Here is a 55,000-nt window from a genome sequence, read left to right as displayed (position 1 = left end):
GAATACATGGAGTGTCTTTTAACAACAAACAGTCTCTCCGTTGACATCACCGCTGCCTCGCTGACTCGGATTTCATACACAGGGATTTTTCGATCTAATACTTGCTCATGGAAATACCTTTGTCACTGCCGTAATATCTGTACTTCACATTTTAGAATTACTGTTTATAACAGCAATAAATATAAACGTAATGATGTACATATATGTGTAGATAATTCCCAAGATTTCTTCAACACATTACTACTTGTGCAGGAGCTATGGGGATTTTCATAAGCAAGAACAATTTTTCAATGAGAAATCCCTAATCATAAATCAAAATTAATTGTGCCATGCTCATGGAAATACTGAAAGACTGTTTGTTGCAATAAATTTTATATTGTCTAACATCAACTTTACTGATCACCTCAATAACAATCTGACCTCTTTTCCCTCAAGCTAACATCCCTACACTCTTGACGCTCCTCTCTTGAAATCAGTCTTTCCTCACAACCACTGCCTTCCATCCCTCCCTGCTTATCTCCTTCTAATCTGCCTTTGTCGCTTTTCTGCTAAACTACTGACACGTTCTTACTCGGCCTGTCAAACTTCGCTTGCCACTAACCCCTATCCCACGTATGTTTGTCATTACTTTAACCTGCATGTGTTAGCAGTCTCTGTCAAGCCGCCGCTACACTGCTTCCCGGAGATGCAGTCAGAATATTTTTGTAATGTAAGCCTGTACATTGCTTATAAATGGTCGGACGTTTATATAAAAGAGTAAAAAATATGCATATGAATTATCTATCATTTAATCCTTCTTTTCTTCACCGTGCTGGTGTTTACGTTCTGATCATAATTTTTAACATGTCTGGCTATAGATCTGTTACTAATGTCTACACCTGTGGGGCTGTTTGCAACGCGCACGCCCCTCCTCCTCCCTGACACGGAAAGCAATAATTATCCTATGGAAAGTCAGAATAATACCTACTCGTGTTCCCCCCGTTAGTGAAAGCAAAACACTTCAGGACCTACACTTTAGAGCAGTGGCTCTCAACTGTGCGCCGCGGCGCAGAAGTGCGCCGCGACTGTCCCCCAAGTGCGCCGGGTAATTTTTATGGATAGATACACACTACCCTGACTGTGGAGTTGGTGCGCCGTCATAGTCCAAGATGTATATATCACTGGTGCGCCACTAAGCAGTAAAGTTTGAGAACCTCTGTTTTAGAGGATCCTAAGGAGGAATTGGATAGGGCAAGATACAGATACGAGATTATGTCCAGAGGAGCCCACCGGAGAGGACAGAGTGGCAGAATAAGCAGAAGGACTATGTCAGGAAAATGTCAAGGATATTAGGATGATAGGTGTGTCCCCAAGACACACCTATCATCCTCATGGATATGGAGAGAGTGCTGTACCAATTGCTCTAGTTCATAAAAGACTGCACAGTTAAAGGCTAATTTACCAGACTGATCAATGAATGGCGATGAAAGCCAAAGCTGGTGGTGAACATTGAAGTCTCCAGGAACTGAGATCTTCACGAAAGGGACGAAGGTCAGGATATGCTCTTCATTGGAAGTGAAATAGTCAGAGAATCTTTTATAGTTGTAGGAGTTCGGTGAAACATACACAGCACAGATAAATTTAATATGAGACTGAAGTCTATGCCAGATAGAATATTCAAGAAGAGTCAAGAGTGTGGTTACGAGAGGAAATTAGGTCATTGCACACATAGACATAACATCAAGTTTTAGATTTAAAGTGATGGCAGAGAAAGTAGGAGGGAACAAATAAGGGGTTGCTGTCAGTAGCCTCTGACACGTTTTCAGTGAGAAAAAACGAATAGTAGTTTGGTGGAAGAAGAATGATATTCCACTGATTGAAAAATTAGATGTAATACCGCTAATATTGCAGAACTTAAGCCGAGGGAAGCATCAAGACACTTTGGGTCACTACCAGAAGAGCAGTCCAACCTGGTAGCATTTCTAGGATCCCTTCTCGAGATAGGGATTCTGTGCCTCATAATTCTGAAGCCATTTTTATTTTATCTATTTATTTAATTAATCAAATTTAATTTCTTTATTTATCTATCATTTATTTTATTCTATTTTATTTATTTATTTTATTGACCGAAAAGTGTAGGTGTGTTAGATGCATGCAGTGTGATGCGTGTGATCTTTATGGGACAGACTGTAATTGTCTTTTTGTTGTGAGACACAAAGGGAGACATTCTGGGGGATCACAGCTGGGTCTCAGATAAGTTCACAGCACCCACCTTTGCCACTGTTATATAACTTCCCTGGGAGTAATTACCATCTCTCTCTCTCTCTCTCTCTCTCTCTCTCTCTCTCTCTCTCTCTCTCTCTCTCTCTCTCTCTCTCTCTCTCTCTCTCTCTCTCTATATATATATATATATATATATATATATATATATATATATATATATATATATATATATATATATATATATATATATATATATATATATATATATATATCGTCAGTGTGTGCGAGAAAAGATAGTGTAGTGTTTAAAATGGTTCTCCATTCTCTGTTTATGCACAATAATTGGGTATTGTACTTTGAGTTGGTTTCATTATTCTGTAAGTCTTGCGAAAGGTAAAATCTTGTATAATGCGTTGTTTGAACACGATTATTACTACATTAAATCATGAGAGGAACCCCGATATGAGCTGTTCTCTTCCGAGAGGCATGATCCTTAAAAAAAAAAAAAAGGCTGTGCAAGAACGTAACATAACACTCAGAGATTGTTCTGTTAGTGGCTTTTCATTTACATCCCCAATCTTGTCTCAGGGTTAATGATAATCTTCATGGTGATAATGTTAAACCATGAGCATATAAAGGATTCTGCCGTCTTTACCACGCCTAAGTCAGCTTCTACCAAAGCAGCAACGGCGGTAGCACCCGTGTGTGTGTGTGTGTGTGTGTAGTGTATGGACAAAATGGACAGTAGGAAAAGGGATGCTAGCCCCCATCAGGTAAGAGGCGATTGAGACGTTACTTCGCCTCAGGGCATAAACCTCTCGCTAGCCGATAACTGCCCAGTCGCTATTTTTACTCTCGCTTTCTGAACGATCACTTTTATGCAACACACTCCCAGAGCATATCTTACAGACTTTCTTAATAATGTTACGTAATCTCTTCTCTGTTCTGTCTGAATAACATCGTTGGATAACAGGTTTAAAAATACAATCTGATTTGTCGATGGGAAAACAATGGCAGCGGAGGGCGGCATGACAAGGGGGAGATAGCCGACAGGTTCACCTGGGCCACAGGCAGCGTCCACCTGCCACCTGTTCCTCTCAGTGCGGCAAGTGCATTTTCTCATGGATCAAGGTAAGATTGTAAGAAAGCATTGATCGAAACTTCTTGTTGAAGAAGAATCTTAACACTGTAAAAAAAAAAAAAAAAAAAAAAGGACGGCTGAGAAAGGGAGGATAGTGTGTGTGTGTGTGTGTGTGTGTGTGTGTGCAGGAAGACAGGTTCACTTCTTCCTCGTCTAGTTGCCGGTTTTAAGTATTTTTAAATTACTAGTGTTGTATATTTAAAAAAGGGACATTTGCACTATCCCATTTGTAGTTCTTACAACTAAGAATTACTTCGTGCTTTATCATTTGTAGTTCCTCTTGCATGCCAATTTATCTTTATTTTCAGTACACAACATGAACATAATTTGAAATTCGGACAGGTACGCCGGTCACCTGAGGCAATCCCGCGCCGAAGGTCCCAAAGCAGCAGACAACCCACACCCCTCACATCGCCTCCGCCAACCACCACCCTCACCTTCCATCCTCTCTCGACTCCCAGGATTCCCGCGGCAGCAGGAGGCGACAGGTGTAGAGGTCGCCTTGATGCTGCACACCTGGATCTACAAATGAATCTCAAAGGTTTATGTGACCGCTAAGTTTAACTTGATGACGTGAAGTACAAATATTGCACTGACTTTTAAATGAAATCTTAGAAAAAAAGAAAAGGCAATTAGACCTTGTCTTTATACGTAAATCACGTCCCTTTAAAAGAGAGGATTTAAACGAAATTATGTAAAAGTGATGAAATTTTCATGTGATCTGAGTGGTTCGACATACATATTTTAATGGGTACTTGTACCTTATGGGCGAGTGATTCCGACACTGAGAGTAATGGGACTACGGGAGTGATGAAGGTCTATACAGAGGTGGAGGTGACAGGGAGGTAAGGCAGGTGTGGCAGGACTGCGCCGAGATCATATTCTTCAGTAGACATCTTCAGCGTAGTGTCTATATGAAGAAAACCTTAATGCACTCCCATGATATACTAAAGAAAAACTGGAAAATATAATATCTGGACATAGATAATAATTGTGCAAACAATGGCAAAAGGCAACCTGAAAGAAAAGTATTTCTTGAAAGTAAAAGTCATCGTAGAAACGCTGTAATGGAACCATTTTCTAGTGAACACCGAGATGTAAACAATCCTCACAGTAAGTAAATTTCTGCTTTTTGATAAAAATGTAAACATTTTCTAATCATCATTGGCCTCCAGGAAAGTAGTATTCGTTCATGTAACATAACCGTTGAATCTAGGAGGTAGCACAGGGCGCTATGATGGTGTTTTTTTTGTTTGGCCACCTCCCAGGACAGGCTTGAAGGGGCTGTGGGCGGCGTCAGCTGATTGCAGGGACTCGTCAGCGGCAATGTCTGTGTTGTCAGTGGCCTGCACAGCATTGTCAGTAAAGGCGAAATCAATAATAGCGAATTTAGTGGTTTGTCACCCTACATAATGTAGAAAGCTGTAAGCTAAACTGAACAGTAGGGTTGGGAAAATTTAATAATAATAATTTATATATTTTGTAATCATGTTGGGTAGTTGAGAAAATCTGTGAGTAATAGGTAAATCTGCAATTTTGTACAACACTTTGATTTATCTTTATCCCTTTTCCAATGCACACCAAACTTGGAGACTAGTGGGCATGCAAGAATGTAGTGAGCTTCAGGCATTTCTGAACTAAATCTAACCAGACTTCATAATCATTTTGCTGGGGCATCCTCCTTAAAATTGTGCCGATTTGGCACAAAAACCATGTCCTCCCTTGGTTGTTATTGCAGAGAGTCTGACAAAAATGGTGTCAGAAACACAGCTTTAAATTCAAACTTAAACACAGACTGCTGAATAGATGGTTTCTTAGCCTATGAGACTTGGTTTATCATACGTAGGTCAGTGGTTATTAAAGGGGGCACACACTGCTAATGGGGCATCAAAAAAGTTTCTAAACGGTGTGGTTTTTAGTGGTCAGAGATATGTTAAGGAGGAACTGCAGGTGTCTGATATGCAGTTGTTAAGCACACTAGTATAGTCATAGGTTAATACTGGGATATATGAAGTTCATGTGCAGATGTAGCCTTTTCTGCCTGCCCATTATCATCATAAAAGATAAAACATGATTTCATACATTTTTCCCTTTGTGTTCTATGAAAATTGGTTCAGCCACAATTAAGTATTGTATTATGCATAAAAATAGCCAAAAGAATCTGTGTAACTCATCCATGACTGAGTGCATTGGTGACATGCCATCATGAGTTTTGTTCACTGGTTACAATTTCAAAATGTTTATATTTCAGAGAAGGAGGTTATTGTTAAGATCAATCACTACATCTGCATTCAATTTACTTTATTAAATAAAGATTTATCAATTGTATATACCAATAGCAAATTTGTTAAAAGTCAGTTCCAAGTTCTTTGCACTGCTCCTATAAGTTTGAATAGCCATTATATTAATTTCTAGAAGATCTAGACTCTAGAGTAAACAAATTAAAAAAGAATTTTTTTTTTTTTTTATGTAGGAAGGACACTGGTCAAGGGCAACAAAAATCCAGTAAGAAAAAAAAAAGCCCACTGAAATGCCAGTTCCATAAAAGGGTCCAAAGCGGTAGTAAAAAATTTAAGTTTTTTTTTTTTTTATGTAGGAAGGACACTGGCCAAGGGCAACAAAAATCTAATAAAAAAAATGCCCACTGAAATGCCAGTCCCATAAAAGGGTCAAAGCAGTGGTCAAAAATTGATGGATAAGTGTCTTGAAACCTCCCTCTTGAAGGAATTCAAGTCATAGGAAGGTGGAAATACAGAAGCAGGCAGGGAGTTCCAGAGTTTACCAGAGAAAGGGATGAATGATTGAGAATACTGGTTAACTCTTGCATTAGAGAGGTGGACAGAATAGGGGTGAGAGAAAGAAGAAAGTCTTGTGCAGCGAGGCCGCGGAAGGAGGGGAGGCATGCAGTTAGCAAGATCAGAAGAGCAGTTAGCATGAAAATAGCGGTAGAAGACAGCTAGATATGCAACATTGCGGCGGTGAGAGAGAGGCTGAAGACAGTCAGTTAGAGGAGAGGAGTTGATGAGACGAAAAGCTTTTGATTCCACCCTGTCTAGAAGAGCAGTATGAGTGGAACCCCCCTAGACATGTGAAGCATACTCCATACATGGACGGATAAGGCCCTTGAACAGAGTTAGCAGCTGGGGGGGTGAGAAAAACTGGCGGAGATGTCTCAGAACACCTAACTTCATAGAAGCTGTTTTAGCTAGAGATGAGATGTGAAGTATCCAGTTCAGATTATAAGTAAAGGACAGACCGAGGATGTTCAGTGTAGAAGAGGGGGACAGTTGAGTGTCATTGAAGAAGAGAGGATAGTTGTCTGGAAGGTTGTGTCGAGTTGATAGATGGAGGAATTGAGTTTTTGAGGCATTGGACAATATCAAGTTTGCTCTGCCCCAATCAGAAATTTTAGAAAGATCAGAAGTCAGGCGTTCTGTGGCTTCCCTGCGTGATATGTTTACCTCCTGAAGGGTTGGACGTCTATGAAAAGACGTGGAAAAGTGCAGGGTGGTATCATCAGTGTAGGAGTGGATAAGACAAGAAGTTTGGTTTAGAAGATCATTAATGAATAATAAGAAGAGAGTGGGTGACAGGACAGAACCCTTAGGAACACCACTGTTAATGGATTTAGGAGAAGAACAGTGACCGTCTACCACAGCAGCAATAGAACAGTCAGAAAGGAAACTTGAGATGAAGTTACAGAGAGAAGGATATAAACCGTAGGAGGGTAGTTTGGAAATCAAAGCTTTGTGCCAGACTCTATCAAAAGCTTTTGATATGTCCAAGGCAACAGCAAAAGTTTCACCAAAATCTCTAAAAGAGGATGACCAAGACTCAGTAAGGAAAGCCAGAAGATCACCAGTAGAGCGGCCTTGACAGAACCCATACTGGCGATCAGATAGAAGGTTGTGAAGTGATAGATGTTTAAGAATCTTCCTGTTGAGGATAGATTCAAAAACTTCAGATAGGCAGGAAATTAAAGCAATAGGACGGTAGTTTGAGGGATTAGAACGGTCACCCTTTTTAGGAACAGGTTGAATGTAGGCAAACTTCCAGCAAGAAGGAAAGGTAGATGTTGACAGACAGAGCTGAAAGAGTTTGACTAGGCAAGGTGCAAGCACGGAGGCACAGTTTCGGAGAACAATAGGAGGGACCCCATCAGGTCCATAAGCCTTCCGAGGGTTTAGGCCAGCGAGGGCATGGAAGACATCATTGCGAAGAATTTTAATAGGTGGCATGAAGTAGTCAGAGGTTGGAGGAGAGGGAGGAACAAGCCTAGAATCGTCCAAGGTAGAATTTTTAGCAAAGGTTTGAGCAAAGAGTTCAGCTTTAGAAATAGATGTGATAGCAGTGGTGCCATCTGGTTGAAATAGAGGAGGGAAAGAAGAAGCAAAGTTATTGGAGATATTTTTGGCTAGATGCCAGAAATCATGAGGGGAGTTAGATCTTGAAAGGTTTTGACATTTTCTGTTAATGAAGGAGTTTTTGGCTAGTTGGAGAACAGACTTGGCATGGTTCCGGGCAGAAATATAAAGTGCATGAGATTCTGGTGATGGAAGGCTTAAGTACTGTTTGTGGGCCACCTCTCTATCATGTATAGCATGAGAACAAGCTGTGTTAAACCAAGGTTTAGAAGGTTTAGGACGAGAAAAAGAGTGAGGAATGTATGCTTCCATGCCAGACACTATCACCTCTGTTATGCGCTCAGCACACAAAGACGGGTCTCTGACACGGAAGCAGTAGTCATTCCAAGGAAAATCAGCAAAATACCTCCTCGGGTCCCCCCAACTAGCAGAGGCAAAACGCCAGAGGCACCTTCGCTTAGGGGGATCCTGAGGAGGGATTGGAGTGATAGGACACCTTTCAAAAATTTAGTGAGAAGACTGGCTCTGCATTCCTTCTGCTAACTTGTATATCTCATTGGTGTAATTTATAACTACCATTCTCATGCAGTCATTTAGGTGACTCAGATGTGACCCATAGCTGGACCTGTACTATTTACTGGGGGTGAGATACTCCATATCACTGGTGACTAACTCAGTATGTAGTAATCCAATCTTGGCTAGCAGGACTGTAGGAGAGTTAGATTTCCTTATAGCTGCTTATGCCCCTAAGTCAATAAATAGATATTATTATGGTTCTTTCTATTACTTAATATGAGATTCAGTGGAAACCTTTACTTAATCTACAACAGGTATTTTGTTTGAAACTATTATCATGACTGCATATGCAATTTAAGTAGTAAGATGTTTATTTGCTGTTTTTGTTCATTTTCTTCAATTTTCAGAATCAAGTAAGATGGAGGTGTGAGGAACTACACAGAACATCAAAGTAAGGCTGTGTTTGTGTGTTTCAATAGAACTGCTTTGTTTGAAAAGTTTGCCTTTTGCTTTGCATGATTTATCAGTTTCTGCTCTTTTTCTGTTTGTAGTTGATTTAGTTAAATTCAGTCTCTCCAAATGAAGACTTCAATCATGGATAAAATAAGAATTTTGAGGTCAAGTCGCAGGAAAATAGACCCAAAAAAAGGCAGAACCTCAGGTGGTGCTCCAGTAGTGGTCCCTGCTCATCCCTCACAGCCAGCACCTGCAGAGGCAACACAGCAGTGGGTGCCTGTCCTGGTGCTGAATATTTCCAAGCCCAACACTCCCCCTGCTACCACTACCATTCCTGTGACCTACAGTAATAATAACACTCAAAATGTAGCTGTAAAGAGCAGCATTTTGGTTGAGAAGAATGTCCCTGTAACTACTTGTCCCTCTTCAGAGGATGTCCCAGTTACTAATAGTAATGTTATTATTCAGTGCAATAATTCAGATTCTAAACAATGTGTAATCAATCCAGCTGAACCAACTTCTGGTGTTGTCCAAACTGCAAGCACTGATACCTCAGAGGAACTTGAGAGGACAGACCAGGATGCCTCTGACAACCATGTCAAGTGTGTGCTGTGTGACAAAAGCTTTCCTTCCCTTAAAGATATGCAGACTCACTACCTTAGCACTCATAAATCCCGCCGTGGGAAGGACAGCCGTAAAACCAAAATCAACAGTGACAGTTTTGCAACACAAATAAATGTTGATGGTGAGCAGTGTGGCCTAGATCAGAAGAGTGAACTATCTCTACCAATGAGTGAGAAAGGGGAGATAGATCCTAAGTGCCCTGTTTGTTCCATTGACTTCTCAACTGCAGATGAGGTGAAGAAACACATGAAGGAAGTTCACTCTTACGTATGTTCTGAGTGCAGTAGCACTTTCTATAGTCTTTTCCAATTTACTAACCACAAGTGCACAAAAGTTGTAAAGAAAGTGAGACGTACTAGAAAAAAAGTAACTGCTAGTTTGGCTACAAAATTACCTTTGAACCCTGAGGCAGCTAAGATTATGAACAGTTTTGTGCAGATTCAACCCAAGACCAAGAACAGTAATAAATCATCCTCCAGAAAATCCCAGAGGAGCCCCACACCCCCATCACAGGAAAAGGTCCAGCAGCCAGTCTCTATGATTACTTTAGCAGGTGAGGCTAAGCAGATCCAAACATTAGAAACTCCAACCAATAAAAACATGTCTGTTTGTGGTGTGACAATGTCCACTGCTTCAGAAATTGCTGAGGAAACCTCTCTTTCAGAACCAGTCATAGTTTCAAAGCAAGATAACCTTGAAGAAGAGGAATCCACTTTCCTTCCTTCCATTGAAACAACATATTCATTAAAAAGTCCTTATGATTACAGAAATGAGGAGCAGAGTTACTCTTCTAAAATCCCAGTTATAGAAACAAGGAACATAGAGCAAGCTAAGCAATACATACAGAAGACAGAGTTTTCTGAGCACAAGATTCCCCAGAGTGAACTAATCATGGAAAAAATTGCACAGTTAAAAAGAAATCCCCATGTCAGCCTTTCTTGGCATCCCACTCTGCAGGCAAGAGGCTGTATGGAAGAAGATGGGGAATATGTGTGTGGACGGTGTAATGTATTGTGTGATGATATGGAAGACTACATGGACCACCTGCAGGACTGTCTCACCATGACCAGTGTGACGCTAGAGCCAGCTCCAACTCCACCACGCAGGCTTCTTAAACTTCCCTGTCAAACAATTGCATTTGGTTCTCGTGAGAGTGGCCACAGTAGGTACCTGATAAATCAGAATCTCATAGCTAAGCTGCAAGCATACCTCCCAAACTCCTTAGTTAAGACCTCTCAACCACTTCCACATCAATTCAAACCACCCACTGCTGCCCCACCAGGTTCCACTGGACAGACTTTCAGGGACCTTCTAGATGATGACTTTGGTTATGAGTCCCATGAGTCAGTTGACATTCAAACAGCTGGTTCAGCATCACCTGTCAGTCCAGCCACATGGCACAGTGAGGCACCCCACTCCTCCAGAGAACTATCTGCTCTCCAAGGAAAAGTATCTGTAAGTAATACCACCAAGGGGACTACTCAGCCCATGGTGATAATTCCCATGGACTCCAAGATCAACCTGAGTGTGGCACCAGACCACCAGCTACTCAAGAAATTGTCAGATCATTCCCAGTGTGGGGAGGAGGCAACAAAGACCAACAGCAGCCCAGCCTTGGCTGCTTCTCCCTTGGGCCTGCTGCTGGACCAGGATGACATCAAGATGGAGGTGGAGGAGGAGGTAGTGGAAGACCACTTTGAGGTAAGGTAATAGTAGGCAAAATTTTGTGTTTAATAGAAGATAGGGAGCATCAATAACATCAATAGAGCTAGAAAGTATAAATAACCTGTGATTGAAGTCTGTTGTCTCTGAAAACAGGTATAGATAACTGTCAGATATATTTTTTGGATAGCAAATATCAGGAAAAATGCAGGTAATGGAAGGATTTTATTTTAAAGTCAGACATTACTGCTTTGCAGAAAATTTTTCTCTTGTAATCTGATGTGATGACAAATAGTCTTGTTTGATCTTTAAGCAGTTAGCTATGGCAGGATTTTCTTATTAGAGATGTAATAACATACACAAGATGATTTGCATACCTATCCATTTAGAGTATTAAATTATTCAGATATATATGCATTTTGATCCTTAATTCAGCTTATGCAAGTAAGTTCTTACATGAAAATTGATATACTATTCACAATTCATTTTTAGCATGCTCACTTTGTGTGTGTGTGTGTGTGTGTGTGTGTGTGTGTGTGTGTGTGTGTGTGTGTGTTTACCTAGTTGTGGTTTATGGGAAGGGAGTAATCTCATAGTATCCCATCTCCATATCTATCCAGTTTGGTCCTAAAAACATGGACAGTTACAACATTGACAATGTTTTCACTGAGTTAATTCCATTTGTTTACACTTCTGTGAGGAAAACTATACTTCTTGATGTCCGTTCTACAGTGAACTTTCTTCAACTTCTTAGTGTCCCCTTGTACTCTGTGTCTAAATTTATAAAACATTCTTTGTCCACATTTTCCATACCATTTAGCATTCTATAGATGTTTATTAAATCTCCTCTCTCTCTCTCTCTCCTATTTTCAAGGGTAGGAATTTCCAACATTTTTAATCTCTTCATAAGTCAACTTACTCAACTCCAGAACCATCTTAATGACTGCTCTTTGTACTCTTTCCAATTTTATAATATTCCTCTTTGTATGAGGAGACCACACCACAGCTGCATATTCCAGTCTTGGTCTTATTGTGGAAATAAACAACTTCTTTATCATTCCTTCATCCAAGTATGAGAATGCCATTCTTACTCTTTTTAACAAATTCATTGTTTCCAGTAATTTTATCAATGTGTCTGTCCAGAGTCAAATTTTCAGTAAATGCTACTCCCAAATCCACTTCCTCTTTTGACTTCTTTAACTTCACACCTACCATCTCATAATGATATTGTATTCTTTTCTTATTCTTACCAAACTCCATTATTTTACATTTACTTAAATTGAATTCCATTTGCCAAGATTTGCTCCATCTATATATCTTATTTAAATCATCTTGCAGTACCATATAGTTGTTTACATTTTCTACCCTTCTCATCAGCTTAGCATCATCTGCAAATAAGTTTATATAACTATCTATTTCTTCATTTATGTCATTCACATATATCACAAACATTATCGGTCCCAACACTGACACCTGTGGGACACCACTAGTTACTTTCAGCCAAGATGAATTTTGGTCTTGTATTACAGTTCTCATCTCTCTGTCATCCAGATAATCCTCCATCCACTCCAGCAATCTTCCTCCAATTTTTCCATAATTTTTTATCTTCCATTGCAATCTTCGGTGTGGTACTTTGCCAAACGCTTTCTTCAAGTCTAAGTAGACACCAACCACCTATCCGTCTCTCTCTGCACAATATTGACTATCCTTGAATAAGAGGACAATAAGTTTATGGAGCATGATCTTCCCCTCCAAAATCCAAATTGACAATTTACTAAAACTTTACCTCTTTCCAAGTGTTCCATCCATCTTTCCTTTATTGTTATTTCACATAGTTTTCCTACAACACTAGTTAAGGACACTGGTCTATAATTTAGTGGGTTTTCCTTATTTACTCCTTATTTGTTCTCTTCCAATCTTTTGGTACTCTTCCCTGTGATAGTGATGTCACCACTTGACTGAATTTTATCTGCCAGTTGTTCTCTACATTCCTTCAATATCCAGTTTGATACTCCATCTGGACCAGTTGCTTTATTTACATCAAGTTCTTCTATAATCTTAAGTATTTCCTCTTAACTGACTGGGACTGTACTTTGTATATTCCTCACCAACTTATTCCTTCCAGCATCAAACTCCCCTTCCATAGTAAATACCAATCTGAAACTATTGTTCATAACCTCCACCATGTCCTGTGCATCCTCATAGATTTTTCCTTCAACTTTCAATCTTGATACACCCTACTTCTTCTTCATCTTCCCATTAATATGTTTATAGAATAGTTTAGGTTCATTTATACACTTATCTATTATATCTCTTTCATAGTTTCTTCTCTCCATTCTTATTATCAAAATGTACTTGTTTCCAGCATCAGTATATTCCTCCCATCTGCTCTTAGTTTTCCTTTTCTTCCATCTATTCCAAGCATTTGACTTACAATTTCTAGCCTCTTTGCATTTTGTATTGAACTATTCTTTACCCTTTCTACATCTTGCTCCTCCTCTAGGTACAAATTTCTCCACAGCAGAATTATATATCCTTATAAATGCATCCTATTTTTTTCCAAACATCTGCATCTTCATTCTTTCCATTCCTCAGCAATAAAGTACTTTTTTAATTTTTCAAAGCTTTACTATATTTAAATCTTTTTACCTTATAATTTTCATCAGTGATTACATTTTCATTTTTCAAATTAAATTCCATCAACACATGATCACTTTTACCTAGAGGGCTATCATAGTGTATAGTTTCAATAATTTCCATGCACTTGGTAAACAATAAATGAAGTCTTGATGGTTTATCTCTTCCACTAAATCTGGTATCACAATCAACTCACTGAGTCATCAAGTTTTCCATTGCCCAGTTTAATAGTCTATTACTCCATGAGTTCTTACTTCCACTAGTTGTTAATGTTTCCCAATTTATCTCCTTACAGTTAAGATCACCAACAGTAACTTTATCACTACTTTCCATCACTATCTTTTCAAGACCTTTTAACACATATACCAACATCTCTTCATGCTCTTCTTTTCACCAAGCATTGGTCATAGGTGGCACATACACTCCAATATAATTCATTATCCTCCCATTTCCACTTCTAATCATCACTTGTAGAATTTCAGACTTGTCTTCACTTTTCATTACCTTCTCCACTTTAACACATTTTTTAGTCAGAATGATCACTCCACCTCCTCCCTTGTCACTTCTGTTTTTCATCCATAAATCATATTTATCATCACCAGTGTCAGGAGTTCCCCATTCATTTTTCCATTTTGTGTCACATAGTACAACAACATCTGGTGCAGTTTTGCTTAACAACTCATTTAATTCCATTTTAGTTGACATTAATCCATTTAGTATAACATAATTTACATACTGTTTGATGTACCATTTCTTTATTCTCATATCTCTTACTCCAGAAAACTTCTCTTCTGTTCATTTTTTTTTTTGTTGTGTGTGTGTGTGTGTGTGTGTGTGTGTGTGTGTGTGTGTGTGTGTGTGTGTGTGTGTGTGTGTGTGTGTGTGTGTGTGTGTGTGTGTGTGTGTGTGTGTGTGTGTGTGTGTGTGTCTTTGTTTACCTAATTGTAATTTACAGGGCCTAAGCTATGCTCGTGTGGTCCCATCTTTATATCTACACTTGTCCAGTTTTTCCTTAGAGTTGTGCACATTCATTGTCAATACTACATCCTCACTTAGCTTGTTCCAAACTTCCATATTTCTCTGTGAGAAACTATATTTTTTTATGTTATTCAAGAATCTTCCTTTTCTTAGTTTTTTGCTGTGGCCTCATCTGTATCTGGTATTTTCTACTTCTCTTAGCAATAGTTTCTCATTATCAATTTTTTCCTCTCTGTTCCACAATTTATAAATTGGTATTAAATCTCCCCTTTCTCTTCTTAGTTCCAATGTTGGCAAGTTCATTTCCTTTAAGCTGTCCTCATATGTTACTTCTTCCAGTTCTGGAACCATCTTCATTGCCATCCTTTGTATCCTTTCTAGTTTTTTCACGTGTTTCTTCTTGTGGGGAGACCACTGATTCAGCATATTTCAGCTTTGGTCTAATCATAGTCTCATCATATCTTTATCTATGTAGTGGAATGCTGTTCCAATATTTCTCACCATTTTATATGTATCTCGGAATATCTTTTCTACATGCTTTTCTGACTATTGACTATCCTGTATTATCACTCCCAGATCTTTCTCTTCTTGTGCTTTTCTGACTATTGACTATCCTGTATTATCACTCCCAGATCTTTCTCTTCTTGTACTTTTATTATTTCTTCATTTCCCATTTTATATGCCCATTTTTGTCTCTTCATTTTTCCACATTTCCATTACAAGACATTTTTTCACATTAAATTCCATCTCCCATTTCTTATTCCAGTCCCAGATTTTATTCAAATCCTCTTGTAGAATTTGACAGTCTTTGTTGTTTCTTATATGTCTTTGTAGTTTTGCATTGTCTGCAAACAAACTCATGTAACTCTTTACTCCTTCAGGCATATCATTTATGCAGATCAGGAAAACTATTGGTGCCAGCACTGATCCTTGTGGTACTCCACTATCTACTTCCCTCCATTTTTATTTTACATCTTTAAGTAACATTCTCAGTTTTCTTCCCTTTAAGTAACTTTTCATCCAGTTTTTTTATTTTTCCATTTAATCCTATATTTTCCAGCTTTCATAATAGCCTGTTGTGGTTAACTTTGTCAAAAGTTTTTTTTTTTTTTTCCTAGATCTAAATATGCAGTCTGTCCATCCATCCCTTTCCTGTGTTATATCAGTCACTCTTGAATAGAAGCTTATGAAATTTGTTACACATGATCACTTTTGTCTGAAGCCATACTGTTTTTCTGTTATTATATCATGTTTTTCTGTGTGTGTGTGTGTGTGTGTGTGTGTGTATGTGTGTGTGTGTGTGTGTGTGTGTGTGTGTGTTTGTTTGTTTTAACCTCAATGCTGTTTGTTGCTATTATTGTGCTGAACTTGCTCCTTGATTCAATACAGCAATGATTGTGTTGCAGAAAACTTGATACTCATGTATGTTGTATTAATGCTCTTTTGTCTTTTTTGCTGACAGTTTAGTATTTTGTGAATGCTTATTGCATCATCAAGAAGCTTTACTTGTTAGCTCCATTTTTACAATGTCTTTTACTAAGACTTGGAGCTCTTTTTTGCTCTCTTTTTCATTGTTATGAATTACTGTTGTGATGCTTTTAAAACTGAAGATTAGCTCTTTTTTGTTCTTTTTCATTATTATGGAGTATTGACGTGATGTGTATAAAACTGAAGATAGATCATATGTAAAAAGGTGTCCAGTAACATAGTTTCATGTATATTTTGCACAGTATTGGCAACATCAACTAAAGTGATTTAGTTTTGTATTGCAGGACTCATGACAGAGCATGGCAAGCAGATGGATGCCACTGACACAAAGTGTGTTGTATTGGTGGCTGTGGCTATGTGCCGGTGGTGTTCATAGTGCCAGACAGAGCAAGGAGCCCATTGCCAATGTATTGGGCAACTGTGGAGATCTAGTGCAATAATAAGTAGAGTTCATTTGTTCATATTCAGATACATGTGGTGCTGTAACGTATATTTTTATCTTTCTGCTTAAATTCTTGAACAAAGCTTTAAAAGCCACACATTTATTTGGAGTGACTGTATCTGTCAGTGTGGTACTATATGTAAGCAAGGCAATAGATTTGGTATTATATGTCTCTACCAAGGTAACTTAATACTAAAATACTGGAGTGAAGGAAATGAACCTATAGTGCTGCAGTGACAAAAGGCAATCGTGAAAGTAAAGAACTACATCAGCAGAAAAAAATGAAATAAAAAAAAGTAGCATGAAGAGAAGAGTGCCCATTTCTATTCCCAAAATTCAAGCTCAGAGGAATAAGCTGAGCTGCATCAACACACACCCCAAGACTGTGAGATTTGAATTTGAGGAAGTGTTAAAGTGTATTGGACAAGAGCTAAGATGAGTGAAGCAGAGGAAGAGAGGAAGGAGGTACTGCTACCCTTTCCAGAGGTTTACATCAAGGAGGAGGTGAAGGTGGGCAGCACTAAGTGGAGCATAATACCACATACAGATCATTGTTTATCATTTTCAAGTTCTCATAACTGATCAGATCTTAAACATTTATGAAATTCTTAGATTCGTTTGGAATATTGTTTGGGTGATGGGTAACTTTTCTGAGCATAAATATTCTCTTGATGAATATTGTCTTGTTCCCAATATGTCACTTTTTTTTCCTCCATTCAGATAATTTGATAAAGTAGGATGGCACACAAATCATTGCAGTGATATTTAATTTTAAAAACATTGTCTTCCTTCCATATGCACAGACAGAAGCACAAGATTCAGAAGAGGACTACGAAGAAAGAATGTGCTTGGAAGAGGATCATGCAGAGAGATCAGTTGTGGGGAACAGCTATGGGGAGGATTATGCAGCACTTCAGGATGATGAGTTTGGGCAACTTCAAGACATAGAAGGCCTCAGAGGGGAGGATGGAGAAATTCATTGTGAGCAAACTGTAAGTGACTTGTTTTTAAGGGTCTGTTCTTTGGGGCTATTGTTGCACAACCTATTTTGTATAATATCAAAGCTTAGAAGAGACTAACATAATACTGCCCATGGCTGACTATTAATAGTGTGGACTCTCATGCTCTTATTTTTTTTCATGGCATGATCCCTCCTCCTTAAATGTGAGAATCTGCTAAGTAGAAAAAAAAACAGTTATTATGTGAAACAAATCATCTTTTTAATCATGAAAGGGATTTTTTCCCTTCCTTGTTTCTTCTAAGCAAACTCTCCCAGCCTCCCCTCTTCATGCTGATTGTTGGCAAGGAATGGGAGTATATAGAACATACATATGTAGAACATACATATGCAGAGGTACTGTGGGTCACCAAGGTTGCCATAGCAACACCAACCAAGGTTTTTAAGTGGTATTAAACTTAAATGTGGGAAGGATGAGTTGGGTAATATTGGGGAGCATGTAATGCTAAGTAGAAGAAACAGAGAAGTGAAAAAATTCCTTTTAGGATTAAAAAGGTGATTTTTCTCTGATGAGAGCACCTTCAGGAGCATTGGGATGAGCAGCAAACATGTCTGACATCCAGACGGTAGCAGCCGATCTGATCCACTTTTAAGGGGATCAAAAATCCAGCTTCTGTGATGATTTGGGGCATTTTCAGGGATGAAAGAAGTGCAGGTAAGCTGTATTTCCTACCAAGGAACACAACCATGCACTCAAAAAAAACTACCTGGGCATCTTGAAGGATTTCGTGCATCCCTTCTTTGACCTCCATCAGCCAGGTGGCATTTTTATGCACAATGGTTCCCCATGCCATGGTGCAAAACCAGTCAAGGACTGTCTTCAGAAAAAAATTCTGTTTTGAAGTGGCCAAGAAATTTGCTGGACCTGAATCTGATAGAGAATGTGTGGGCACACATCAAGGAGATGGGTGCCATTCCAACCCCATCAGTCCCATGCCTGCAGGAGGCCATCACATGGGTCTAGAGCAGTGGTTCTCAAACTTTTTCATGAGCGACCCTATTTGGAACATTTCGTTCCTTTGTGACCCAGAGTAAAGTAAAGAGAAAGAAAATGTTCAATGATATATACACTTTATTTTGGAAAAAATAAATAATGTGTACAGCTTTTCATTCACAAAACTAAACTAGTGGGATCCATGGCACTGCTTTTCCTTTTCACAAAACAAAATTAATAGAATTTATGGCACTGCTTTTCATCCACAAAACTAAATTAATAGAATCCATGGCACTGCTTTTAATTCACAAAACTAAATTAATGGGATCCATGGTGCTGCTTCTCGTTTACCAGTTTGTCAAATAGACTGAAACACTGAAAGCATGATAATGTTCCTGTGTCCCTGCGACCCATCAAAATTGATCTTGCGACCCAACTTTGGGTCGCGACCCATAGTTTGAGAACCACTGGTCTAGAGGGATATGGACCAAGACTACTTTGAAAATCTGGTTACAAGCATTCCCCATCACCTTCATGATGTCATAAGACTCAGAGGAAATGCTACTAATTACTAAAGTAAATGAATGCACTAGCCATAGCTTTTTTTAATTTTTCTTTAAGGTAATAACAAATTATGTGAGATTATTTTTACTTGGGGGAGGTAAGGTATCATCTTTGTCTGCTGATGCTGTACAATTTATTAGATCAGTGAAATTAAGGCAGCACACAATGTAACACAATTGCAACATATATAAATCAATACATGAATAAGAAATTCTCAAACATATACACTTGCAACACCAGACAAAGAGTAATAAGTTACAAAATAATAAAAAAAAAACTAACAGTATTGGACCCAAGCTATAATGTGAAGCACTCCTACATTGCTCCTTCTGTGACATGCACTTAATCCTTGCTCAAATCATGAGAAATGAATGACATTAATAATCACAATCTCTACCACTGTGCACTATAATGGTTAGCATGCCTGGCTAGGAATCTGCAGGCTCTGGTTCTAATCAGGACTGGGGTAATTGGTGCACAGCTCACTTAATTATTCATCCTTCTTTCATGTTTCTTGATAAATGGGTACCTGTAGAAACATGGATGTTTTAGTGATCTTGTGTCTTGGGGTAAGGGATATCATCCACTACAGGTTCAAAGGCCAATGAGACAGAGATGAGCACTGATGCCATATGCAGCCATAGTGTATGCCCCTAACTTTGCCTTTACTATCACTGTACTAGTCTTACAACATAGGCTGAGGCTCTTCACTGCCATCACCGGTATACAACACCATACACAGTAAGGATTTTGAAATGTAAGTCTTGGTACACATGAGTGATTTCTGTGACCATCACTTTAGTGGCTGCTACTGGTTTAGAAATTAAGCATGTTACAATCAAACATCACCCACTGGTGACATTATAGGAATGGGTGATAAAGCAAACTGGGGACATTCTCTCTCCTTAATATTCTAAGTACATCATATTTTTATTATGCTTATACACTGAAGTTTTCTTATACACTGAAGACAGAGAAAACCAGTTACTCAAACTACATTAATATAATGTTATGTAGCCTTGGATCTGATGTGAATTATGAAACAAAATGTTGAGTCCTAGAACAAAAGTTTCTATGTATAGGATTATATATTCATTAAACTGATCACCAATCTCATCATTTTAGGTTGCACATGTCTCTCTCTCTCTCTCTCTCTCTCTCTCTCTCTCTCTCTCTCTCTCTCTCTCTCTCTCTCTCTCTCTCTCTCTCTCTCTCTCTCTCTCTCTCTCTCTCTCTCTCTCTCTCTCTCTCTCTCTCTTTTTTTTCACTTGTATAGTTCTAAAAGCTGCTTGTGTTTCTGCAGCAAGATGACTTGAGATGTGGTGTGTGCCAGCGAGAGTATTCCTCTCCGACATCTCTCAAGGCTCACCTCAGCAAGAAGCACAGACTGGCAATAGGACCATGTTTCACTTGCCACCTGTGTGGGGCCATCGCCCAGACTAGAGCCACCCTCAGACGTCACCTGTTGAGAACCCACGGCCAGAGCAGCCTCAAAGAGCACCAGATGTTAAAGAAGGTGTGTCACACTATTATATTTTTGTTGTGTGTGAAAGTGTAGATTTTTTTTTCCAAATTATAGCAACACTTCATCTGCATTTTAAGAAGAAACTTTTAAAGGAAAATGGCTAGTAAAAGAATGAAAATCAGTCATAAAAAATTATTGGATATTGTTTATTGGATTGTCTTCTGGATGTTAAAAGAAAAAAAAGACTAAATAGAAAACTTAAACAAACATGTTTGTGCATCTTTTGGCATCCATGTGACAAAATTTTGCATAATTCACACGCAAAAAAAGTTGTAGTGCTTGCCCTCCCCCTTGTTCTTCCAGTTTGTGTTACCATGCATTTACACACCAGATTTATTTTCTGAGAAAAGCACCAAAATACAATAGAACCTCTGAACATGAATTTAATTGATTCAAGTAGGCACTTCTTAATGTGAACATTTGTATTCAAAATTAATTTTTCCCATTGAAAATACTATAGGAATGTAAGATAATTTGTTCCAACCCACCTATGATGTGCACAACATTCACAATCACAGTCATTTTCAGCATAAAAGAGATTTCAAATAAATAACATTGCTAAAAGCATTATATGATTGAATATTAATTAAATAGTAAATAATAAAGACAGGAGATACAGTGCACATTTGACAGCACTGATTCTAATCTATTTTATTTACACACAATGTATACATAAAAGTAATAAATACAAAATATACATGCAGTGTTCTCCTGCCTATTTGCAGTTTGGGATTCATGGGTTCTCATATTCATGGATTAAGAAAAGAAAAAAAAAACTTGGGGGGAAGATAGAGCTCCAAAGTAACATCTTAATTTGAGTGGCAAGCCACCCCCAGAGCCTTCACTGGTTTTATTAAACCTAACCTCAACCTCAAATCATGAAATGATAAGCAAGATAATATTGAAGGCCCCGACGGCCCCTCGTTCTGTTAGCCATCATCATGCTGCTTCAGGACAGCTGTGGCAGGGCAGGACAGCAGGTAGTGCTCCAGTAGGTGCCGGAGTTGTGGCTACAGTGGTCACACCGCCTACCACAGAAGTTCTCTTGCAGCTCCTCCAGGGTGCTGTAGCCCAGGTGGAGGCAGTGCAGCAGTACGGCATCTCTCCTGGACAGCTGTGTTGAGTGGACCTGTCGCTGGTAGGTGGTGGCTTCAGCATATCATGCTGCCTGCCTTGAGGTCTTGTCCAACTCCCAGTGCAGTTGCTCAGCATTATTGGTGGCAGCATGCCTGGCCAGCACCTTGGCCTGCTGCAAGCTGGGAAGGATGTTGCTGGTGGGTCTGGGCATCGCAGTAACTGTTTGGGTGACTTCATCAGCAGCCTCATTTCCACATAGTTGCACACAGCTTGGCACCCAGTTAAGCTGCATACAGTGCCCCTGCGCAGTGAGGCTCTGCAGGTGCCCGAGGATGCTGGTAACAAAGTGCATGTTGTCAGTGAGTGGCCCTGGCTGCTGCAAAACCTGTAATGGAGATCTGGAGTCCATGTGGATGACCAGTGCCTCCTCCCCAAGGTGCAGGGTGTGCTCGTGGGTATGCTTGAGTGCCACCAGCTCTGTCTGCAGAGTCGAGCAGTGGTCGAGTATCCTTCAGGCAAGCACCTCCCTGTCAGTAACCACAGCTGTGCCTGTTGTGTCTCTGTCAGGGTCCATGGAGTGGCAGCAGTGAGTGAGACAGATGGACTGCTGGTAATAAGTGTTTCCAGACAGTCTACTCTTAAAATCCCTAAACAGTATTCAGGGAATAAATCCCAAAAAATCCCCATTCCATATATTTTCTTAATGTCATAAAAAACACTGAAATACATTTGAAATGTATGTGATACACCTGCTTTACATGTACATTAAAATTCTCCTGGTGAATATAATGTACAACAAATATGATTGGGAAAGGGATGGAGAGGGGGGAATTTTTGGACTGAATCACTTGAATTTCCATAAAAGTCTCGTGGCAAAAGAATGAATAATAACTTCTTTTTTTTTAAAGCATTGTTTCCATTTTTCTGATATGTGTGGTCACTTCTTATGTTGAAATAGTTTCTCATCATTCTCTTAATTGCTGAAATCCATTTGAATAAAATTGAAATAAAAATTAGGTCCTTGAAAAAAACAAAGTGACTGATGCTTTAAAATCTACTAACGCTAGCATGTCTGAGCAAGCACAGAACCATAATTGGCTGTGTATGGAGAACAGCATGCTATATGCTCTCTGGTGGGCTCTCAGTTCCTGACACTTACTCCTGTGTTGTTTGGACTCAAATGTAGACTATTGTGTTTTGGAGCATGTAAAAGAGTGATTTCATGGCAGATGAACTTAATGGATGGGCCATTTGAGTCATTGCTCCACCTGCAAGAGATATTTTGGCATCCATTTATCATTCCATATAGTTATTTGCTGTGCTTATTGTTTCCTTCAATTGTTAAGGCAAGAAAATGCATCAGCTCCTCACCTTCACCCAGAAATACAGGTGCTGCACTTAATACAAAAATTTGTATATGTGTGGAAAAGGGGCATTGATAAATATTTTCCCTTAGAAGTTCACTGTATGTATATCTTACCCAACATTCCAAAAGTTACACGTAAAATTAGATATATTTAACCCTCTGACACACTGGACACATGTCAAAATGTCTTCATGTGAAACTACACTGATGCATAACTGCATCAAAAAACTTATTTAAATTAATTAAAAATTAATTTTCTGGTGTAAGTGCGTAAATTTTTTACTTCACTTTTGCTTTATTTTCTTGAGATCTAATTGACAAATTCCATTTCCAATAATACCATTATGAAGCTCATAAGAAGACAGTTAAGATGATGTGTAGTGCACAGAATACTTGCAGGAAAAATTCTGAGCTATGAAATTGTGAAGAGAGAGAGAGAGAGAGAGAGAGAGAGAGAGAGAGAGAGAGAGAGAGAGAGAGAGAGAGAGAGAGAGAGAGAGAGAGAGAGATTGTCTCATAACTTGGGGCTACACCTGCTGAACTTTGGCTATACCCACTCCGAAGTCCATGAATAGGCAAACAAACCTGTCTTATGCTTTTCAACAGCCATCTTAATTATTTATATGAATAAAGGCATGTAGAACCCAAAAAGGAGAGAGAGAAAGAGAGAGAGAGAGAGAGAGAGAGAGAGAGAGAGAGAGAGAGAGAGAGAGAGAGAGAGAGAGAGAGAGAGAGGCATCTCATTTTAACCCAGGTCATATGCCTGGCATATTTGAGTCTTGCATTTGGCAGAAGCCTCAAGCCTGTCACTACTCAGTAGTATCACATCACCCATAAGGCAAGATGCTCTCTCTCTCTCTCTCTCTCTCTCTCTCTCTCTCTCTCTCTCTCTCTCTTTCATGGCATCAAGTGTCAAGTAAGTAAGCATTACATTGTTTTTCCCGAACATATGATACCTTTTTTGTACCGAAAAATTATGATAACAAGTTACAAGTGAAATGACTTACGAGTAGCCTTCTGGAACATATCTCACTTGTAACTTGAACACCCTCTGTACTCTAAATATGCATTAGCTTATGAGATGGTAAATAGATCCTGTACTTACAATTTAAGCCATAAATCATGGGCTTCTTTTCTCAATTTATTTTTTGTCCCTGTGAGTATTAATGTATTATGCACCATTATTTGTGATAAAAATGACAAAAAAAGAAACTACCTCACATTTACCTTAGTGAAGCGTGGGAACACTGTGTGGTGGGCAAGTGTGTGCGTGTGTGTGATGCAGTGAGCAGCAGGTGATTTGAATTTGTGGTTGGCAGCAATCCAAATAAAAGTGAAACCATAGAGGTTAAAACTGTGGTTAATGATGGATGACTGTATTCCCTTTTTCCTTCCATCTCCTTGCCCCCTTTCTCCTTTCCAATTAGTATCTTCACACACACACACACACACACACACACACACACACACACACACACACACACACACACACACACACACACACACACACACACACACACACACACACACACACACACACACACACACACACACACACACACACACACACACACACATTCCTAAGGAATGGAAGAGAGCAGACATAGTGCCAATTTATAAAATATGTAGCACTTAAAATACGTAGCACTTAAGAAATAATAAAGACATAATAGATAACAATCTAGCTGATAACTTTACTTTTACAAATATAAAACATAGAAATTAAAAATTATAATAAAAAGATGACGAAACCATACATGTTATAAACTAATCCAACACCAAGACCTAACATACATAACTGCTACAGATCCTACCTAAGGGAGGGAGAAAACAGGTGGAGGACTGAAGCTAAGTTTTACAGAATAAATACATTACATGAATCCGTGTTCAACAGTTGAGATAAGTTCCTGGTGCTTGCACTTGGTCAGCCTAGAGGAATCCAGTCTCATCTAACCACCAGGGTAAGGGTGACCCAGCAAGTACAGGTCAAAGGTGTTGGAGAGAGAGCCTAGTGTGAACTCTCCACTCTTGGTCTGGGCAGCTCTGCCATTGCCTCGGAATGGGACCTCATTGAGCTTCACAACGAAGTGAGCAGGGTCAAGATGGGTGACATGGCAAGGTGGCTGGCTAGGGCATGGCCTGAGGGTAGTAACTGGCGGGATAGGGGGAGTGGTCATAACAACACACACACACACACACACACACACGCACACACACACACACACACACACACACACACACACACACACACACACACACACACACACACACACACACACACACACACACACACACACACATTCATGTGCAAATAGATATACCATGATATATTGTATACAAAATATAATTAATTGCATGCTACATAATTTCTTCCTTCAAATTCTGGCTTTGTGCAAAGATCCAAGGTTTTTTGACTCACTAGTTTGCCTTTACAACCTCCATTTTCTCTTCCATCACTAAATTTTCTGTTATGTGGAGCGTGGGCTTTCTACCTGGCAGGTTACAAAGGTTGTCAGATATTTCCCACATCTCACAAAAATTTGATGTAGGGCTTTGTCATTCTTTCTCTGGCTGTTGTGGTGAAAGAAGAAAATGGCCTGTGATCACTAGAACACATTTGAAAGGAAGCGTGGCACAAAAACTATAAATATTCATGATAATTCATGATTATAAGCGATCACAGCATCACAGGAAAAGAGAGGTTTGACTATATAAGTGGTCACAGCAGTTTAAGAGTTAGTTATATATGTAGTTTCTTTAGCAGATAGTTTCATATCCACATCATATTAACTTTATTCATATCCACATCATATTAACTTTATTCTTTTCTAGTTTGTTAATAAGTATTCTGAGTCTTTATTTTGCAGATTTATTGTATGTGAATCAAATGAGAAGGAAAGCTTTTTGATTTCTTGTAAACAAAACTTACTGAAATATGTGACATCACTAATGTCTACAACTTTATTTAACAATTAACAGAAAAAAGAGATGCAGTGACACTAACAATTTTGTGCAATTCTTTCTTCTGAGAACAGTGCCAACACTGTGGGGAAGGTCATGTAACCCTGATGGCCCTCAATGCACACATCGCTGAGGCCCATGCAGAGCTGCTGGCACAGTACCAGCAGTGCCCCCACTGTCCAGGACTTTTTAGGGGTCGCCCAAGTTTGCTGCGGCATATTAGGTAAGGCAGGTTATTATTATCAACCTCATTTTATGTCACTTTTGATATCTTTCTGAACTGTTGTGTGTATGGAATGTGATATCTCATGATCTTTTATCCAGGTAAAACTACAAGTGGCAGATCATCATCAGCTTTAAAACAGCAGTATTTCTTGATGATACTCAGAAGAATTTTAATGTAATACAGCAATGCATAATAGCCATAGCTGCTTCTGGCTAAGCTGATAATCAGAAGCCCGATTCCTGCTTCTATTTCACTTTTGGCAAGGAAAATAATTGGTGCACTCATAATACTTTTTCTTCTCCAAATTTTTATATGGAAGACATTCTCATGGAAAAATACTGCCCAAAGCAGATTTTCAGAAATATCAATATATAAACAGTGGTAACTTCATAGTATTAATCCTTCAGAAACATTGTAAGGTTTTTCTGTATGATTCTCAGTACACACCAGATGTTCAGTGCAAATGCATGTTGACAGCAATCATATATGTGAATGAATTTGTGTGAATTATTAATGTTTACTAGTTTTTACAGTATTTCTGAAGAGTTGAGACTTTGATATTATTGTTTCTCAATTGATGTTTTGAAAAATCAGCTACGACCAAGACTGACTGGTAAGGTGACTGAAAATACCTTAAATATAAAAATGTGATATGTGGCAGGAATGAATTATTTTCGTAGGGATTTTAGCATCTCTTTCAGGAAGTGAGTGACATAGTAAAGTAATCGTACAGCAAAACAAACATCTCTCAGGACTGCTTTGACATAATGGGTCAAAGAATAAAAACCAAGAAATCATAAAAACCAAGAAAAGAAAAAATGCAAATGACTTTTTGTTTTTATATTTGTTAGATGATGTTAGATGATGATTTAGCTATCCTGAAGATTGCTAAATAGAATGAGACTGAATAACAATGAAAATGGATGGAAGAAGCATAAATGCGAAGGGAACAGATAGAAAAAAAAATGAAAAGGACAAGGGGATGTGAAGAGAAAGTGCTTATTTCTCAATACTTCCTCTCATTACTTCTCTCACTCCTCAACCTTGCTGCTTATATTTATTCTTTCTGATTTCTCCCCATCCTTCCATCCTCTTCCTTTACCTTTCCTCCACTTTCTTACCCTATGTACTTTCCTTTCCCACTTATTTCCCTTCCTGCTCTTTTTCCTTTCCTATCCCTTTTTCTTTTGTCTTGTCTTAAACCTTTGGCCCCTCCTGTCACCTCCCCTCCCCTATATCTGTAAGAGACAAAGGACAAGAGAGAGAGAGAGAGAGAGAGAGAGAGAGAGAGAGAGAGAGAGAGAGAGAGAGAGAGAGATTTTATTAGTAGTAATATTATTAGTAATAATATTTGTGCTTAGTGTACTACTGTTTCAACCCCACACCTAGGCCTAAGCCTAGGCTTACAGGCCTAGGTGTCTGTACTACAGCCGCATTAGATGCACGGTAATTATCAGATTTTTTTTTTTGCAAGAAAAAACTGCATCTAATGCACCTGCAAATATAGTGTACATCAGAGTTTACACTGTATTTTCTTGAAACTTTCCTGTGTGAAGTAGTAATTTTATATATTTATAATTAAACTTTTTCATAAGGAGGTCAGTGATGTCTTCTAAATTTTTATATCTGGAGTATTTCCTGGGATACATTCTTGTTTTTTTGACTAACCACCAAACAAAAAAAAATTAGTTACATTCTCTCTCTCTCTCTCTCTCTCTCTCTCTCTCTCTCTCTCTCTCTCTCTCTCTCTCTCTCTCTCTCTCTCTCTCTCTCTCTCTCTCTCTCTCTCTCTCTCTCTCTCTCTCTCTCTCTCCATAAAAATCATATAAATTTGTAAGATAAGGATAACTTTTAAACCTAATATATAAATAGGCTTGGAAATTATCCTTATCCTTTGAAATTATGTTCATGTACTGAAATTGTGTTTTACACATATCTAATATATCATAATACTCAATGAATCACTAGACAAAGGATGGGTGACATGCCTAGCCCTTCAAATCCTGCTGCACCTCAGAACACCTTCAGAGTCTGAGTGCTGGGAGCTCATTGGCAGATGTATTGGCTGGGTAGTAAATATAATTTTTGTTGAGTGTTGCTATATGGTTACTTTTGAAAATCATCATCTCACTCATATGCTAAAAAATTACTCAGGTAGCATAATTTCTCAATTTTTTGTAGAATATTTATTACTCTGTTGTGGCATTATGATGCTTAACTCTTTCACTATGATATGCAACAATTCATAGGACTAAAAGGTATAAATAAAATCTATATTAACATCTACAAGAAAGTACTGGATGATAAAGAATGGATTTTGCAATTTTCAGCCAGTATAGTGTTTAGGGGTGGCTGTAGAACAAGAAGAAATGTCCCAGAGTGGTTATTGATTAAGGAAAGAAGTGCCATATAACAGTGTAGGGGTTAAAGTGTCATCATTGTTTCTGGACCACATACTGTTAATAACACTTAATGCATCATCAGGACTGAGGTGGTTAATGCTCCTCATGTAACTACTTATATATGTATCTATCTGATTGTTTTTAAGAGGTCCTCAATAACTGTAACAGAAAAGTTTTCTTTTATCCCTGTCATTTTATTTCCTCCTTGCTTCCTCCTGTTCTTTCATTCTCCTTTTATTTTCTTGCATACTTCAACACTCTGTCCTTTCATTTCAGTTGAAGTTGTCTTGCACTCATTGCATCCTCCATATTTGTATACACTTACTTAGTCTTCTCACTTTCTGCCATTCTTTCTGCATGGCTAGACAACCTTTGAGCACTGCTTTTGGCCCCCACAGCCACTCTGCATTTTATTTGTTTACCTTTACTAAATTGTTTATACACACTTCCTCTACTTTTGCCATTCATTCTTTGCACACTAAAGACTTTTCTCTAGTAACAAATTTCCACTGCTTCAACCCTTCACTTTTGTTTCTAAGCCTTTATCTAAGAGACATTACTTTAACATGTCAGTTCTTGAAGAAAATAAAGGATTCAGAAACTGCAAAGTCATTTATGTATTCAGTTGCACATTTACACTGGTGGATGCTGTGTTACAGCTTTCCATCTATCTGTATACATAAATACCTATCAGTCTATCTCTTTCAGCCGTCTCCCTGTTTCCAGGAGCATTCTTTAAAAGAGATAGCCACAGCAAAAAGAACCTTAATCCCTCCATATCCAGACTTTCCTCTCTTGCTTGATAAAAAGCCTTCCCCCTCTGATAGGACTTTTTTTTTTTTCTTCCAATATAAACATGCTAAGTCAACTTATTAAAAAATCAGATCCTGAATGATGTTACCTTGGTTGAGCATACACTTTCTTTACCAGTTTTATCAAATACAACACACCCGTCCTATGCATTGCTACATGAGTGCCTGATCTACATAGGCAAGAACATACATCATGTGTTCCATGAAAGTCACTCTGTCAGATGCCATCTTTGAAAAGTTGATGTTGTAAAGGGCAACCAATATCACATCACAATGATACAGAAGCAAATAGTCAAGCCAAACTGGGTTCATTATCTAACTAAAATTATTTCTTGTTTATTAAATTAATCTATAGAATATAAACTAAAGTTTGATTTAATTTGATTTTAATGTTAAGTACATCTAGGTCATCAATCTTAGCATGATATACCTCATAGGAAATCTGTAGCTTCATGTAAGCTTCAGTATGTCAAGAATTTATCTTGTTAGGCATTTTAGAGCCAAAGCACCAAATGTTAAAAAATTGATAGTCATAGAGGGTGTGGCTTGTTCAAATAAATATTTTATTAAATTTTTCATTATTTAGTATCAATGGAAATTAGTATGTATAGCCCCCTGTAAATTAGAAATAAGGGTACAGTCATGCCTACTGATTTCTCCTCCTTTGAAAACTAGAATCAAGGCCAATTACTTTTGGATATTTATTTGAACAAGCCACACCCTCTATCCCCCACCTTCCCCAGTGTAAATGTTGTTTGATACTTGAATAGCCATGTATGTGGGAGCAGATTGGTGGCTTATTCAAGTGAATGCTCAGAACTGACTGGCCTTGGCTCTGGCTTCCAAGGATGGCAAAAATCAAAAGGCATGATGGTACATGCATACCTAAGCAATTTTCATGCTTTATTTTTCATTTTGAATTATATTAAATGTTTGTATAAGATATAAAGCATGCATGTAAGTGAATATTCATTATGGCAAATGCAGTTGTATTTCCTTACACCACCAGAGATAGGATAACGGGCAAGATGGTATTATTATTATTTTTACCAGAATGTAAATTCAATAGGATATTTCAGTTCCAGAAGTACTTCTGAGTGTTAGTAAAAAGAGATAAGTAATAGTGTGTATCTTGGTTACCATTATCACAAATTATACACACTTATCAGACTCCAAGACTATGGACATGGTCTCAAGAATACAGATGATATACTCCATGAGACATCATTGAGAGAGAGAAAACACACATGTATACTTCAGGAAGTGATTCATATTAGAAGCCTGCTTGGGATGGCCTGTGAGCTCAAGTTGTGATTCTGTATTTGACATGAAGGTGCACTAAATGTCAAAATTTGAAGCTAATACAACAATTACAAGATGTAAATAAAAGGATGAGAATATCTGACAATGAGAATGTGTATTAGGCATGTGAGAGATGATAGGGTATTTTCTCTGGAGCTGTACAATTTAAAGTTTAAGTTGAATTATTAATGGCAACATTTCACCAAGCTCTGATTGCCACTGACTACAGCTCACCCCATTCTATTCACCCTTAGCCTTGCAGGAACATTTTCCTTTTTAACTTTAATTTCTTTCATATAACTATTCATAAATAAAAGTATATAACAACTTTAGAAACATCAAACCTCTTTATTCATATCCCCACCTTTTTCACAAAACTTTACTTTTATTAATTGTCCTTTGATACCATCAATTTTAAAAACCTGTATAGCTTCCATATTGATCTTATCATTTGCTTTCTGCTGTTTCATGAAATGGTATGAATGTTCAATGAGTACTCTAAGTAGAATTAATTTCACATTTTGTATAACTCTTGTCAAAAGATGCTTTTTTCCTAACCTTGTTTCTTTCTTTTCAGCCGAAGACATCCTGACGCTGATCCTCCATGTCTGGATCGAGACCAGTGTCAGGAGTGTCAGCGAAACTTCCCCACACGCACAGCACTCAGGTTGCATCTCAAGAATCATCACCCTGAGGCACTCATCCACAGGTGCCAATCCTGTTCAGCCACATTCAAATATTCCTCTATGTTGCGGCGCCATGTCAAGGTGGGTCGGTTTTTGAGGAGAGTATTGCTGTTGCTTTCTTTTTTGGATCAGCATTGTGTGTCAAGGACATAATTTTTTATCTCGATATGTGAAGAATTTCTTGAAAACAAATTTATTGCTATATTTACAACTTCTGAAACTTCTCTCCTACAAAGTACTTCCCTTTCTTCCAGTATTTTTTTTGTTCTGGAAGACATTTTTTAATGCATTTTGAAGGATGATATAGAGATATCATTGTGATTTTCCTTCTTTCTCTCCAGTTATCAGAAAATTTGCAACCTTTTAGAATGGGTGTTATTTTCATCAAGCTGGGCTGCAGCTGTACTGTCAAGTGTGTATGTGGGGAATCCACTCACATGCACCAATTTTCAAGATGTCATTCTGACCATCTTTTATCTGATCCTCATATAATGCTTGAATGTAGTTTTGTTCATAAGAAACTTGTAATATTGGCTTGTAATACTTAATATAAAGATGTACATCTTAGCACAACAGGGCATTTCCTAATAATATTATGGTTCTGACAAACCTGGTGAACTAGCCTTTAACTTTGCTATCCTCCATGACCTAGAGCAATTAATGCAACACCCTATTCATATTCGTGATCATCTATTCTTGACCTTTTCCTAACCTCTAATCCTGCTTATGCTGTCACACTTTCTTCTCCATTGGGCTCCTCCAATTGCAACCTCATATCTGTATCTTGTCCTATTGCTCCATTCTCTCAGGATCCTCCAAAATGGAGATGCCTCTGGGCATTTTGCCTCTGATGATTAGGGAACCTGAGGAGGTATTATTCTGATTTTCTTTGGGATGACTACTGCTTCCATGTCAGAGACCTGTCTCTATTCTGAATGCATAACAGAGCTGATAATGTCTGGCATGAAGGCATACATTCCTCATTCTTCCTAACATCCTAAACCCTCCAAACTTTGGTTTAATGCAGCCTGTTCTTGTCTTATACATAATAGAGAGGTGGCCTACAAAAGGTACTTGAGCCTTCCATCATCTGAATCCCATGCATCTTGGAATCATGCCAAGTCTAATCTCCAACTAGCCAAAAATTCTTTCATTAAAAGAAAATGTGAAAATTTTTTAAGATCGAACTCCCCTCATAGCTTCTGTCATCTAGATAAAAACATCTCCAATAACTTTCCTTCTTCATCTTTCCCTCCTTTATTTCAACCTGATGACACCACAGCCATGACACCACACCATGACACCATGACACCTGATGACACCACAGCTTCCCTGCTCAGCAGGGATGACAATGGCCAGTGACACAACACTCTCTCTTTCCCTCTCAGATAAGTTAGAGAGAGAGAGAGAGAGAGAGAGAGAGAGAGAGAGAGAGAGAGAGAGAGAGAGAGAGAGAGAGAGAGAGAGAGAGATATCATCAGCCATTGTCAAGGTCACTCACTGGTTGTCACACAACCACAATTCATTTCAAACATGCAGTTGACTGTGTCAGCCAAATCTTCCACATTTTAAGACCTAGAATGTTCATAAAATAAAGCAAGCATTAGATAATTTTGAAATATGCTCTAATTTGCAAACAGTTTCATAAAATAAAATGAGTGTTCAATAGCCTTAAAGGGGCTGTTATACCAGAAATTCAGTAAACAGAGGTTCATTATATGAGCATCAACAGTTTACTGTATTTAAAAAAAACATAAAGCAAAAAAAACTGGGTTGTTTTTTGGGGGGGCTGGAATGGATTAATGGCATTTCAATCACTTTCAATGGGGGAAATTTATTTGACATACAAGCAAATTGAGTTACAAGCTCTGTCACGGAACGAATTAAACTCCTAAGTCGAGGTACACTATATATATATATATATATATATATATATATATATATATATATATATATATATATATATATATATATATATATATATATATATATATATATATATATATATATATATATATATATATATATACACACACACACACACACACACACACACACACACACACACACACACACACACACACACACACACACACACACTGGAACCTTGGTTACCAAGTGCCTCCCTTTTCGAACAGATAGGTTTTCAAACAAAATCTTGAACTCATAGTTGCCTCAGTTGCCATACCATAATTTGGTTCTCAAACAAAGTTATTTAATTTCAAATATTAAAAGACAAAGCAAAAACTGCTGTTTATTTCTAATTTATAGTTTCTATAAATATATTCTTCATTTTTACATATTAGGAGAGAGACAGTGTGTAAGACAGTAATTCAGTCTTTGAAATAAGATAAATGTAATCCCATTGAAGATTACAACTGCATTTTTCCAGTAGCTTTTTCCAGCAGCAAGATGTCTAAGTATTATGATCACCTTCATTTGGTGTTAAGTGGGTTGCTCCTCTCTCTGTCACTCTGTAAGGCTTCCCTTACTAGATCGATTACAAAGAGAATACCTGCAGTCTAAACAGCATCCTCTAATGAGTTCCATGTTACTATGTTCATTCAATACATCTTTTCTCTATAATTAATTTCTGAGCTGGAGATGTTGTGGAGTGGCCATCTTAGCAGTGGGAGCATCTGTTATAAGCCACTAAGACAGGGTGTATAGGTGTCTGGGAATGGATTAATTCATTTTACATTGGTTCCTATGGGGAAATTAGTTTAGGTTTTTAACGTTTCAGATTTTGAACAGCATTCAGGAATGAATTAAGTTCAAGAACGGAGGTCCTGCTGTATATGTTCTAAGAGTACTGTCCTATACATAATCTGAATTTCTTGCAAATTTGAATGACACATTTCCCTGCCAATTTCCCTGCCATTCTAATGTATATGCTTCTCAAGTCTCATGCAGAATGTCAAAAGCATTAATAGGAGTCTGGGAGCAATGATATAAAATGTTTCATTAATGCATATTTCTAAGAATTTGAAATCATTATAGTTAAATGAGTGATTGTGATAAGGATGAAGATGAGGCATTGATCCTTATGTTTACACTCTCAGAATGTTCATGAGAAGCAGCGGCAACAGAAGGAGCAGCAGCTCAAGGAGGAGCGTTATAAATGTTGTAAGTGCCCAAGGGAATATCGCAGTAAGACCTTCCTGGAAAAACATCTTGCCCTTGTCCACCTTGCTCCCAAGCAGCCTCGAGTATATTCATGTGCCATGTGCAGTGCAACCTTCAACTCAAGAAGCCGCAGGTATGTTTTGGAAATGCAGCTGGTTTGGTGGTTACAATTTCTCTTGTACTTGGTATATGGCCTGTTCATTGCCTTTCCTAATCAGCTTGTAAGAATAAATTATCTGCTACATGCTTTGTAAATATTTTGTATGATGTAGAAATATATATGAATTTTTGTTTCCAGTTAGAATTATCTATATTAATATAAATTTTTTTATTGTAGTAAAAATGAGAGTATCTGTGTGTTAAATAGCAAAACATGGTTACTTACTACTGAAAGTAATTAAAATTATGTTGCAGGCCTTTCCTTCCCTTCCTTAGTTATGCCTTATGGCAGATGCCTGTAGTATGAGAAGGGAGAACTCCAGACATTACTTTTCACATAACATACGTAACATAAAAGTAAAGCTAAAGTTAGGAATATATGCTGTGGTTTCACATAGCCTTGGTGCTCATTTCCATCTCATTTGTTTTTGACCCTGTGATGGATGATATCCCTTATCCTGAGACACAGGGCCATTGATTGACATTCAGGTTTCCACTTTTTACCTTCTCATGGTTTCCTAGGTACTCATTTATTGATCAAGCTCAAGGCAAGGTGAACAACTGAATGAGCTATGGACTGACTGGCTCAGCTCATTTTTTCAGCCAGGCATGATAGCCATTGCATCACAGAGGCACATATATAACATATTATGTAACACAAACCTAAATAAATTCTATAGTTCACAGTGAACTCGCATAGTGAATACCGATATGAGTGACACATACGTTGATGCACTAGGAATGTGTGTATTGTGAATAACTAATCTGGGAAAAATTTAATATGGATGATGCTGCCTCTGACATTTCCACATCTTTATATTTGGAGATATCATCAAAATAACAAAACAGAAGGTAGTTAAAGAGGTTAGATGTCAAGTCTGATAGACTTGAATAGGTAAAGATCTGAAGTAGGACAAGGCAAATACACCCTCCCTCTCTCACCATCCAATCCACTTGCTGCCACACCATCACTCTTCTCCCATAAAATGTGCCACCTTTTGATCACCTTCACAGAACTGAAGTTTTTTTCCCTGCATCCATTAATCCTTCAAAGTTCAATGCTGATGTCAATGATCAAGCATCTTTTTCCTCCACAGAATCTGGAATAGATGATGTTGAAGCCACTGGCTCTGCACTGATCATAGGGATATGGCTCTATTGAGTAATGGGTGTCTATTTTCACGTGTTGATTTTTGTTTGTGCCTGTCTTCAGATGCCAAATGTCTTCTGAATTCCTGGAAATTTTTTTCATCCTCTGCTTGCAGCTTTCTTGTGATTACACCTCTTTCTTTAATATATCCACATCAGCAAGAAACCTGCTGATCTTTTGGAATGTGAGGTCTCAGTATCCATTTTGATCATATTCATTACTTGTCCTTGCCTGTTATCTGGTTCAGCATCTGGCTCATGGACTCTCCTTAGCAGCACATTCACTTGCTGTTCCTCTTCTCTTGACTGTATTTTTTTTAAAATTTCCATTAGAGTTTGTTCCTGCCATTGCTTCAAACAGTTGTTCAATGTTGAACTATGGTGGTGCACAGAAGATATAAACTGTTGCTTCATTTATCATTTCCATTTTATTTAAAAAGTCTGTGGCACTGTGAATGGTAAACCTCTCAAAAGGCAATAACAGACAAGTGAGCTTATGGTAGTGGTAGTAGTAGTGTCAAAGGCAAGAGGAAATGCAAATGCAAGTGCAGGTATTGATTGGGTCATCAGGGTCATTAGCTTGCTCTTCTGTCCCATGGAGCTTGAGCTCCTCTTAGCTATCTGTCAGGGTGTATAGGTGATAGAATAATTGTTGGTGGAAAAATTGCAACTGGGCTGAAAATGACATTCATGACAGGAGAAAAACAATATTGCAGTTCTTGTGTAAATATTATGTGTGGCTTGAAGGATCATCTATATTTGCTAAAACACTGATTGATTGTCAGAAGAATCAACATTTGTCTCTTTCTTGATGGATGTGGTGTGTGGTTAATCAGGATGATATAATAGTCCCAGTTGTCCAACCATTGTTGGACTTATATCACTAAACCCCACTTTTGTTCATAATCACTAGATTTTTGTAACAGAAAAGATGTCCAACCATCAGAACAACCATTGTCCTCATTTTATTAGAGCATGTAAAGCTGATGGCCATTCACACTGAAGTGGGTAGCGCATTATCTGATGACACTAAATCTGTCTGGTTTCTCACCATCACCTCGTATGATTTGGGGAGAGGCACTTACATTTTCAATATGGGGACTGAAAATAGTCCCTATGTGCGCTAGGAAAATCATGCACTGTGGTTACCACATTATGCTTCCTCACTATATTTGAGATGGAAACTGAAGGTAAATAGTATAAAAAATAACATTATGGTTTTTGAGAGGAAGAAAATTGAGATAAAAACTGAAGGTGAATGATGGGAAAAGTAAGATGATGCTTTTTGAGGAGGCAGAGGTGTGTGACTTTAGGATGTTTGTTTAGAAGTGTTTCATCTGTAAGGTATGTGGTGGCTAATGCAGGTGAAAAAGAGAACAGTGGGCACAGTACTATGTAAATATGGTGAGATGGATTGGGAAATGAGAGAGAGAGAGAGAGAGAGAGAGAGAGAGAGAGAGAGAGAGAGAGAGAGAGAGAGAGAGAGAGAGAGAGAGAGAGAGAGAGAGAGAGAGAGTTGTGGAAGATATGCATGTCATAGGATCACTTAGTGTTATGAAAGGAAAAAAATTTTCTTAATGATGTAATGTTCTTCCAGCAGCATTAATGTAATCAAAGACTTGGGCTTGGATTAGGGCATAGCAATCAAGAGTGCAAGCTGTGGCTGATACTTATCTAAGAAGGGCATGTGCATTGACAAGATGGAAGGATGAGAGCGATGAAAATGTTTTTGAAAGATATAGTATGAGGACTTGTGCAAGTGGAATGAATTGTGGAGCAGTGGAGTGGGTGTAAAAGAACACACTCAGGTGGAATATTCATATTGAGAGGATGAAGAATGAAGAGTTTGTAAAAAGTATAAGTGAATTTCATTAAAGGTCCTAATAAGAGATGAAGACCACTTGGAAGGTGGAGGGACAAAATAAAGGAGTACATATGTAATAGAGGTGCTGGGAGAGACCAAGTGCTTGAATGATAAGGGAGGGAGTGTGTGGATAGGTAGAGATGAAGACTTCTGCTGTGGCCATTCTATTGTGGGATGCCCTTAGAGGGAGTGAGACATCGGAATGATCAATAAATAGGTAAATAACATGAACAGATATGACACATTTTAATGTACCCACTGCAACTGCAGACTATCAAGATGATATTGCACATGCTACATTAGTGTTGTTTTCTTTGAATGTATACCACAAAGATTTTAATGAAATATATACTATTTCCATTTTATTTTATAGGTTATGTAAGTAAGTGCATGACAGTCACTGAAGGTATTCTACTAACAGAGCACGCCATACCCGAATGGTCCACTGGGATAAGAGTCGTCCACGATGCAGTGAATGCAACCAATGCTTTGACACCACAGAAGAATTAAACGCACATCGCCAGAAACATAAGATGAAGTGTGCTGTTTGTGACAAGACATTTTTGGTGAGTGAAGCCTCAAGGAAGCTGGTGAAACTATATAGTAGGGTGTCTTAGTAATACTTAACCAAAATTTCTCTTCCATTTTCATTTGCTGGCAAGTGCTGCCTGGATCTCAAATGGGAATGAAGCTCTAAAAATTTTTCAATAATTATGGTAATTGGACAGTATTTAGAGGTCGTTCATACTTAGCACTTTCTTTTGTTGAGGAAAAATTAATTCCTTTAATTTTTTTTTACCAAAATTAAATTAAATTAAATGTATGTTTTATCAACTGAAATAAGAGGGTAGAAATGGATTTTTTTCCAATCAATCTGTCATATTTCTATACTACTCAAATTGATCTTCAGTGTATCCTTCATCTTGATGGGGATCAGTTTCTGGTCAACCTGAACCACCTTCAGGAGGAGTTGCTTCTACTTCTTGTCATGCATGATGCTGGTATTGAATCTCTTAATCACAGTGATGTCCACTTACCAGAGTCCCTGACCACCTTCAGGACTCTCACCCTCTTTTTTGCTGATTCAATCCTGGTCATTAATTCAGTCTTCTGCAGCTTTCTTGGAGGTGGGAAACTGATTCATTAAGGACTGCAGAAAACTTCCTTGGTTTTTTGGGTGATGAAGAGTAAAATGGGTTGCTGTGGATTCAAGTCCTTTGAATCATCTTGTGTTTCATGTCCTTCAGAATGTGATCATCAAAGAAACCAAATCCCTTAAGATCCTCTGAGAGGTACCACAGGTACCTTTTCAAACCATTAATGCCATGTTTTTTTTAAGAGGGGCTCTGGCCAAGAGCAACAAAAAAGTGAATAAGTTTCACTGAATTACCAGATTCCAGAGTAGTCAAAAGGATTATCAAAATTGTGAAAAAAGTGTCTTGAAACCTTCCTCTTGAAAGAGTTCAAGTCATAGGTAGGAGAAAATACAGAACCAGGCAAGGAGTTCCAGAGTTTACCAATAGAAGGGATGAAAGATTGAGAATATTGAGAGTAGAAAGCCTTGTGCAGCAAGGTCACAGGAGGAGGGTAGACATACAGTTAGCAAGATCAGAAGAGCTGTTAGTCAGATATATGGATATTAACTTTTATAGCCCACATTGTCATACTATGCCACCAAAATTATTGTATTTTGACATATTTTTGTACATCTTCAGGAAAAATAATACACACATCAAAACTGCACTATTACTTGACTTAATTGAATGTTTCATTTGTAGAGATTTTTTTCCCCAAGATAATTAATAATTTATGTTATGCCTGGTGTTGTGGTTCATGGACCATGATATCCTGTTAATTTTTTAAACTTCTTCACTCACCTCAATTGTTACCTCACCGTCACTCTCCGCACTCACCACACTAGTAATCTAAAACTGTTATTATTTAATATGATTATTGTTCTCATGTCTGCTGTTGCCATAATATAGATTGTTTTCCCTATTCCCTTATACTACTTAACATCAAAGGGAACATATGAAATGTAATGGAAAGAAAACTTACCTTTCTGCTTCCCCACATTAAGAGTCAAGATTGAAAGAGCAGTGTTTTTATTTTACTTTTTTTATTTTTTTATTTACAAAATACATCAGTTCCTTGTTTCAAATATTAAAATTTTATTTGCCAGCATTTGCAGCTGTGGTGTCAAATCCTAAATGTCGAAAACCTTGGCTTCCTGGAGTTCAGCTACAAACACTTCTTGTCTAGTGCTGTCCACTGCAGGAGATGCATCAAGAAGCCTCTTGATTCTATCACTTGTAACCATAATTACAATCTGGTCAACCTCTTTCTTCTTGGTAACATCTTAAAAGAGTTTACCATCCCAATCCAAGACTGAACATCCAAAAGCTTTGAACTTTGAGTTTCTTTTAATCTTGTTCTGATTGCAAAGGATGACATTACTTGTCTCATGCATAGGTGGTCACAATCCCAAGCAGCAATGAAAATAGGGTCCATGAGAGCCCTCATTCACAGTCACCCTGCAGTCTGGGCCTTGCTGGTTGTGGACACTTGGCACATTTCAGCATCATGTTTATCTTTTGTATTAGTTTTAATGCTGCTGTCATACACTTCCAGGCATGCCTTCTCCATGACCTGTGTCATTTCAGCATCTTATTTCATCTTCTTAGCCTAGACTGCAGGATCTATATTACATTTCTTAGCCCTCTTCTTTACAGTTGTCTGCTCTATCCATGAAAGATTTAGTGACATACAGTCTTTCCTCTGCCATGCATACTTGGAGGAGGATATTGCAGAGGAGTAAGCCACATCAAACACACCTATAAATCCAACTTGAATATCCCTTCCTTATAGCTGTAATCTTCTTGTGTCTTTATCTTGTCATTCTTGAGAGTGTCATAGATACTGGTCAATTTCACCAGCTTTTCCCATGTATACTTATTGGTGGTATTTGATACACTGGTCTTCGCTCAGATGGCCCAGATAGCTTCTGCTACCAGGCTAATGCTCTCCAGTTTGGTCTTCCATCCCTCCACATGGTGGTAGAAGTAAAGGAGCAGGCATTGCTTTATTTGAAGTTATGGACAATTAAGGTCTAATCTAGCTACCACAACTGGTTTCTTGCTCAAGTAGCCATCACCTTTGGAAGAAAAGAAAATATTGTATGAGTGAGATAGAAGTGAGCAACATGAGTGACCTCTCAAAATCTCCTACATTGGCACTCAGTGAACAAGCATATTGGAATTTTGCACTTATAAACACAAAAATTGACACAGATAGTAGGGCTCTGAGTTTAATGTCAGTTCATTGAAAGACAAGTTGGCTATGAGGTAAAGTCAAGTTACTTTGTAAGGTTAAAAGATGTTAACATCCCTCCACCACATGGAATATTAATTGAAAGAAGTTTTATATGTATTGTAACCTTGAGATTTCCGTTTTCATTCAGCGCCGAGACTCCCTCAGGGAACACCTCCTTATCCACAGTGGCCCTAAGCTTCCTTGTCCATTCTGCCCCAAGAAGTTTACCCAAAACTCAAACCTGAAACGCCATATACGTGTCCACACAGGTAAGGTATTACAAATATGTGTTATCCCTTGTACTTCTTTTACAATTCTACTTTACTGATCTGGCCTGTATTACTTTAAAGTGTTCTGCTGTCATTATTTTTGATATATGCAAATCACAAAGGAAGGCATGAACTGCTTAACAAGGAAATTATAAAGCAAGTTCAAACTGAAAGAATCCTTATTTTTTCACATAAAAAATGTGAAATTTTGACTGAATGATGTATGATGCACTACATTCCTCTGAATGGAATTACCTTTCCACATTATTTCACACTTTAGTGAAATTAGAAACCTATGTGTATAGTAGTAAAAGATTCACCCTAACTTTTTATATACAAAATTCTCAGTCTCTGGCAATACCTGTCCACCATTCAACTAGTTTGATCCAGTTGTACATGTACACAGTTTTTTCTGTACTTTCAGTAATACAAATTGTTTCTCAGATGTTTTAATTTCTCAGCACAAGACAACCACAAATGCTATTTCATCACCAGTAATAGATTGTTTAGTAGCCACTGAAAGGTGATATGGAAAGATGTGTAACATTAACTTATGGAAGTTATCTCAGGAATGGATGTAAAAAATATCTCCTTGTCACTGTAAAGTCAAATTTATGCTAAAACCATTAATGTGTGAGTGCACCTGAGGCCTCCATCTGTCTTAAGTTGCCAGGTCAAATATTACCAGTGTTCTGCTTTGCCATGCAACCAGATCAAACCAGTTGAATGGTGCATACACTGACACTGACAGAATTTTGTCATCTTTTTTGGCGCTGACTGTACATACATGCATATATCAAGGTTGACTCCTCAAAAAGGTGGGTAACCATACAAGGGACACAACTTTCACATTCACATTGCTCCCTCAGTCTCTTGACTGCCAACAGAGAAGAGAAAGTACTGCTTTCACTTTATGGGGATTAGTCACACAACTTAGATTAAATCACTTTTTACTTTGATTATACTATATTAAAATAAGATGATTTAAATAATTTGATAAAATCATGACAATTTTGCCTCTGCATAAAGGTAAAGGCTGTAGGGATAAGTATGATAATAATAGGGAGATGAGTTTCTTTTATTTGTCAAGTAAAGGTTACAGGAGAGTCTTGACTGAAGGACAAATGAGGGGAAAGGTTAATGAGGGGATGGAAGATTAAGGAAAGAAAAGGTTGTTTATAGACCAGATTTTTTAACATTAAAATTAAAGTAAAGGGGTATTTAGTAAAGAATGAAAATTTGTATACATGGATCTTCTTGTTCTTAAAATTTATGATGTAGGAAAACAGTTATCGAAAGGAATTAAAGCTTTTTATAAGGAAAAGTGGTTCTTTGAAGGTGGAGGGAAAGCTTCATGAGAGTTTTACTAGAGGAGCAGGAGTGTGTTAGGGATGTGTGATGTCCTCCATGGATGTTTAATATTCTTATGGATAGTTTTGTGAGGTAGATAAAAGCCAAAGCAGGAATTGTTGGTGGCCCAAGAGTAAAAATTAATAGAATTGGATGGTCTCTGATAAAATGTCTCTTTGCAGATAATAATGTATGTCCACAGAGAGTGAAAGGAAACTTTAAAGAATGTTGGGTCAGCTTTGTAATGTGCATACAGGATGGAAAATTGAATGCAGGGAAAGAGTATTACTCTTTTGAGAAAGCAATTTTCTGCTTTCAAAATTGACATAAATATCTTCCACTTTGGGGATCTTAAGGGGGGATTGGAGCAACAGGACAAGATACAGATGTGAGGTTGTGATTGGAAGAGACCAACATAGAAGACAGTGACAGCATAAGGACTAGAAGTTAGGAAAAGGTCAAGAATGTTAGGCATATTTCTAAGATGGTCAGGGATACAGGTAGAGTGCTGTACTAATTGCTCTAGGTAATGATGCATAGCAAAGTTAAAGGGCAGTTAACCATGTTGGTCAGTGAAGGGAGAAGAAGCCAAAGCTGGTGGTGAACATTGAAGTCTCCAGGAATGGAGAGCTCTGCAAAAGTGAAGAGAGGATGTGCTCCACTTTGGAAGTTAAATAGTCAAAGGTATTTTTTTCTATAGTTAAGAGGTGTTAGGTGAGAGGTATACAACACAGATTGATTTAATCTGAGAGTGACACTGAAGTTGTAGCCCACTGGTTAAAAATGTGGAAGATTCAAGGCTCGTAGATGAAAACAAGTTAAGTTGTTGCACACATTGATGCAACATACAGCTTTGGATTGAAAATGAAAATAGAGAAAGTAGGAGGGAACGGAGAAAGTTTACTATAAGCTGTATCAGACACTTGCATTTAGATTAGGAAAAGATGAGGTTTAGTAGAAGAGAGGTGGTGTTCCACAAACTGAAAATCAGATGTAAGACCACAAATGCTGCCAAAGTTAATGAAGAAAAAGCTGAGGGATGTTTCACAACAGTTAGGCTCAATACCAGAAGAGCTGTCTTACATGGGGACATTTGTGGTCCCTCCTTCAGACTGGGGCTCCAAGTTTGGTGTATTGATTTTGAATGAAAGATGTACATGTGTCAGGTGCATGTAATGTTCTATGAAGGAATATAATTGTTTTTAGAGGGCAGGCTGTGACTACTAGATTGTGTTGTGAGACAAAGGGAAACATTCAGGGAGTCACAGCTGGGTCATAGATAAGTTCACAGCATGCCTTGATCCAATGCTTGTGAGACCTCACTTAAAGTAATAATTGTTTTGACAAGTGTTTTCTGCCATTTATGAATAATTCAAAAAGATAGGACACAGACCTATGAAATATCACTGTTTATAGGTTTAGAAGAACAGTGGTTATCTATCATCATAGCAACAGAATGTATGGAAAGGAAACTTGAGATAAAAGTGCAGAGAAATGGTGCTGGCTATGAGCCTAGAGCAGGTTACTCTTAAATACATATAGTTCTTTCAATGAACAATATAATGAGCAAACACTGTATAGATTCTGGAACTGATTCACTTGTTAAAGCAAGTCAACTCTGTATACAGACTTGGCAACTAGGTTCTAAATGCAAGAGATTTAAAACTGAGTGGACATGTAGCAAGCAAACAATCAACTATCTATCCATCCTGATTATGTTGAGTAACATTAGAATAATCATATTGGATGATGAAATAGCCCTGTTCTTCACCATTACTTCCCCAGCACAATTGCCTCATTCCTATTACCTTTTCTTTCATCCTGACAGGTGAGAAGCCATACAAATGTAGTTTTTGTTCCAAGCGCTTTGGGGACAAGTCAGCTTGCAACAGCCACATGAGGGTCCACACAGGAGCTGAGAGGTGTTCCTGCCCTGAATGTGGGGCCTCATTTTCCAAGCGTCAGAAGCTCAACTACCATATGAGGAAACACACAGGGGAGGGACTGCTGCATTGTCCCCTGTGCACTCGTTCTGCTACCAACTCCTATTCCCATAAAAAACACCTTGAGACCCACCAGACAGTGCTGGGTCGCCTACTGCAGGGGTCTAGAGTGTTGGGCCAAACCGAGGATTGCCAAAGTCTAGCTCTCCGCACTCTCCACAACCTTGCCTGGGTGTCTGCTAGAGGCAGGGCCCATGACCAGATATCATCATTACATCCATCTAGAATCACATCTCCAGTAGTAGAAGACAAAGTAGAAAGATGTGAAGGAGAGACCCAGCAGGTATTCTCATCTGACAATGAAAAAGACAAGAAAAATGATAGTGAAGACAGTGGAGATGTAAGGACTCCTATTGAGCATGTTGAAGTTACTGTGAAAATGGAGAGTCCAGAGGAGCTAGTTGAACCAGTGCATTCATCCTCTAAGAGTGAGGGAAAAAATTTGACCTTAAGACAGTTCAGAAAGCTTACTAGAAAAGTGGATGTTTTAACAGATCCACATAATGACAAAGATCATCAACATATTGAGAAAATACAAAAGTATGATGGTATTAAAACAGAAGTCTTGAGTTACATCATGAATTTAAGATGTACTCAGTTTAATGAAGCAGTAGAAAAGTGTAAATTAGAGACTGCAATTAAAGTAGAGAAGGATTCTGTGCATAACCAAAATAGAAGTAACTTGTGGAAAAATAAAGAAAATAATACAGATGAAACTGAATGTGCTCCTAATCTCAAGGAACTGGAAACTACCTTAAGTATGACTAACAAAAAAGATGACATAGATATCAAAACACCTGCTGATGATAACACATTGAATGTAGCATGGGAACAAATGAAAGAATGTAGCTACACTTTGGCAGAAGAACCTCTGACAGTACTTGCACGACTCTGGCAGCTCATTGTTGAGCCTAAAGAAGGGCAACAACACTGTGAGGAAATTACACGTTTCTCCAGGCTCTTGGTGAAGGAAGAACACTTGCAGGCAGAGGCTAACAAGGATACATCTAGCTCTGTATTAAATCTAAGTGTGCAATCAGAACCTGAGAAACAAACAAACACTGTATGGATTAAGCAGGAATCCAGTGATTTAGTAATGGACAGTGAAGTCTCTGAGAGTGGGGATTGAGTATCATGAAATTTTTAATAGTGTAGTTTCCAAGCACATGTATGAAGTAGCTGAGTTTCACAATGGATGAAGTTTGCCAGCCATACATGGTTTTATTTAATCTGACAAAGTATTTGATTTTCAGGATATTATTTTCAGCAGACTGTTGAGAAAAAGCTTTTCTTAAAACATGTTCAGGATGGAATACTCTCCCAATGCTTACTGGATTTCTGAGTTTGATCTCTTTTTGTGTACTCATTGTTAGCATATCATGAAAAGTCCTTTGAGATTCATGCCTTTTTGTATTAGGAAAGGTGCTTTGAGTGTGTTGTAGGATATTAAGGTAGGGTTGAAGGATCTGTGTTTAGCTCAAATTCAGAAGTTTAACTTGAAATAATATGACTGCAAGAAACATTTCTAATGTGATTTTCTTTATTTTAGTTCAGTTTCAAAAACTACACAACAGAGTGCAGCTGGCCCAAGACTTTAAGAGGTATGAGAAAAATTCAGCAACCACTGAATAAGTGTACAAGTCATCTCTTTTTGTATAACTGCACATGTATATAGCATATATTTGTTACATTATATATATATATATATATATATATATATATATATATATATATATATATATATATATATATATATATATATATATATATATATATATATATATATATATATATATATATATATATATATAAGGGGTGGAGTAAATATATGTATTCAAATATGAACATGAATGAAATGCTGTTATTTTAAATATGAATACTTTATAAAAAATATTAATGAATGTATTGTTAAAAATTTTTTGTTGAAAAAGTACATCTTGGTGTAGCTCATCAAATCATTTCACCAAAGTTACACAATATGAAAATTACTTCATGAACAATAACTTTTGGTTGTTGGTGGTGATGGAGATATTTGTCCTTGCAGGTGGCATATTATAACATAACTAAAAGAGATCAAGCTATACATCGCAGCAGAGAGGCTGTGGAAAGTATGTGGGATTTTGAAGGCAACACAGAAGTGATTGTGAGCAGACATACCTTTAGATGCTGTAATAGTTTGGGGAGTTATCCTTTGAAATGTTTTTTATACAATACACAAGCTGTCTTGAAGGTGACACTTTTATTATGTGAGATTGTAAGATACTTGTGCACCACTGATGATGGCTTGAATACCATTTTATTTTTTTTAATTCTGAGTTAAAATTATGAAATCTGAAGAAATAATACACATTCATGGTCCATGCACAGATAAGACAGCCAACCTTCAATCTCATTACTGTTATGTTCATCTTAATGATGTAATGGGGAATTTGATAAGCTAAGCCACCAGATGTCTCAGCTGACCCCCACCCTACACTCACATAATCTAAAATCTTGTTACTTTAATTTCTAGGTGCATACAAATACATTCAGCATTTATTATTATACTTTTTTTGCAAATTTCTACCTGGAAGTTCTCTTATTTTATACTGATAATTTTGTGAGAAAATAATAAATATTCATATTCTATCAACATCAGCAGTTATAGTTATCACTTTTTTCAAATATAGCACAGTCTATAAACTATTTGATTTACAGACTCAAAGTCTAAAATATGGTAGTACTACTTAATGACATTGTGATAAATGGGTGTAGTAATATGCAGCAATTCTCTAAACTCACTCCAGAAGCAATTGTTATGGCAAGAATGATTGTGGCCATTCAAACCAAAACAATCCTCTCTCAAAAGTCATGAGGATTTGTTGCCATGCCATCAGTGTGTTGTGTACCTCCTTGTAGAAGTAGAGGTGGTGGTTATACGTTTCCTAGTGATGCTAAGCTGAGGAAGTGGTGGATAGCTGCTGTTAGGAGAGACAAGTGGCATCCAGTAGCTGCCAGCCAAGTGTGTCAAAGGCACTTTGTGGAGGACAAGTATGTTGCTATCACTACTCTAAGTTATGTTGAGGATTGTATAAGCCATATCAAGGGCTTGGCTATGCCATATAGCCACATCCACCAGCGCTCTGGAGCATGTGATGTTTGTTTTGGTTTGACCTGCCACAGCCGTTCTCATCAAGTCACTAAAATTGTTGATTTCCAATTAAAAATTTGTTGTTTCCATATACTACTGAGTTGTTCTTTGCCATCTGGTATTTTCAGTGGCATAGACTTGTTGCCTATGATTTATGCTGTAAGCATTAATACCTTTCATATGTATAGTGTACCTGCCTAAAAAAAAACATGGATGACCAAACACTTTTAATATTTTGTATGCACCTGAAAACTAACTCCATTATTTGTTTTCATGAATAAGGTACAGTCTTATCTGTTACTACTCAAAATGAATGGAGTAAATTTTTTTCTTATATGCTAAATACATTAATTTGTGTGTAGAATGGCCATATATATATATATATATATATATATATATATATATATATATATATATATATATATATATATATATATATATATATATATATAAAGACATTGCTTGTAATGTAAGGTGAGGCTCACTGCTGCCACCTGGTGATGGCCACTTCTCAGAAATTTCCTATCATGTAGCCAGTAACTCACACAAAGTTTTCAAGATATTGATAGTTTATTGCATCAAGCTAAGATGATACATTCATTCTCCATATTCTAGTTCTATGCTTCCAAAAATTCAGTCTCTGATAAGTTTGAAACTGGTATATAAGAGACAGACTGCTAAGCAGTTATACCATTATTTTTCTTTTGATCATAGTAGCAGGTATCAATACTATGTCATCACTGCAGGGTAACTGCATTGCCTCTGCTGGTGCTAAATTATCACTGCAATCATTTTATATATCATAACAATATTTCACAATTATCATTTTGATTGGCCCACATCATAAGGACTGTCATTGGGATGGTTCTTGATCCATATGACATGGATCAATGAAAATAAAGATTGAAATATTGTTGGAACATACATGAAAGGGCAGGAGATTCAGGTCTTGACTAATGGAACCTCAGTGAAGAGTAAACCAAGTTAAAAGTAATATGCCATGCATAACATCAAGCCATTCTTAGTGATTTGGGCTTCCTCTTTCTAATGATGCATGTGAATTCTCCCTATGATGCTTAGTTTTTGAGATGTAGGGATGAAAAGAGATGTACACCCAAGTGCACACAAAAATATTAACATGTTTGAGGGTTTGTTTAATGAGGGTGTTTAGAAAAAGAACAAGTTTTCACTACTGCAGTGCTATTATTTGACGCTTTACAGTACTATCAAGTGCACACTAGAGACAGTTTTGTTGTGGCCATAGAAACTGTGGGAACCCCTTATTATCACACTTTTTACACCATCTGACACAGTGATTACACAGACAGTGAATTCACTCTAACCTCTGCAACATTCTTTATCACTGTGCATGTGATTTCCAGAGGAGAGTAGAATAGTAGAGAATAAATACAACAGTGAGTCTACCTCAACCTGGATAATGAAAATCCAATGAAAAAGCAGTAACTGTGTCTAGATCACAGACACTACACCCTGCCACAGACTGAGCCTGTCCTTTACTTGTCCATTCTGGATGTGTCACATTTTTAGAGGAATTTGATGGCTTCCCAAGCATTTGAATGCAAATTAGGATACATAATTTGTAATAACATTTATTCAAATACAAAGGCAAATACATTCAAGTATTGTATTTGAAAAACAATACTAAATACAAAATACTCCAACCCTGAGATATATATATATATATATATATATATATATATATATATATATATATATATATATATATATATATATATATATATATATATATATACAGTGGAACCTTGGTTATTGAATGTCTCTCTTTCCAAACAACTCGTTTTTAAACAAAATTTTTAACCCTTAATTGCTTCGGTTGCCATACCATAATTAAGTTTTCAAAGTTACTTGATTTCAAATACTACAAGATGTAGCAAAAGCTGCCATTTATTACTAATTCATAGTTTCTATAAATATTTCCTTCATTTTAATATATTAGGAGAGAAAGGGTAAGACAGTAATTCAATCTTTGAAATAAGTTAAATGTGATCCCACTGAAGAAGTCGAAGAACCTTAATGTAAACAAACAAGGTTCAGCACTCAGGAGTAATCCTGAGCTTCCTGTGGCTCTCTCTATGACCCACAATGCCATCTTCCTGTGGCTCTCTCTATGACCCAAAATGCCATCACTACTGGACAACTACATTCTCCCTGTAGCTTTTCCCAGCAGCAAGATGTCTAAATGTTATGATCACTTTCATTTTGGCAATGAGTGGGTTGCTCCTCTCTGTGTCACTGTAAGGCTTCCCTAACATGATCGGTGACAAAGAGAATGCCTGCATGGTCTAAATAATATCTTTTGATATATTGAATGAACCTAATTAGTGACTAATTAGGTTCATTCAATACATCTTTTCTGGAAAAAACTTTCTAAGCTGGAGATGTGGAGCGGCCATCTTAGCAGTGGGAGCATCGGTCATTACCCGGTAAGACATGGTGGATGGGTGTCTGAGAACGAATTAATCTATTCTACATTGTTTCATATGGGGAAAATAATGGTTTTTTAACATTTCGTATTTTGAACCGAGGTTCCACTGTGTGTGTGTGTGTGTGTAATATATATATATATATATATATATATATATATATATATATATATATATATATATATATATATATATATATATATATATATATATATATATATATATATATATATATATATATATATATATATATATATATATATATTATACACACACACACACACAAATATATGAAAACTATGCTCATTATTTTATTATGCATTTTTAATTCACACACACACACACACACACACACACACACACACACACACACACACACAAATACATGAAAATTATTCTCATTATTTTATTATGCATTTTAATTCTTAATCTTCACCTGCAATCAATCAATGAGTACAGAGGGATCACACAGGAATCAGAGTTTTAAAGTAATCACTTTGAGAGCTACAAAATAATTTTTCACACACACACACACACACACACACACAAATGTGTGTGTGTGTGTGTGTGTTTACCTTCAGTAGCCAGTAGCCATGCTGCTTCAGGGCATTAATTGTTAGTGATGTGATTTCAGTCTTGAATGGTGTAATTTAGTTATCATATTTTGTAAATATCTGACCTTATTTTGAGCATTTATTCTTTATGCAATATGATTGATTTCATATTCAGTATGTAATGTGATTGATTTCACATTAAACATTTATTAGTTTGGCTATATTTTAATCCTGTATACCTTTAAAGGTGGATGAAAGGGATGTGTATTGTACAGGGCATGAGCCAAAGCTCATTTTGTCCTGTCTCCACAACCACATTTATCCAGTTTCACATTTATCCAACCACATTTATCCAGTCTGACATGCTAGTCCAGCTCCGCGTGGCCAGTGGCCACCTCTCCACCCAACAAGACAAATGCGCAGCGACACGCGTGATGAACCACAACTAACCATCATTGTACATGTGGATTATATAGTATACCACCAAGAACATGTATAAAAATTCATATACAAGTAAATGAACAGATATTACATACAATAGATACCAAATAGCTACACAATAAAGATGCGCCGTTAAAAACAAAACATAGGTAATCACCTCTTCCGTTAACTATCATCACAGTGATGATACAATCACTTCCTCTATACGTTTTTTTTTTTTTTCTAGTTACATACTTCTAAATTTATTGGTCTTCCATGCATTAGTTTTTGGTGGTATGTATGTCACAATGATTTATTTATTTTTTTTCATTTTGATTTTAATCACAACACTTTCCGCCATTCCATCCCCATATTCCACTTCCTCAACATCAATATCCTCTTTAGCCAATATCACCACTCCTATACCCTTTCCTTTCCTGTCTCTTCTCCATGTGCTATAGCCTTCCTTTGCAAATCTCAACTTTATTTCCTCTTTTAATGTGGTTTCTGTTAAACATACCACATGTGGTTTATTGTTCTTTAAGTAGTCTTTTAAGTTTCAATAGGCCCGACACCAAACCATCTACATTACTATAAAAAAAATAATAATAATAATAAATAAATAAATAAATAGTATACATAATCTCTAAACTTCTGCTTGGTGATTTTGCATGGCATCTTTGTGCCACTTTTTCCTCACTTTCATGTCCGCAACCTTCCAGGTGAATCTTCTGGCTTGTTCCTGTGTTCTCTCCCCATTTTTGACTGGACCTCTGGGCCTCTATTCCCATTTTTTTTTTTTTTTCATTTTACTTCTCTCTTCGTTCTTTATCCATATTTCCTGCATTCTTTCTATTTTTGCCAATTTTCCTGTTCTTTGCAAGACACAAACATTGTTGTTTATGACATGAATCTTATTTTCATTGGTCTTGTTCCGTTTTCTTCATACTTTCCGATCATGTAAACCTCTTCAATTTGTTCAAGTATCCCCTCTCCTTCCTCCGCCACTTCTACTATAATTTCCTTACCCCTTTTCATTTCTTTCTCTTTTTTTTTTTATTTTCATGGTTAGATTCTTCTCCTCAACTCCAAATACCACCACGCACATCTTTCTCTGTGCTGTCTCACAAGTTTACTTTCCTTTATTATTTTTGATAACTTTCTTTTCCATATCCTTATTCTGCTCCTGTTGCTGTTGACTTATTAACTCCTCCATGTCCATCTTTTGTTGTTGTTCTCTCTGTTCTTTCCAACTTTTGACTTCCTCTGTCACTAACTTTAATTTCTCCAACCCTAACCTCTATCTCTCTTTAAGTCTTCGTTCTCTTCCTTGAGTTTCTTAATTTCTTCACAGTACTTCTTGTTTAAGTCCACTATTTTTGTCACCTCTCCTCTCAGTTTTTTGTTTTCTTTTTCTCTTTCCACCTCCCTCTTTTTCATCTCTAATATATCACTGGATATCTTTTTTACATTGTCATCACACGCTTCTCTTTCTCCCTTCCATGGCTTTATCATCGTTGTTAAGCTACATATTTCTTCTCATATTTTCACATTGTCCTCTTCAATTTTCAACATTCATTTATTTATGTGTACTACGCTGAGATCCTCTTCCTTGAAGCCCTCAAAAATATTTGGGTTCTTACCAGCCGCCATTTTCCCTGTTAATATTACCGATCGCCAGTGTTTACCTTGTATCACTCGTCTCATTTCTTTCTTTCAGCCACTCCTCTAATAACAGTTCCCCATCCCTCTGTGCCCACACCTCGCACAAGATCCTATAATGGAGACAGGACTCAAAGTTTGGCTCCCCTGCACAATCAAACCCAGGTAGATCATTGGAGCTGCTGTGGATACGTCTGATCAGCTAAGTGGCGAGCACGCGCACGTGTGTGTGTATTATTGGTGTTGAATATCACAATCACATGAATGTCATCCTTCAGACTTACCATTCAGATGACAGCTTAGTGTTCATACCTCGCGAATCCAGCTTATGAGTAAGTGTGTCCATAACATCACACACCTGATCCAATTGCTCATGTAGATAAACTTGTAACTTATGAGTGAAAATCATGTCATGAGTGTGGCACTAACATCTGCCTGCCTAGTATTTTCAACTCCTCTGACAGGTAAACAAAGCCTTAAAATGCATATGTGTATAGAACATTTTCTACTTGGAATTACACGTTCTTTCACCTCTCAGTATTTACAGAAATTTGCATTGCACCCTATATATATATATATATATATATATATATATATATATATATATATATATATATATATATATATATATATATATATATATATAGACGGATTTGAAATATCAATTACATAATTATTAAAAAAAAAAAAAACTGGTTAAAAATACCAAGCTAAGTGACAGGGTATAAATTCCAGTATTACCGTTTCCACACAACACAACAAATGACTTGCTGATGTCACTTGCTTCTTCATCTTCTGGACACCTGGAGCTGGAGAGCAAGGCCGCACTTCCACCTGGGGATGTGGAGCCACACCTTATCCTCCATAGTGTTCTTAGCATCACAGGTGTGCTGTTGGTACCACCAAGACATGGCTTGGCCTGCCATCTGGAGGTTCTGAGCCATGTATTGCCGTATTGCCTCCATCCTCCTCTGGAGCAGTACCACATACACAGGTGCCACTGCTGGCAACTCCTCTCCTGGCAGCCGTCCTATCACCAGGTCCAGCAGCTGCAGCTCCCAGCCAAACATGAGTCAGGCAGATGTGTACCCTGTGGCTTCCTGCACAGTGGACCTGTAATCCATCAGAACATATGGCAGCCACAGATCCCAGTCCTGCTGATCCTCCCATCAGTGCTTTATGAATTCTTCAGCCAGAGTGTAGTTAAAGCCCTCCACCATCCTGTCATTCTGAGAACATGGCCATAGTATGGGTCTTGTGAATGCCCAGGAATGCATAACACTGCCAGAAGACCTGTGACTCAAACTCATGCCCCTGGTCAGAGTGGAGCTTGCCTGGGACCCCAAACCTAGTGAAGAATTCACCTACCAGCACAAAAGCAACGGTCTTGGCTTTATGTTAAGGAATGGCATACACCTCTGACCAGTTGGTGAAATAGTCCATGGCAATGCATATGTAATGGTTACCACAAGGCATATAGGGCAGTGGACCAGCAATGTTCACTGCCACTCTTTCCTTTGGTGAGCCAGCCTGTTACAGTTGCAGGGGAGTGTGGGTGCAGTGGGCAGGACTCTTCTTGGCCACTAGAAACGAGGCATGTCTTACACCATTCCTCCATGTCGCACCTCAGGTCAATCCAGTACACTATTTACACTAGGTTACAGTAAGGAAAAGAAATTCTCCGGTATTGTTGTACTGTTTTAATTCATTTCATAAGTCTAACATAAAACTGCGTGAATGCTGTACACTTGCGGGATGAGAGAGAGAAAGTGATAAAAAAAAAAATGTGAATCCAATCTAAATGGCTGAAATGTAATATAAAAACATATCAACACCATTTTACAATTATGCATTTGTTGATGTCAAGCTCATATAAATAAATAAATTATATATATATATATATATATATATATATATATATATATATATATATATATATATATATATATATATATATATATATATATATATTGTAGTTTGCATGAGTGGCCTGCAAGGAATCCCACTTTAACACCCTGTAACTTCTTTCTTTTCGGAGTTGGTGAAATGAAGAAATCTGCCCTACCAAACCAAAGATTTTGGAAGAACTTGAAGGGCGAATATGGGAAGTTATGTCATGCATCCTACAAGAATTTCTGCTGACGTAAGTGGACG

General features: G+C 37.6%; 1 protein-coding gene and 1 long non-coding RNA gene across 8 annotated transcripts in view; both read left to right on the top strand.

Annotated features, from left to right (window-relative positions):
- The first annotated feature begins 3,230 nt into the window (after positions 1–3,230).
- Positions 3,231–47,971, top strand: LOC135089016 (zinc finger and SCAN domain-containing protein 2-like). 7 transcript variants are annotated; one of them, XR_010261364.1, is made up of 13 exons: positions 3,231–3,333; positions 3,686–4,456; positions 8,631–8,674; positions 16,353–17,020; positions 17,314–17,502; positions 20,330–20,542; positions 26,030–26,178; positions 31,275–31,464; positions 34,446–34,642; positions 38,103–38,247; positions 41,142–41,262; positions 44,441–46,216; positions 46,660–47,971. XR_010261364.1 is itself a non-coding variant. In XM_063984186.1 (12 exons), the coding sequence occupies exons 4-12, from the start codon at positions 16,946–16,948 to the stop codon at positions 45,742–45,744; spliced, it is 2,583 nt and encodes an 860-aa protein (XP_063840256.1). In that variant the 5' UTR covers positions 3,231–3,333; positions 3,686–4,456; positions 8,631–8,674; positions 16,594–16,945; the 3' UTR covers positions 45,745–46,137. The 7 variants fall into 7 exon arrangements, 6 of the variants coding, with proteins under 6 accessions (XP_063840256.1, XP_063840250.1, XP_063840226.1 ...); XM_063984186.1 differs by lacking the exon at positions 46,660–47,971 and having other exon boundaries at positions 16,594–17,020; positions 44,441–46,137; XM_063984180.1 differs by lacking the exon at positions 46,660–47,971 and having other exon boundaries at positions 16,340–17,020; positions 44,441–46,137.
- A 2,456-nt stretch (positions 47,972–50,427) lies between these two features.
- LOC135089038 (uncharacterized) overlaps positions 50,428–55,000 on the top strand; it is a 16,873-nt gene continuing 12,300 nt past the window's right edge. Inside the window, exons 1-2 of the long non-coding RNA XR_010261374.1 lie at positions 50,428–53,011; positions 54,885–54,989. This is a non-coding gene — a long non-coding RNA (uncharacterized LOC135089038). The remainder of the gene's footprint in view (positions 53,012–54,884; positions 54,990–55,000) is intronic.

The sequence above is a fragment of the Scylla paramamosain genome, chromosome 3 (genome assembly GCF_035594125.1).
Source record: "Scylla paramamosain isolate STU-SP2022 chromosome 3, ASM3559412v1, whole genome shotgun sequence".
NCBI lineage: Eukaryota > Metazoa > Arthropoda > Malacostraca > Decapoda > Portunidae > Scylla > Scylla paramamosain.
Note: the sequence above shows the minus strand (reverse complement) of the source record. Positions and strands in the feature narration are given on the sequence as shown.

Bases quoted from the DNA above. Each gene is read 5' to 3' on its own strand.
- LOC135089016 (XM_063984186.1), top strand. From the start codon at position 16,946: ATGAGTGAAGCAGAGGAAGAGAGGAAGGAGGTACTGCTACCCTTTCCA. The intron at 17,021-17,313 runs GTGGGCAGCACT...CCATATGCACAG, and splicing joins ACATCAAGGAGGAGGTGAAG to ACAGAAGCACAAGATTCAGA. The intron at 38,248-41,141 runs GTGAGTGAAGCC...GTTTTCATTCAG, and splicing joins TTTGTGACAAGACATTTTTG to CGCCGAGACTCCCTCAGGGA.